The sequence below is a fragment of the Geotrypetes seraphini genome, chromosome 6, assembly GCF_902459505.1.
Source record: "Geotrypetes seraphini chromosome 6, aGeoSer1.1, whole genome shotgun sequence".
Taxonomy (NCBI): domain Eukaryota; kingdom Metazoa; phylum Chordata; class Amphibia; order Gymnophiona; family Dermophiidae; genus Geotrypetes; species Geotrypetes seraphini.
In genome coordinates this window covers 133,625,458-133,697,546 of record NC_047089.1, presented here as the reverse complement: position 1 = coordinate 133,697,546, position 72,089 = coordinate 133,625,458, and the positions used below count along the sequence as shown (strand labels likewise).

General features: G+C 40.6%; 1 long non-coding RNA gene across 1 annotated transcript; it reads left to right on the top strand.

The window, feature by feature from the left end:
- Positions 1-15,766: 15,766 nt before the first annotated feature.
- Positions 15,767-70,207, top strand: LOC117362377. The gene is made up of 3 exons (XR_004539871.1): positions 15,767-15,801; positions 67,447-67,570; positions 69,957-70,207. It is a non-coding gene; the product is annotated as an uncharacterized LOC117362377 (long non-coding RNA).
- The last annotated feature ends 1,882 nt before the right edge of the window (positions 70,208-72,089 follow it).

Genomic DNA, 72,089 nt, shown 5'->3' with positions numbered 1-72,089 from the left:
GGACTGCAGAGAAAGCAGTGCTCAGATATTCAACACTGGTGCTGGCATTAAATATTTGGATCTAATTCAGCTCATGGTCGTTGGTGTTTTTATATATATTCTTTATTCATTTTCAAGATTACATTAAGTGTTAAAATATATTCATTCACATAAACAATAAATACATCACTTAGAAATAATCATTAACACATCTCACAAATTCTTATCCCCATCCCTATCCCAACCCACCCTCCCATATATTCCATTATCATATAAAACATGTAATAATAAAATCCCCCCCTCCCTGCACCTTAAATTAACAAATAAATATAAGGGAACCAATTTTGAATTAATCTTTACAATACTTCGTTAATGGTTTCCACACATCCTGAAACTTTTTAAAATAACCCCGCTGTACTGCAATAAACCTTTCCATTTTATATATATGGCATAGAGAGTTCCACCAGAAGCTATAATTTAATCTCCTCCAATCCTTCCAATTAAATGTGATCTACTGAATGGCAACTCCAGTCATTATAAGTAATAATTTATTGTTATTTGCAGAAATCTGACTTTTTGCTCTCATTTCCATACCAAATATCACAGTATCATAGGATAATGCCACCGGGTTATCTAATAAATTATTAATTTGGTCCCAAATTGATTTCCAAAAATTCATAATAAATGGGCAATGAAACAATAAATGATCTAAAGTTCCTGCTTCTAAATGACAATGCCAACATCTATTAGACAAAGAACTATCTATTTTTTGTAATCTAACAGGGGTCCATAACGCTCTGTGCAACAGAAAAAACCAAGTTTGTCTCATAGATGCTGACACCGTACATTTCATCCTCCAAGACCAAATTCGTGGCCATTGAGATGCAGTAATTTCATGCTTAATCTCAATACTCCAAATATCTCTTAGACCAGTTTTTAAATTCTTTTTATTAAATCTACTTAATATTTTGTACCACTGGGCGGCCTGGTGACCCAAGAAGTCTGTCTGAAAACACATAAACTCCATACTATTATGATTATTAAGGTTTTTCCAATCAGGGAACCCCGCCTGAATGGCATGCTTCAGCTGCATCCATCTAAAGTTTTCTGAGTTTTTAAGACCAAATTTATGTTGCAACTGTGAAAACTCAGGCATAGTACCATTAGCAATAACATCATCCAATATTCGTATTCCTGCTATCATCCATTGCTTCCAGACTAGTCTCTCCCCGCCAATTTGGATCTTGGAGTTTACCCATATAGACTGTTTTGTAGATTTATAAATTGGAATAGTTGTTAGGTTGCTTACATATCACAATGTTTTCCATGTATCCACTAGTATACTATTATCTTTACTATAGCTGGGCATTTTGATACTGAGTACATGGCACAGACGCAAAGGAGACATGAGTTGCCATTCTAACCACAACCAGTCAGGGAGTTTTTCCATGAGTTCTGGGAGGACCCAATACATACCTTGGCGCAAAATATAGGCTTGATGATGCCTATAAAAATTTGGAAAATTTACCCCTCCCTCCGAAATTGATCTTTGTAAGGATACCAAAGCCACTCTAGGAGTTTTACCCAGCCAAATAAATTTTAAAAGAATGCTATTTAATTTTTTATAAAAGGACCCTTGAAAATATACCGGCAACATTCTCATCTGATAACAAACCACAGGTAAAATCATCATTTTAATAGTTTGGACTCTCCCCCACCATGAAAGGTGTAACGGATTCCATTGCTCACACATCTCCGTAACCTTCTGTAATAACGATTTTTCATTTATTTTCATTGTTTCATCCAATGTATTTTTAATCCAAATGCCTAAATACTTTATTCCCTCCTCTTTCCAAAGAAAGGGAAAAGAATCAAACAAACCTTTTGTACAATGAACATTGAGTGGAAGAATTTCTGATTTATTCCAATTTATCTTATATCCTGAAAATTTTCCAAAATTCTCAATAATTTCAAGTAAGCAAGAAACGGTTTTCTCAGGATTTCTCAAATAGAGCAATATATCATCCGCATAAGCCGAGATCTTATATTCCCTATCTTTAAGAGGAATACCCTGTATCTCCTCTGTTTGCTGAATGGCTAATAACAAGGGTTCCAATACAATATCAAAAAGCAAAGGAGATAAGGGACAACCTTGTCTAACCCCCCTTTGCAGCCTAAAATATTCTGAGAAATTATTATAAATATATAATTTAGCAATAGGGGAGCTATACAATGCTTGAACCATTTGTATAAATCCCGAGCCAATACCAAACCATTCCATCACTTGATACATAAAGGTCCATTCAACACGATCAAAAGCCTTTTCTGCATCAAGTGATACAGAAAAAACTGGATCTTTTAAGGCTTTGGATAAATTCAACATATGTAATGCAAGCCTAGTGTTGTTAGAAGAATGTCTTTGAGCAACAAAACCTGTTTGATGCATACCAATCATAAAAGGGAGAGCTTTAGCCAAACGTATAGCCAAAATCTTAGCTAAAATTTTCCCATCAACATTAATTAAAGAAATAGGCCTGTAATTTGAAACCAGTGTGGGATCTTTATTTTTGGTGTTTTTAAAACCGTCGACCACCACAGGCTGAATTTCACCTGGAATATATACACACACACACACACACACACACACACACACACACACACACACACAATATATTTGAATGGTTTTATTTATTTATTACAGGGGTGTCCAATCTCAGCCCTTGTCATGTCAGATTTTCAGGATTTCCTAAATGAACATGCATGAGATTTATATGCATACAATGGAAGCAGTGCTTGCAAATAGATCTCTTGCTAATTTATTGGGAAATCCTGAAAATCCAACTGGATTGAGGTCTTCGAGGACCGATGTTGGACAACCCTGATTTATTGGATCCTTGAACATGAATTATTCCTTTATGTTGGAATATCTCTGTAACCTTTTGTTATACAATTGATACTACTAGAAAGCTTAGCTCATGCATAATATAAGAAATCAGGGATTGACTGAAATTCTTGATTCCTTTGATTCCTTTCACTGAAGGAAGGGAGAGTTTGAATTGTTGGGTGCCTCTTGCATAAGAAAATCTATAAGCATTCCATAATAAAGGAACAAGAGGGATGAAGATACCATATAGAATTTTAAAAGTAATACATGCACATTTAAAGTGAATCCTGAGATGGACCAGAAGCCAGTGAAGGTTTAGAAGCAAAGGAGACACATGGTCAAATTTACTTTTTCCAAAGATTAATTTTGCAGTAGTATTTTGTATCAGTTGGAGTCTTTGAAGGCAGGTATTTGTTATGCTAAAATAGATAGCATTATAGAAATCTAACCGGGATAATATGATAGATTGGACCAGGATAGAAAAGTGTTGTTGATGAAAAAGAGCTCTGACCTTCCTCAGCATTCGAAGGCTAAAAAAGCACTTCTTGACAAGAGTTTATTTGATCCTTAAAAGTAAGAGAAGAGTCTATGAGAACTCCAAATATCTTGGAAGAGAACTCAATCTGCAGGGAGACACCGGAATCCAATTACAGTTGGAGAAAGACAGTCCAATTTTGAGCCTAGCCATAAAAGTTTTGTTTTAGCAGCATTTAGCTTCATCTTGACAGACATAGCCCAGGCTTGGCGTTTTGAAATACAATGATTTATTTTAAAGGCTAGACTGGTGAGATCTGAATTAATCTGAATCAACATAAAGATATTGTCCGCATAGGTGAACAGTGTTTCCCAAACTGACAACTTATTAAGGTTCAATGTAGTCATATAGAGATTGAACAGGATTGGGGAAAGTGAAGAACCCTGAGGGACCCTGCAAGAATTTGAGATGTCACCTTTAATGTTGACTGAATAGGAACGAGACGCTAATAATTTGGAAAACCAGTCTGATTGAGACCAATGTCTGAGAGTAGGTAAAGCATAATGTCGTGATATCAAATGCCACAGATAGATCAAACTGAAGCAAAATAGCAAAATATTTTGTAATCGTTATTGTTGAATTTTTGAAAGTAAGGAGATCAGCAAGGTGTTGGTGTTGAAATTCAAATGAAATCATGTTAAAATGGTTGGAGTATTGAAAATTTCTCAAGGTAATTAGTAAGTTGACTAGCAACAATTGATTCTATCATGTTTGTCAACAAAAGTATGTTGGCAATTGGTCAATAATGAGAGGAAATGGTAGAATCTAGATCTATTTTTTTAAGAAGAGGATTTGACCCATGGAATGCAAAAAGTATCTGTTTTCCAGTGCATAGTTCAAAAGAGTAGTCAACCAAATTATTGCTTGTGGGGGAATACTAGCAAATAGATAAGACGGAAAAGGGTCCAGAGAGCATTTACACTTTCTCATCTTTTCACACAATTTAGAAACTTGAAGTTTGGATACTGGATTGAAAGAGCACCAGAAGTGATCAGCTGGGATCTCCGTTGCGAGATCCTTGGAATATATAGAAAAATAGCAGATATCTACTGCAGGAAAGGATTGCCTGATAAGATAAATTTTATCTTGGAAGAAGCAAGCTAGAACATCAGCTGAGGGAGATAGAGATTGATCAGATTTTGAATTTGAACTGATTAAAGAACACCAAAATTTCAATAGGATGTTGCTCTGGTTATCAGACTTGGTTATTTTACATCCATATTAAGTTTTTCTCGCTTTCCTTAGTTCTAAATTGTATTTTCTGATTGCATGCCTCCAATTTAAATTATCTGTCTCTAAATGAGATATTTTTTCCATTTTCTTTCTAGCTTCCTGCAGTTTTGCTTTAGGACTCTATGAATGGGTATTAATATGGATTAATATGGGTATTAATAGTGCATTCCGAGCATAAGAAATTGTTTTGGAAATGAATGGCGCTAAAGATTGATGAGTACATTCTGTAAGAGATCTCCAATTATTCCAACTGTCATCAATAGAATGTTCTCTAGGTGAATAAGGGAGAGAGGCTAGAACTTAAGTCCAAAAAGGTATGGGTGTGTTTTCTTTCTTAAAGTGATAATTTTTTTCTGCTGAGATTTCTCCGGGATATGGGACATGAAAATAGGTAAAGATAATGATCTGGCCAAAGGACTTGCTGCAGTGGACATCATCAATAGACATCCGTTGGGTAGTGTGGTCTAGGAAGCAGACAATAAACAATGAGTGACCTTTTTCATGAGTGGGAGTGATAGACGGTAATGAAAAGCCCATGGATTGGAGAAGAAAAATAAAATCAGAGACATCCTTATTATTAGTATCCTCAAGATGCAAATGTATATCCCCTATCACTAATAATCTATGAAATTTAACTAAAGCATTAGCAATCGTATCAGAAATAATAGAGGAGAATCTATTCCAAGAGATTGGGGTCGATATAAAAGGAGAATACCCAGAGGGTGTAAAGAAAACTCATCCTTAACAGATGCAATAAAAACTCTAATTCTGGGCTACTAGCCTTTTAAAGTAATAGAACAATGAAAAATTATTTAAAAATCAAAGCTAAACCAACACCCCTTTTATTGTTTCTAAAAGACAATAGACTCCTAAAGCCCTGGGGACAAATGTCATTCTGAGTAAAAGTGTCATCCTGGGAAATCCACAATTCAGTGATACACATTAAACCTGGGTCTAAATCGGTTATCAAGTCCTTTTTCCAGACCCATTCCCTCAGTCATCTTTTCCCAGACACGCACTCTGAGGATTCCTTCCAGATACTCAGATTTTTCCACTCCCTGAGTATTCTTCCGGTCCCTCAGTCGCTTACTCTCTCAGTCACTCACATATTCTCCACCAGGGCCTCTGCGGTCATCAAGCTTGAGTCACCCCCCCTCCCCTTTGGACTTCAAGCTCCACTGGGCAGGCCAGTCTATCAGGCATACCAAGGATTAGGCCAAAGCCAGCATTCCTCTCCTTGAAGATCACCTGGCTCCCAAAGGAGCTCCTGCTTTTCTCAGCTTTTTGCACTGGAACTGTCCTTTTCAGCACCTTACTTCACTCAGGGTGAATGGACAGCTCCCAGGAGCTTTTGCAAGATCTCTATGCAAATGAGCTCTACACACCACTGCTCAGGCTCCCTCTGCTGGCTCATGACAGGAATTTCACCCTGTCACAATGAATAAGGAAAGTCAGATGCACTAAATAAAGGATTTTTAGTTCAGAAGCACAAAGCTTTATTTATTTTTGTCTTTTTAGTGCACACTTACAATTTTTTTTCATATTGTTGTGGTTCACCAGCTTCTTTTGGCTTCTTGAAAATTTACCTCACTATTTATGGTGTACCCATTGAAACCTAATTTACATACAGGTACATGCAGATGTTTAGTACATAGCTACTAACACCATCTAATCATGGTTTAGCAGGCATTGTAAGACATTATTGCATTACATGGCAACTGAGGGAGCAGGAGTTCATCAAGACAGGAAAGGCACATATAGTACGAGGTGCTGCTGAAAAGTTCTCAGCCCAACCAAGAAGAGAATGATATGCAGCCATGAAACTTACAAATTATTCCACACTTTTTTTGACACTTCTCATTTCATATCATTGAAATGAAAAGTGCCAAGAAAAGTGTTGAATAACTTGTAAGTTTCATAGCTCCACATCATTCTCTTCTTGGTTGGGCTGAGAACTTTTCAGCGGCACCTTGTAAGTGGTTAAATAATACTAAGCAGGCTAAGCACTAATATTCAGGGCAAAATGGTTGCCATGACATCAGACTTGAAGGACACCATCGTGTTCATCTGGAATTGCCTGCCTCCCACTGACCGCATGCCTCTCCAGGAGACCTTGCTGCCGAGTGATATCCGCAGCTTATCTCTGAAGCTTAGTAAGGATTGGTTTGTGTTTGCTCTATTTGGTATATAAGCAGAAGTGATTTTCTTTCTTCCCTGCTCCATAACTTTCATATAATTCTGACTTTCTCATGTATTTATGCTAGATTGTGCAGTAAATGCAGAACTGGTTTGTCAAGTGAGTTCATTTTTAGTTTTTGTAAACTTTTGAAGATACATTATTTTAGGGAAGCTTTTTCTATTTTGTGATATACCTATGTTAGGGTTTATGGAAACAATTTTATATGAGTGCTGTGAAATGTGTATGTTTTTGATGTAATCTGTGTAAATGATTTATGTTCTTATGTAATCCACTCAGATTTTTAGATGTGCAGGATATAAATGTTTAAATAAAAGCTTTTATTTATATTATACACAACTTGGGTCATTGTTTGTTAGGATTGGGCTAGGCAGAGTAGAACTTGGATTAGGGTATATAACTAGCTAGCCGGCTATGTTGCACAACTTCGCTGGCTATCCATGAATAAAAAAACCCTAGCTGGCTACATTTAGCAGCCAAATTGAGCCGCTTAAATATCCAGACCATCTTTGCATGCTATAAACTTAGCCGGACAGTGCTTTATGTTGCCTTAGCTGGCCAAGTTTCTAGCAGCCCAAAATAGACTAGACATTCAATGCCAGTCACCGGATGCAGGAGTAACTCCTATAGTCTGAATATTGGACCCATTGGGCCAGATTCTGTAAAGGACATCTAACTTTAGGCATCCACAATGTGGACGCCCATCAACTTAAGCGTCCAAATAAAGTGGATAATAAGTCCAATTAATGACTTTAACAAGCATTAATTGGAACTTAGAAGTCCAAATACTGGACGCGATTCTCAAAATAGATGTCCACATTTTTATGGACACCTGTTGGAAAAAGTCACACCTAAAAAATAGGCATGGTGTAGGCGTGGCAAGGGAGTGGTTTCAATTTGGACGTCCATTTACAAAATTGCATGCCGCTCAGTGCCTGAACGCATCTACCTAACGCCTAAATTGTAGGTGTTGTGGTCTACTTTTGAGCATGAGCTGGGCACTAGGTAGATGCGAATTAGGTGGACATGACTTAGGCACCAGTTAGGTGTCGGAACACTGGGAGGAGGAAGGGAAGAAGAGCGATGTCAGACCATGGAAATGGGGAGGGAATGAGAGAGAGATGCCAGACCATGGGAGAGGAGAGAGATAGGAAGATAAGATACGGAAAAGTAGATTTTGAGAAGAAAGCAGAAAAATGGAAAAAAAGTCAAATGTTAAAAGTTAATGCTGAAGATGGATGCAGGGCAGAAAGTGAAGAAGGAGAGAAACCAATCAATGAATATGAAGGCCTTGGAAACACAGTTAAGAACACAGTCAAAAGGAATTACAACCAGAAACTTGGAAAGGATGATTAGAAAAGTAAATTCACCAGACATAAAAAGTGGGGAAAATGATTTTATTTTCAATTTAATGATCGAAATGTGACAGTTTTGAGAATTTATATCTGCCGTCTATATTTTGCATTATATTTGTCTAGTTTTCTATAGCTATTACTGAGGTGACATTGTATATTTTAAAGTCATGTGCCTTGACCTCTTTGAAAAAAAACTGAATATAAATGATAGCATTTTCTCTGGATACAGAATGCTTTGTGTAGTTTAATTTTGTGGTCACCATTATGTATTGTTAATAAGATGTGTATATGAAAAATGAATGGAAGAAATTGCATTTCAATTAGTACTATTATTATAGGGTTATGGGGCGGGGTCATGGGCGGAGCATAGCCAGGTCTAGGATGGAGCTTGGACAGGTCTGGGGCGGAGCCTGGGTGAGGCACTCGGTTGATATTTGTTAGACTTAGGGAGTACTTCGCTTGGAGAAGTTGAGAAACACTGGCCTAAAGCATGATTCATACAAAAATAGGCATTGGAAATGTAGGCCCAGAAAACCCTGGCCTACATTTCCAGTGCCTATTTTTCCCATAGGCGTGATTATGAAACTGGTGCCGATGCGTGATTGACACGTGATCGACGGCTGCCTTAAAAGTGGCGTGTCAATCATGCATTGGCACCAGTTTCAGAATCTGGCCCTTAGAGCGTCTGTTTTTTAGTTTCTGCGAGCCTTTCTGTTTCTGCTATTATCTGAATTGATTTCTAATTGTGCTGATTATTGGTTTTGTTTCAAAGTGCAAAAACCATCAGGAAAAGGAAGCATTTTTCACTGAAACCAGAAATAGCAGCAGAGAAAAAAACTAGTCGGTATAATGGATTCTACAAATGATTAAAGAGATTATGATTTCAAAAACTCACTACTTATGCACATGTCCAATTCCTAATTTATGTATTTTCAATTTCTTTTTGTGGAATTATGTTGAAAATTTATGCATAGCTGCAGAAGGCCTTTCAATATTCATTGTAGTGATTATACTGTTTCAGTCTTCAGAGCAATGCCGTAAGCCTTAGTTACTGTAAAGTTATATGTTTATGTCTCCAATTTTATATTTCTATAAAACAAGAAATCAAATTTATTATTAGGAAATAATATATTGATTCATTTATACGTATCTCCTTTTTGGTGCTAATACAGTACTCCCTCGATATTCGCGGGGGTTCCGTTCTATGAATGTTGAAAAACTGCAAATACGGTTTTTAGCAGGAGAGACAGGAGAGGGCAGCCGGAGTGCCGGCGAGTGAAGGAAATCACTGGCGGTATGCTCCAACTGCTTCTTCCTGTACTAAAGTCGGGCCTCACCAATCAGGAGTTGCTTTGACATGCAGCTCCTGATTGGTGAGGCCCGACTTTAGAACAGGAAGAAGTGGTCAGAGCAAGTGATTTCCTTCACTCGCCAGTGCTCCAGCTGCCCTCTCCTGCCTCTCCGGCTGCCCTTTCCTGCACGGTCATTTCTGGTTGGAAAATACCGCAAATGACCGGGTCCGCGAATCGCGGATCGCCAATTTGTGGAGGAGCACTATACACCAATGAAGAAATGGCAACTTATACCATGTGTGAGATAAGATAACTTAACAAAATGATATATTTTCTAAAATAGTAATACATGGGCCAATATCCAGCCTGTGGCAGTCATCGGTTTTAAAGCCGCTGGCAGTTGCGGATAGATTTAAGCCTGAATATTCAATGTCAGGCTATGTCTGAGCACCGGCATTGAATATAGAGTAGAGCAGTGATTCCCAACCCTGTCCTGGAGGAACACCAGGCCAATCGGGTTTTCAGGCTAGCCCTAATGAATATGCATGAGAGAGATTTGCATATGATGGAAGTGATAGGCATGCAAATTTGCTTCATGCATATTCATTAGGGCTAGCCTGAAAACCCAATTGGCCTGGTGTTCCTCCAGGACAGGGTTGGGAACCACTGGAGTAGAGAATGACACAGAATTTGTTGCTGGGGAATGTGTTGAAATCAGTTAGCTTAGCGGGGTTTAAAAAAGGCTTGGATAATTCCCTAAAAGAGAAGTCCATAGGCCGTTATTGAGATGGCTTGGGGAAATCTACTGCTTATTCTTAGGATATGCAGCATAAAATCTGTTTTACTACTTGTAATCTAGCTAGGTACTTGGGACCTGCGTTGGCCACTGTTGGAAATAGGATACTGGGATTGATGGACCGTTGGTCTGTTCCAGTATGGCAAGTCTTCTTATCTCAATTTTCCATCCTGTCCCCACAGGATCTGTCTCTGTCCCTGCCCCATTCCTGCAAGCTCTGTCCTCATTCGAACACTTTAAAAATCATGTGTTTGAGGCCTGTGAGGTTAAGGCAGAGCTTTTAGGAATGGGACAGGGAAAGGGACAGAACTTGCAGGGACAAATTTGTCCCCGTGTCATTCTCTAATCAGAAGCCAACCCAGAAGTTATACAGATGCCGGCACCAGCACGGCTAAATGGACAAAGATAGGACTGCCTTTTGTGTGGTCCTGTCTGCTCACTTAGCTTTGTCTGCACCAGCACTAAATAATTTGGCTGGTAACTGCATTAATGACTGCTTCTCCTTGACCCCACCCCTGAACCAGCCTGGCCCTACCCAGGCAGTGTTGTAGCGGTCAGAGATTCAATGGCACTCCATGGTTAAGCCTTTCCTGTCTGCTTAAACCATGCTGAATTTCAACCCCAACGTTGTCATCTTAGCAGCAGTGCTAGCTGCAAAATCTTAATTTTCTTCAAGTTTATTTTGACCTTGAACTTCAAGTTGTCACCTTGCTACTGTTTTCTTTTATAAAACAAGATTAAAACAGAAAATTTAGCAGCTTACAAAAAAAATAAAATAAAATTATATATATATATATATATATATATATAATAAATTAGATATTCAACAGCATCTGCAAGGGAACAGACTCAGCTTTGAGGTGTTGTCTGTCTAAGATGTGTGTTGCTAAATTTCCTACTCAGTTAAAGCTACAAAATGTTATTTTGTGAGGTTCTATTTTCTTTCAGTGATGAGGTATTGTTTCATTCCTATCTTAAATTAGACAAGCTACTTAATTTCTGCATCAGAATTTAGGTTTATAGAGGCTTTTTCACTTACCTATAAATTCCCATTATTCAGGTTTTCATAGCAATCTTTCCTAGGGTTGCAGATTTCCTCTAAAAAAAAGGACAATTTGCCCCACCCCATTTTGCCCTAGCCCAGCACTGCCCCGTTTCGCCTCCAGCTCCATCCTATTCCACCACTAGCACCGCCTCATTTCATCCTAGCCCTGCCCCCAGCCGAACCTCTTGTCTCCTTCCCCGAGGTCTGGAAGGCCTCTGCGCATGCACAGACTTTCACACGATGACATCACATATACGCACATGCATATGAATTCATTGCGTCAACATCTACACATGCGCAGAGGGCCTGCAGATGTGCCCTTGAGCTTGGAGACTTCCAAAACCCGGACAAACTGCTGAGTCTTAGAAATCCCTCTGGGCACCCGGACTGTCCTCTAAAATGAGGACATGTCCGAGTTTTCCCTGACATCTGGTAACCCTAATCTTACCCTTCTTTAACAAAGGCACAGTAGCAGCTGCCGTGTAGCAAACGCTTCAACACCCATTGAATCCCTATGGGCATTAGAGTGATTACCATGGCCCGCCATCAATTGCAGCATCCAGAGCTCATTCACCTGCTCTTTCTCCATTTTAATAGATGCCATCATTTATCGGCAATATTTCTCTGCTGTCTATATAAACAAACCAGTCAACTGTTATGAAAAAGAATAAGAGACTCATTTTCAAAAGAGAAAAAATGTCCAAAAAGTGGCATAAAGGAGCAGATGGATGTTTTCTTGCCAGACTCTTCCAATTCATTATTTTCAAAACCTATTTTTTTAGATGGATATCTATTCTGTTTAGCAGTTTAAACTGGTTTAGTGTCAAAGTATTTCAGCTATCGATGCACAAAATGGCAAATTGTGGTCTTTTCCGTGGTTTGTAGCAACCTCCGATAATCATATATAAATATATTACAGAAAACTCATCAGTATTAAAATAAGCACTTCAATCGATGCCCATGTGATGCACAAAACGAAGCGCCGGCATTTAACCAATCCAAATTTAGTTAGCGACAGGTCAGGAGGGGCCAGTAGTGTTGAAATGCATGTGTTAGAAACATATACTAGCAAGTCTGGGATGCCGATTGCATATGGAAATTTATAAAAATAATTTTTTAATGGAATTGAACCATAATATACGGGTGTGTAAAGAACGCATCTTATGCATGTGTGTTAAAGATGTGTCTTATGCGCATGTGTTAAATGTTCGTCTCTTGTGCACCTATTAAAGCTGCTGTGGAAATTTTCAAAAGAAAAATCGGGTAGTGGGAGGGACGGGTGGCACATATATGCCACCGAAGTGGTATATAAAAAAGCATTATTATTTGCATAGCTTTTCGCACTCCAGCCTGGCTCTGTGCCGCTTCTTGAATGGCTGCTGTCAGTTCTCGCAAGTCCTGTGAAAACTGATGGCAGCCATTCAGGGAATGGCGTTGGCCTAGGCTGGATCGCGGAAAGCTCGCTCCTGCCTTGTGTGCTGCTGGCCCTGACATAATCAGGAGGCAGCCATCCAATGAGGGAGGGGCAGGAGTGCAGGAAGCTTGCTCCTGATGATACACTGCTGGACCACCAGAATTTAATGGTGCCCGGGGGGGGGGGGGGACTGCCTACCACTTAGACCTGCACTGTACCATGTCCTGGCTTACTGCTAGACCACTAGAGGGGGTACAGGGCAGGGCAGGGGGACAAGGTGCAGAGCTTGGCAGGGAGAGGGGCTGGTTATATAACCTGGTAGGGAAGGGGGCTGAGTTCATAGCCTGGTAGGGAAGGGGCTGTGTGCAGAATCTGGTAGGGAGGAGGGTCAGGGTACAGAGCCTGGCAAGGAGAGGGGACAGGATGCAGAGCATGGCAGGGAGGGGGATAGGGTGCAGAGCCTGGCAGGGAGTGTGGGGTTGGGTGCAGAGTTTGGCAGGGAGTTAGGGGGCTGGGTGCAAAGCCTGGTATATATTAGTACACAATTTGTTTCAGAATGTTTTTTTTTCTTGTTTTCCTCCTCTAAATTTATGGTGCATCTTATGGTCAGGTGCGTCTTATAGTGTGAAAAATGCGGTAAATATTCTTTTGTGTATTTATTTCTTCCTCACTATTTGTGTGTTTAAATGCCATTAATGGTGTGCACTGTGCCAGGGACACCCGGCTAACTCCTCTAGAGCCGGCTTGGACCCCTGTCCAACTGAGCAGTTGGGTGTGTGACTTAATTATACAGCCTGATTCAGTGCCTCCCATGCACACTGCTGGACCTGTCTTAATGTGATAGGCTTCACACCACACCACACAGTTTTTAAAGGTGGAAAATAAAGATTTTAGCTTTATTTTCAAACTTGACTTAAAACCACTTATTTTAACTTGTCAGGATCACAGTTCACTTTCCCTCCATGAGGGTAGTAATAGCAACGCTCAAGAACAAAACTCTCAAAAGAACATTGCAGCTCATTCACAAACAATAATTCATAATAGCAGTCATTTTCCAACTGCAGTTGGAGTGAGAGATGAAACTGAAGTAGCTAGAACTTGAAAGAGGAAAAGGCAGGAAGGAATTTCAGGCCTTAGAATAGGATAGGGTTACCAGATTTTACTTATGTAAAATCTGGACCCATGGACCCCCCCCCCCCTCTCCCCAGGCCTGCCCAGTCCTACCATTCCCAACCCAATATGCTTATGCCACGCCCCAGCCTCACCCCTAGTTCTAGCCCCGTCCCTCAGCCTGTTCATCGGGAGGGAGGGCATCCACAGATGTAATGTGATGATGTTACACATGTGCATGACATCACCACATTGCATCCACGCATGTGTAGAAGCTCCTCCCGACACAATCTGCTTTTCAAAACCCGGTCAAAGTACTGGGTTTTGACAAGCTGTCCGGACGCCTGGACATGTCCGGGTAAATCCAGACATCTGCTCACCCTAGGATTGGAGAATTGCACACAAAACACTTCAAATAAACTTTGTAGAATTTTGATATATTGTGTGGAGAATTTTAAATATTTTTATGCAGAATTCCACCAGGGGTAAAGGATTTACGCCAACTAAAACCCAATGCAAATCCCTATGCCTAAATGAGGCACAGGTTGAACCATTTCCGTAACAGTGTGCACAAATTCTTGGACTACCCATGACCCGCCCAAGCTCCACCCATGGCCACGCTCTCTTTTCGTATGCGTACACTAGGATTCACGTGCATATCTTTCTAGAATATGCCTAGCAAGAAGCACACATGCATTCTAATTGTTTATTATCACACAATTATCAGTGCTAGTTGGTTCATAATTCAATTAAATTTCATGCAGAATTTGGGCATGTGCCCAAAGTTCTATGCGCAATGTTGAGCGCCATATGTAGAATTCAGGGGTTAGCACCTGACAAACTTGTCTAGTTTATGGGCGTTCTGGGGACTGAGTTGGCATTTATCTGATTAAGTGAGTTAAGATATTCCCTTTATTTATCCGTAACTTAAAAAAAATAAACAAGGTAAGACAACAGCCTTGCAAATGGACTTAGAATAACAATATATCTGTCTCAGGACATTACTTTGCATGTTCATATTTTCCATTTTATCTCAGAAATGATCACATTGTTGGCCAGCTTGTGTCAGGAAGCTGTTCGTGCCTGGATTATCTGTAGGAAATTATTTTCCCCTGCCTTTTATTTTAGTGACACGACAGAATTTGTACCATTTTTTCATGATTGGCTTTATTGAATTTTCCACATTTGCAGTCAGTCAAAACAAAACTGCAAGTCACAACAAACTGGTGACAGTGTTTCAATACCATTAAGATCTGTTAACCACACAAAATAAAGGTATGCAAGCTGATAATTAGCCTGTGGCAATAAGCAGTTTTTAAGTCGGTGAAAGCCAAGGGCAGATTTAAGCTTGGAAATTCCTTGCTGAGCCATGTGTATATACCGGATGTTATGTAGGTACCAGTCAATATTCAGAGGCAGCACTTGCATAACTAGGTGGGTAAAGATAGGACTGCATTTTTTTGTACCACCTTGTTTGCCCAGTTCAGGCACCAGCATAAAATATGGTCCCTGTCCACATAATTGCTATGTGGCAGAGTGAGGGATTTTCCCTCTCTGGGACTGCTGTTATGCCACTGGGCAGCAGAGGGCACCATGTATTTGAGAAGGACTACAAGTCCCAGAGTGCCCTACACCAGTGTTTCCCAACCCTGTCCTGGAGGACCACCAGAGCAGTCAGGTTTTCAGGATAACCCTAATGAATATGCATGGAGCAGATTTGCATGCCTGGCATCTTCTTTATATGCAGATCTCTCTCGTGCATATTATTTAGGGCTATCCTGAAAACCTGACTGGCCTGGTGGTCCTCCAGGCCAGAGTTGGGAACCACTGCCCTACACTACTTGGCTCAGTGCTGAGTCAGAGGGGCAGGTCTCAGGGAGGAGTATTTCTGCCCAGGCTTGACTCAGAGAGAGGTCCAAGGAGAAAGGAGAGGTCTGAGGTAGACACAACATTTGACTGAGGTAAGCCAAACTTCCTTTATGAATTAAGGCAAACTGTACAGAAATAAAAAGTGTTTTGTTCCTATGCCACTGTAGTGTGGTTTCAGTGTCTTGACCCTTCCACTCCAGGTGGTCTGTTACATGCTAGCTGTTCCTCAACTTCACTCCTTGGACCACCTCAGCACTACAATATTAATTGATATTTATCAGTTAAGTGTCTCTGAATATTGGAGCTGACCCTGTCAGTGTGGTACAAGTGGTGTTACAGCTAGGATGGGATTTGTATCTGGATGCTCAAGCCTGGCATGCCACCTAGTGGTAAATGTAAAATCCCCTTAGAGTACAATACACTTGGGTTTGGCTTCTAACAGCCATCTTGCTCACGCCCTGACTGAATCTGCAAGCCCAGCCTACTTCTTCCTTGTTCCTTGTTCTGACTCCTAGATTGCAGGAGGCTTTTCTCTAAGCTTACTGCCTTCTAGGCTTTCAGAGTAAATGAACATCTTAGGTTTTTCCTTCAGTACTCTTTCCTCTGAATGACCATATAATAAGCTCATGCCTTGCCTTACTATTCACACAAAAATGGCCTCTAGAACTCAGATGCCTCACCCCTTCTTTCTTTCACACAAAATAAGAGATCAAACAGTACATTTGGGCTCACTCATGAAAGGATTCTTGGTGCAACTCCAATTTTATCTTTTCCCATACCTGAAGACTTCTCATTACCGGGTATAACTCATCATTTTGAAATGCTAGGCTGGGCTACTTACAACTCACCAGGGAATTCTCTCTTAAACCATGTTCCTGCCTACTCATTATGGTGACCTTCCAAACACCTGCTCAGCAATAGCCTCAGACTTCCTATAGTAGACAATATGCTCCATTTCCTTCCCCATATTCTCTACCTATTTCCTATGGAGATCTCCTCAAATCCATAGCACTGCTACCTTTCTCTTATGTCTAAGATCTTCCATGCTTAACTGTGGATAAAGTTCTACCTCTGGCTGTTGCTGGAACTTACTGCCCAGCTTGCCTATTTAATGAAATTTCCCTGTTCTGGGAGCATTTCTCTTTCTGGGAGTGTCCTTTCTCCATGATAAATCCTTCCTTTAAAGGGCTGTCTGCTCTTAGGAGACCTGATTGCTAATTAGGGCAGTTGGGAGTCCTTATGGCATCATGGGAGATGTAGTCTTTAACCTTTCTGCTGCTGTCATTTTCTTCTGTCTAGAGAGGAGTTTTTTCCACAGCTCTCCCTTGGTTGCTAGAACAATAGTGAAGTTCTCAGTCTGTAATGATTAGAAGAGAAACTTAATAATTTTCAGCTATCCTGCCTTTTCTGTCCTTGACTGCTTTACAGGTCTTAAAGGGAAAGTGCCATGAGTTTTCCTTCCTGCCACAGGTTCCAGGCATAATCTTCTAAGGTAAATAAGGTAGGCAGGGCTGGATTTAGATGAAAAGAGGCCCTAGGCTATTCCACTTATGAGGCCCTTTCACCTCCCATTTTTAAGTTTGTAAATTACATGAGAGATAATAAAATACATCATTACTGTGATATATATCAATATGTTAAATGAAACATGTTGTTATTGGTACTAACCTTTATAAAAAATGTGACACGGATAATAAAAAAAAAAAGTCAAGAACACTTATTTGGACATTTATTCTCAGCACCATATATAGTACTTGTAACAATAACTAATCAAACATAACACACAACATTGCCCCTTCCTATGTCCATAGTGCCCCCAGTGCGTCCTTCCTCACCTCCCCCCTCCCCCCTCCGATGCCCACCTGCCTCCCATCCCCCTTCCATTGAACACCCCTCCATGTCTTCCTGCCTGCCTTCCATTAAACCCCCCATCCCCCTCCGATGCCAGCCTGCCTCCCATCCCCCTTCCACTGAAAGCCCCCACCCCACCCCCGATGCCAGTCTGGGCCGCCCTGTCCTGACGGATCCATGTTTTGCCTCTCTCCCCGCTGGGCTGGGCTTTGCCCAGCTATTTCTGGACTAACGTCTTTCCCTCCCTGATCCTCCTCCCAGGGCGAGAAAAAGAAAGGGAGAAGCCGAGTCGGTGCCCCTTTGCGGCCGGAGCCGGTTCCGATCCTGAAGCGTAGAATTTCTCCTTATTTTCAGTTCAGTGTTTTAGTGTTCACTGTTTTTAGAATAGTGTAATTTTAATTTTGCTAACAATTTGAATGTAGGCCCCTCTTGATCTTGAGGCCCTAGGCTGAAGCCTAGTTAGCCTATAGGAAAATCCAGCCCTGAAGGTAGGGAAACTTTCTAACAAGGGCTACTGCTGCTTGTAGTCCTACTTAAAGAGCTCATTTGCATCTCTTAGATAAATTTCTCAGAAAAAGGTATGAGGGGCGTTCAATAATTTATGTACCTGAGTATGAAAGAAAGTAACTAGTGTGTTGAAATAAATCTGTACATGTTGTGACATGTCTCAAGGTTATTCATGCACAGTTATGGCTCAGTGTGAGTCTAACATTCCAAAAGATAGGATGTCAGGAGAGTCCTTGTGTGAATCAAGTAAGAAACTGCTAGATTTGGAGCACTGTTCAGTGATAAAATTTATCAGAAAAGAAAGGGAAAAGTCAAAGGAAATCCATTAATTCATGACTGCAGTTTATAGTGAGTCTGTCCCATTATCCTACAAAGTGACATTTTGGAGCAAGCAGTTTAAGTGGGGTAGAGAGCCCATTGAAGATGACCCTCACTCTGGATGGCCTGTGGAAGCAACTGCCACAAAAATGTGCAAGAAAGTTGAGGATTTAATTTTGTCATACAGACAAATTAAGGTTTCCCAAATATCTGAAGAAATGGGCATTTCAGTAGATACAGTTTGGTAAATAATTCATGCCCAAAGCATGTCCAAGGTTAGTGCAAGATGAGTTCCAAGAATGCTGATGCCATGTCAGAAGGCCATGAGGCTCCAGTACTGTTAGGAGACCCTGGAGATGTTCCATGAAGACCAAGTTAATTTTCTTCATCGTTTAGTGATTGGAGATGAAACTTAGATCTATCACAGAGATCCTGAGTCCAAAATGGAGTAAATTCAGTGGAAGCACAAGTCATTTCCCACTCCAAAAAAGGTCAAGAGAGAAAAATCTGCAGGCAACATCATGGCAACTGTTTTCTGGGATGATGAAGGACTTTTGCTTCTGGAGTTCATGCTAAACAAGACAACCATAACTGGAGAGAGTTATGCCAACACAATGATCACTTTGCGGGAGTCAATCAAAAAGAAAAGACAAGGAAAACTCACAACAGGTATACTGCTGCTTCACAACAATGCACCAGTGCACATGTCATGACAATCACAGGCTGCCATCCGAGAATGTGGATTTCAGTAATGGACCCACCCACCCTACAGTCTTGACCTAGCTCCTCAGATTATTTTCTGTTCCGAATTTTGAAGAAATCTCTCCATGGATAGCAGTTTTCAAGTGATGAAAATATCAAGGAAGCTGTGATGTCTTGGTCTGAAGGTCAAACAGAATAATTCTTTTCAAAGGAGTTAGTCATTGCAGGAAAAGTAGATGAAGTGTATGGAGTGCTCAGGGGACTATACTGAAAAAACAAAAATATTTTGAAAACTCTTTTCCTTCCTACTGAGGTAGATAAATTTCTGAACGTAGAAACATAAAAACATAGAAACATAGAAAGATGACGGCAGAAAAGGGCTACAGTCCATCAAGTCTGCCCACTCTACTGACCCACCCCATTAAGTCTGAGTGCTGATGACTTAGTTCCTTAGCTCGACCCTCGTAGGGATCCCACTGGATGTCCCATCTATTCTTAAAGTCGAGCACCTCTTACTAATCCCTCAGTATTTTTGTGGGTTAGTATATAGGCTCCTATATATGTAGCAAAGCTTTAGTTAATCCCTATAATTTATTTAATTTATTATATGGAAGATCAATCTGAAATCTATTATTAACTTGCGTATATACTGTTCAGTCAAACCTTGGTTTGTGAGCATAATTTTTTCCAGAAGCATGCTTGTAATTCAAAGCACTCATAAATCAAAGCAAATTTCCCCATAAGAAATAATGGAAACTCAGACGATTTGTTCCACAACCCAAAAACTTTAATACAAAATACTGTATATACTTGTATTACAAGACCGCTCATTTAGAACAGTTACTATACTCCCACAGTGTCAAAGAGATGATGTGACGCGTGTATACTGTATGTACTTGTATTGCAAGACTTTGCTTGTTTAGAAGTCACTACACTTTTGCAGTGTCAGCGAGAGACGAACCATCGGCTCAGTTGTGATGTGTGTATACTGTATGTACTTGTATTGCAAGACATTGCTTGTATATCAAGTTAAAATTTAATAAAATGTTTTGCTTGTCTTGCAAAACCCTCATAAACTAAGTTACTTGCAATCTAAGGTTTTACTGTGGCACTGAATGCATTTTGTTAAAGTCACCCAGTGAAGGCCTTGCGGCACTTTGCTTCCTTCTCTCCATCAGGGCATAAATCATTGTCTAATAAACATTCTTTCAGGGAAGTAGCAATAAAAAACTACCTCAGTGGACCCAGGCTTCAAATGCAATACAACTTATTAAAAACTTTTAGCATTTGACTTGGTAAAATATGTAGGTATACTTAACATTCTGTGCAATAAGGTTTTTTGAGACATATTAAAACTTACCCTCCATAGCATAACATTATTATTAATTTAGACATTATTCAGTATAATATTCATATTAGCTGCTGGAAAATTCTCTGTACTAACTGTCCCAAAGGAAAAGGACCACTTAGTAGGAGTATTTTATCCCCTCTTAGCCAACCATCAAGATCATAAAACCTAGGGTTACCATATTTGTGAAGTAAAAAAAGGACACATGACCACGCCCCACCCCTGACCCTGACACATCCCACCCCCAGCCCCACCTTTCACCCATTTCCTTAGTCCTCCTTCCCATTTTCTGTATCCTTTTTTGTGCTTCTCTCTTTCTCTCCCTCCAACCCCCTTGGGTGCTTCTCTCTCTTCTCCTCTATACCCCACAGGTGCTTCTCCCTCCAACCCACCCATGGGTGCTTCTCTCTTCCTCCCTCGCAGATGCTTTTCTCTCTCACTCCCGCTATGACTCTCCCATGCCTCTCACCTACCTCCTTCTCAAAATTTAATCTTTGGGCTGGCCGGTCAGCAGCAGCAGTGAGGTGAGCCTGCTGCCATCAGCTTGCCCCGGAAGCCTTCTCTCTAGAGCATACTGCCTACATAAGAACAGGAAGTCTCTCCAGACAGGCTGCTTCCAGGGCAGGCCAATGGCAGCAGGTTCACCTCCCTGCTTCTGTTGGCTGTCCTGAAGATTAAATTTCAGTGGAGCCGGAGGTAGATGGGAGACAGGGAAGCATATCCTAGACAAGGGAGAAAGCTGCCCAGACACCCAGACAGTTCTCTAAAACAGTGGTTCCTAACCCTGTCCTGGGGGTCCACCAGCCATTCGGGTTTTCAATATATTCCTAATGAATATGCATGAGAGAGATTTGCATATAATTGAAGTGACAGGTAAGCAAATCTCTCTCATGCATATTCATTAGGGATATCTTGAAAACTCGACTGGCTGCTGGTCCCCCAGGACAGGGTTGGGAACCAGTGCTCTAAAAAGAGGACATGTCCAGGTAGATCCAGACATCTAGTAATCCTAATAAAACCCCTTTCTTGCCCATTCTGAACTGCAATATCATGCAGCCCCATTATGACCCCCAAATCATTATGAAGTCCTTTCTATAAGATGAAGTCTTTTCACAGCTTCAGTATGAAGACCTCTTCCATTGAAGCATTTAGACCCATTTTCCAGGCAACAAGTCTCAGTAACCCTTGCCTCTGAACCTCCTTCTAGCCCTACAGAAAGAATCTCTATAATTTTAGAGTCCTTCTACTACAGAGTTGATATGCAAATCTTTCTTTTGGCCCTGCTGCAGCTCTCCTTCATCACTGAAAATTATGATTCCACTTTTATCTTCTCCTGGCTTAGGTCTCCCAGGAATCAGTCAAAATTATCTTTCTCAGATTCTTTCCCTCTTTTATTCTAGCATGTTCCTCGAATGAGAAGAATGCCAGTTATCATACCTATGGTTTCCTTAGTGATGTTACCAAGCTTCCAGTAAGCAGAGTTTTTATAACTTGGAATGCACACTAATTTAGCAGAACTGTGGCACTCATAGAAACAGGTTTCCAAAGACCTAATGAACTCCTTTGCAGTTTCATTAAGAGACTAATTTCTAGTTCTTTAAAGGTTTAGACCACAGATTGAAAAATCAGGCACAAAAATGTAGTGAGAAAAATAAAAATGCCTGCAAATCAATTTGCTAACACATTTTTGAAAAGTGCAATTTGTGGCTGAGGCTTACATTTTCTGTTTGGAGAGATATTCACAGAAAAAAAACCCTGAATAAATAAAAACAATTTCAAATAGCATTGTGGGGACTATTGCACCAGGGGCTGAAATAAAAAAATGAGGCTGTTATTTTTAGAGAATGTTTCTTGTAAATAGTTTTTAGATATAAGCAGGTCTTTTTTGAGGGGTACTCAGGGGTATTGAGTATCACCTCCTTTTTCCATTGCTTGATAAAAATGACCCATGATCCCCAAGTATTAATAAAAGAGCTCAGTTTTGCATATGGAGCATGGGCAGATTATAGGAGTTCCTAAAAGTTAGGTGTACTGTTATAGAATACACCAATCCTCAAACAACTTAAGTGTAGGTATTTAGGTCTGGTTTGCATTGGTCTAAAAATGGATGCGCCTAAATGTTACTCATATGTACAGGTGCTAAGCATGAATCTACAGTCCTCGTTATTTGGCGGCCAAGAAAGCAAACAAGATAGAAACATAGAAACATAGAAAGTTGACGGCAGAAAAGGGATATAGCCCATCAAGTCTGCCCACTCTACTGACCCTCCATTAGGTCTGGGTGCTAATGTCCTAGTTCCTTATCTTGACCCTCGCAAGGATCCCACGTGGATGTCCCATTTATTCTTAAAGTCAAGCACGCTGGTGGCCTTGACCACCTGTACTGGAAGCTTGTTCCAGTGATCAACCACTCTTTCTGTGAAGAAATACTTCCTGGTGTCACCATTAAATTTCCCTCCTCTGAGTTTGAGCGGGTGTCCCCTTGTGACCGAGGATCCTCTGGGAAAGAAGATGTCGTCTTCCCCTTCGACACGTCCTGTGATGTATTTAAATGTCTCAATCATGTCCCCCCTTTCCCTGCGTTCCTCTAGAGTGTAGAGCTGCAATTTGTTTAGTCTTTCTTCATACGAGAGACCTTTGAGCCCCGAGATCATCCTAATGGCCATCCGCTGAACCGACTCAACTCTAAGCACGTCTTTACGGTAATGTGGCCTCCAGAATTGCACACAGTATTCCAGATGAGGTCTCACCATGGTTCTGTACAGTGGCATTATGACTTCAGGTTTGCAGCTGGCAAAGCTTCTATTGATACATCCCATCATTTGCCTTGCCTTGGATGAGGTCTTCTCTACTTGTTTGGCAGCCTTCATGTCTGCACTGATGATTACTCCCAAGTCTTGTTCTTCTGAAGTCGTAGCTAGTGTTTCTCCATTCAAGGTGTAAGTTCTGCATGGATTACCGCTGCCGAGATGCATGACCTTACATTTCTTAGCGTTGAAGCCCAGCTGCCATGTCGAGGACCAGTTTTCCAACGTAAGCAGATCCTGCGTCATACTATCCTGCAGATTGCTTTCACTCACTATATTACATAGTTTGGCGTCATCTGCGAATAGTGTTACTTTACCCTGAAGCCCTCGGGTCAAGTCCCTTATGAATATGTTAAAAAGCAATGGGCCCAGGACTGAGCCCTGTGGCACTCCGCTAGTCACCTCCAATGTCTCCGATGCTAGGAATTATTTTAAAAAGGGATGGCTAACAAGACTAAGAATGTTATAATGCTTCTGTATCGCTCTATGGTGTGACCTCACCTTGAGTATTGCATTCAATTCTGGTCTCCTTATCTCAAAAAAGATATAGCAGCACTAGAAAAGGTTCCAAGAAGAGCAATCAAGATGATAAAGGGGATGGAAATCCTCTCATATGAGGAAAGACTAAAAAGGTTAGGGCTCTTTAGCTTGGAAAAGAGACGGCTGAGGGGAGATATGATTGAAGTCTACAAAATTCCGAGTGGAGTAGAACGGGGACACTCGATAAAGTTACAGAGAAATACTTTTAAAGCCAATAGGAGGAAATATTTTTTCACTCAGAGAATAGTTAAGCTCTGGAACGCTTTACTAGAAGTTGTGGTAAGAGCGGATAGTGTAGCTGGTTTTAAGAAAGGTTTTAGACAATGGAAGAAAAGTCCATAGTCTATTATTGAGACAAACATAGGGGAAGCTACTGCTTGCCCTGGAACGGTAGCATAGAATATTGCCACTCTGAGTTTTGGCCAGGTACTAGTATCCTGGATTGGCCAACGTGAGGAAGGGCTACTGGGCTAGATGGATCATTGGTGTGACTTAGTAAGGCTATTCTTATGTTCTTATGTAGTACGGTTCCCAAAAATGTTCATGAAGTGCAAAATTGTGAATAACAAAACATCGAGTTTATGGGAAAATAGAGGTTAAATTCCAGCAGTACACACGTTGCCTCAGAACTGCAGAAAGAATAGGATTAGGTTCCTGCATGGGATAGCACTTGAAGAACCTGCAATTCACTCTTTGGACGCTTGGGGGACATATCTGGAAGCAAAGTCTAGCCATGAGGTGAAAGTGAAAGCTGTTTTTCTTATGTGCCATTCCACAAAAATGAGAACACAGTGGCACAAATGAAGAATATTTGTTGTATTCAGGGCGGCTGCTATTTTCTTAGATACAGGTTCAGGAGATGTTCCACAGGTGAAGAAAATTCCTCTCCTATGCAGAAGAGAAAACTTTCCGTCCTGGTGGTTGTTAAAATAAATTGGACACAAAACGCTGTGTGCTTTAATGAGCAGAATATTTGAGTTTATTTAAGAGATATAAAGTAAAAATAATATAAGAGCATTCTTTTGTATCTAAGGGGAGGAGAGAAGACCTGTTAAAATTCTCCTGAAAACTTTTCCTCACAAAGGGAAGTTCTGAAATACTATACATTTATACTTTCCCTGACATCATTCTATAGCATTAGCATATAATGGCCTGACTTAGCATACAATAGTTAGACTTTCCTAAAACATCTTCTTAGCATGCATATCCTGTGCCTAGTACATTTACAAAAACATATATATTTTTAAATGTAATTATTCAATTAACCTCTTGTATCTTGGAACAAAAGTAAAATACAATGTAAAGTTAGGCAAATTCACTTGTACATTAAGCTCAGTAGGTAACAGTATTTCACTTTTTTCTCCTTATGACTTCTGTACGACCCTTATATCTTTTGACCTATTCAGATAATAAGCTATTTCTGTATAGGTTTGCATCCTGATCTATAGAAAGCAGACATCCTTTTGCTTCCCTGTACAGGATCAGGTTTCCTGATTTTTTTTTCTGGGAAACTTATTACACCTTGTTCCATACATTCTCTTGTACTTTTTCTTATGATTTCTCCCTTCCTATATCAGATACAAAAATAACTTCTAAAATCTCCTGAGTGCAGATTATTAATCTTTAATTACAGTGTCTCATGTGTTTTCACTAAAATCCTCATTTTAATTCCCAAACTTTAATATATTCACTTAGGGCTCCTTTTAGAAAGGTGCGCGCTAAAATGCTGTGTGCACCAGCCGCCACCGCCTCCTTTTAAGCAGGTGGTAATTTTTTGGCTAGTGTGCGCTATAGCGTGCGCTAATCTTGTTTCATGCGCTAAAAACGCTAGCGCACCTTAGTAAAAGGAGCCCTTAGTTTTAATTTATTCACAAAGCCTAGTATTGTTTTAATCCAGCAACTCAACTTTCATATCACCTGCCATACCTGTCACACCTGTCACACCTGGAAATTCCAGAATCTCTCAACAGTTACAAATGATGAACCATGGATAGGCAAAATCACACATTGTGAATGTAAAGAGAATGGAACGGTATAACTAGAAGAACTGGAATAGACTAAATTATAATTTTTGGTGGAATTCCCTTTGTCACATATATAAAATGGAAAGATTTATTGCAATACAGCAAGGGTGTTTTAGGAAATTTCAAGATGTGTGGAAGCCATTAACAAAATATTGTAATGATTAGTTGAAATTTTTCCCTTAAATTTACAGTTTCAATTATGAGGGGGGAGGGGATAATTTTATTATTTTAGATTGTACAATGTATGTGATTATATTATAGGAAGGGGTGGGAAGGATGGGTGATAACAGCATATTATTTGTTATCTTGATGATTATTAAGTGATATATTTATGATTAATTTGTCTTAACATATTGATACAATACTAGGAATCACTACAAAACCTTGTGAATCACACTGAAATCCTAAAAAACTAGGCTATAACATGAGTCCATACACAACCAAAAAGGTTGCATTGAGAGATTATTGGGAACTCAAATGCTCACAGGCAAATAACTAACGAGTGAGCTATCATCGGTCCTTTACACTTTCATTGTGTTATTTTATTCAAATAATTTTAGTTTTGTTATGCAATTATTATACTTTTATATTTAGAATTAATAAGGTACTTAGCTCGGGTGTAGATTCTTAACCCGGGCCAGCTGAAAATAGGACGACGGAAGATCTCCGTTTCGCTCTCAGCAGTGAAAGAGCTTCATCAGGAACAGTGCAGAATAGAAACCCTGTTTATTTCAACGGCACTGCAAGGCCGAATGGCAAACTTAGTTTAAAGTGCCTATAAATTTCAAAGGCGCTGCATGGCTGATATATCGGACTTGATTAAAAAATAGTCCGAGAAGCCAACTTTAAACACTAGAAGGGCGTCTGATGTCACTTCCGGACTTTGTTTAGTTGGAAATGATCCGGTGTTGGTATTCTGCACTGTTCCTGATGAAGCTCTTTCACTGCTAATGAGAGCGAAACGGAGATCTTCCATCGTTCTATTTTCAGCTGGCCCAGGTTAAGAATCTACACCCGAGCTAAGTACCTTAATAATTATAAATATAATAGTATAATAATTGCATAACAAAACAAAAATTATTTGAATAAAATAACACAATGAGAGTGTAAAGGACCGATGATAGTTCACTCATTAGTTATTTGCCTAGATGTGATCAATGGGCATATAGCTGTATGCACTTGAGATCCCAATAATCTCTCAATGCAACCTTTTAGGTTGTGTATGGACTCATGTTATAGCCTAGTTTTTTAGGATTTCAGTGTGGTTAACATACTGATACACTTATTGTATGTTTGAAAATGAATAAAGAATTTAAAAAAAAAATGATAACGGACTGTATGGTGAGTGCCTTTTATAGACTCATGCTAAGTGCTGTTCTGGTTGATGCTGATTTTTCAGGTACCATATATAGAAGTTGAGGCAAAGCGAGTAAAATTACTCTAATGCTTCAAATTTTCACTAGAGTTTTCGGTTGACTTTTTTAATTTTCCAAATCAAAACATTCCCTGTGTCAAAGGTGAACGGCTAATTATTTTCTGTTGCTAGCTTTGCTTATTCTGGTACAATCCTAATCAAATTTTAAGTGTGGCAATATTGATCTCTCAGAAAGTGATTGGAGCTTGGCATTTCTTCACTGTCTGACCTCCTTGCTTTTGATCTGTCCTTGTCACATTTTAGTGTAGATAAAAATGTGTGCTTTTACCCACATTGAAGAAAGAAATAATCAATGTGCTTTTTTTGTGCAAGTAATTATGTGCTTATCTGTGTGAAATGCTTAGATTATTGGCACAACAGTAAAGACCAACTAATAGAGAATGACACAAGGATAAACCCCATTCTGTTCCTGCAAACTCAAATTCCATTGCAGTAGTTCCACTATTTTTGATAAAAGACAATTGCTTGTTTTTAATACAAATGAGATTTTATACTGTTGCAGGGGTTTGGGGTGGGGATGGAGTTTGAGTTTGCATGGATGGGTTGGGGATGGGGATAAAGGGTCTGATTTTCTATAGTGTATGCTAAAGGTAGGCTGTGTGTAGGCAAGTAGCTGAAGTGGTGCTTATTAAGGAAAAACTAATGCTCGGCTGATACTCAATATAAATAAAAAGAATATATTAAATAATCACTCAATTATAAATAAATAAGGTGCTTATAATCATACAACTGTTCATAGAGTTTTCTGCTCAGAGAAATGGAAATGATAACAGGGATTTTCCCTGTTATCTCCTCCATTTCTCTGAGCAGAAAACTCTATGAACAGTTGTATGGTTATAAGCACCTTATTTATTTATAATTGAGTGATTATTTAGTATATTCTTTTGATATTTTTTCTAATCACTCTCGTCTCGATGCTTTAGAGAGGTTCTTGCTCCTTTTTGTTTACTTGACCGTCTCAATATAAATAAGCACAAGGTGAGAAATAGTATAAGATTTTTATTACACAGTCCAGGAAAGCAGCATGCAAGTCTAATATCAGGCAACAGCAGTTCGATGAGATGGATGACAGGTATGCAGAGTAAGCCACTCCTAGGTCCATGTTGTTATTGTGGTAGAATTGGTAGGGTCCCATAATCTGCTCCTGGTAGGAGAAGGCAGGCTGAAGAAAAAGGAAGATAGATTGAGACAAATTAGGAGTTGATTGGTGAGTTTTAGACTGTCTTTTACAAAGGTGTGCTAAATCTATGCATGCGCTAACTACTAACGCGTCCATAGGATAACATGCACACATTAACCTTTAGCACACGCTAATGGAGCCTAAACTGTACTGCTTCAGCGTGTGGTAAAACCTAATGCCTGCATGTTATCCTATGCATGCATAAGTAGTTAGCGCATGTGTGGATTTAGCGCACCTTTGTAAAAGACAATCTAAAACTCACCAATTGACTGTTTTCTCAGAAAATCTTGTATAACTACACCCTTCTGAAGGAAAAAAAAGTGTGAAACATGTTAATATTGTGAAAATGTAGATAATTTATCACAAGAGCAAAGAAAGGTTGCAGTACATCATTCTCACCTATTCTTTCAGTTTAGGGATTTGAGCTTTGGTCAGGTGCAAGCTGTTGTGCTGAACCCAGTTTGAACAGACCTGTTCTGGCCTCTGGAAAACACAAGGGGAGTCATTAGCCACTCTGAAATCAGGAGAAAAAGTTAAGACAGACATCTGTGGCAAAAATAACAAACAGAAGTCTTGGGAGAATATGTTACATCACAGTCTCGGAATAACAGCTAGAATGAACAGAAGCAAAAAAAACAAACAAACACTGTTCCTTTTTTATAATAAGGATGCCTATCAATTATGACTCTAAAAAGATTTACCTTTGGCTCTATGAGGAAAAGCACTGTTTCCATCTTCCCAACATCATAGGTTCCACATATTCATGTAACTTGCATATCCATTTTACTGGCACCAAAGTTTCAAACATCATGGGCTTTTTTTTATCAGCCAACACTCCTGGAACCAATTTTTATCACACTAGTTCTCAGACCTGCTAATGACCCTGTGGAATGGAGACAGTTGTGGCAGATATCAGTGGGAGAAAAAGTTAATGGAGAATCACCATAAGCAATATTACAGAATAGGAGTCCCAAAGAAGAAATCAGTTCTACCTGAGCTTTTATCTAATAAAGACACCTAAGTAGCTAGCAATATATCATTCTCACCTAGATTTGTTATCTTAGCTGCTAGCAAGGAGTTCCTGAAAAGATGAAAAAGGTTAGACAAACATCCCAAAATTGCAAATTACTATAGCTGCTAATGGTCCTGTGAAATGGAGAGAGTTGTGGCAGATATAGGAATGAAAAGGTTAAAAGATAATCAAGAAAAATAAAGTTTCAGAAATCAGCATAAGCAAAAACACAGAATAGGAGTCCTAAAAGAGAAAACACTGCTCTGATGGACCTTCTTATACTAAGCAAGCCTAAGAAGCGTCTGACATCATAGGCACTGTTTGGACTTCCCACCAGAAAACTTTCAAATCTGATTGGGCATGCTTTAGGTGTGGTTTGGGCAAACACACCTGTACTAACTTTTAATCAATTCCTTCCCTTCTCAAAGCTTTTACTAGAAGCCATTTGTCATCTGCTTAGTCTGTAGAGGCTCTATTACCAAATTATAAACGAAGTTCCCTCTATAGCTCTATGCCTCAAGGCGCTGCTTTTATCTTCCATACGTCAGGGGTTCAAGTCTTGAGTGTGGTTATTAAATATTTGATATTTATTTTTCTACCAGAAAATCTTCAAACTCTTTGGCCATTCCTTTGTTTAAACATATTTGAGTTGATCTTTAAAATGATCTGCAGCAATTTTCAGATGTCTAAATCAGCCTGTTTTCTCTCATCCTAAACCCCCTCCCCCACCCCAACACACATGAAACCACAACCAGCCAAGCTGAATATACCAACAGGAATGTCTCTAGGGTACATCTCAAAAACATGTACCTTCCTTCAATACTTGTCCAAGCCCTCTGAAGTTTTAAGTAAACTGTTATACCTGTTGCCCTGTGTGGATATTGCATAGAAGGAAATCCATTCCTACCACAATGGCTTGTTGCAGAGAGAAGATGAATGTATCTGATGCATCTGTGCCTGCAAAGTCCACCACTTATGAGAGCTGTTAGGCTGCTGTTAAAATGAGTGAATGTGAGAGTGGGATTTGAACCAGGGAGCTTCAGAAGATGGACAAGAAGCATTAACCTGGCGAGCCCAAATGGTATCTTGCTGTCAGCTGAGAAGTTTCCTTCCATGACAGCTTAGGATATCCTAGCCATGGGAAGGAGAAAATAAGTTTGTCTGGAAAGGGAAATGTGCTGATAAAAACAGCAAAGTCCACCACCTAGATCCTCTTATGACAGCTTATAGTAAGCTGTTAAAATTAGAGAAGATGGGATTTGAACCGGTGAGCTTGAGAAGATGGACAAGGTGCAACAAGGCGCATTAACTTGGTGAGCCAGAAATGCTTTCTTTGTGGTGATTGTGATATGATAGCTAATCAGATGATACATAGGCAGGTCAGTCAACTATGATATGACAGGGCAGTGAGCTCCACCTGAGTAGAATCTGTTGTAGCACAATGTGTTAAAATCCTGGGCTGTTCATACAGAGGTTGTGAGTTCAGCACCCATCGCCTATTTTAATTGTGGCATACTACCTTGAAGGTGCAGCTTGATGATCTCACAATGAAGTCAGCTTTGTGAAGCTGAAAAGCTCCATTTTGCAATGAGGGAAAATGCATGTTAAGGTCTGTATCTGTTTTTTCTCTTTTTAAGCGCTGAGAAATGAAGTAATGTGTGCAATAATGATATATTTTTCATGTTATTTCTTTGCTCTCAAGAAAGAGCTGATTGCTCCCTATGGATTAAATTTAGATATAGGATGGGTTTCAGGTCCAAGTTTATGACATCATGGATGTTGTCATTTCCGGATAGAGGTAGAATAGCCCTATAAAGAGTGTAGTTTTCGGAAGCATTTCTCAGTTCTCTCTGATACTTTAGCCTTCCGGGTTGGAAAAGCTGTGACATAGAAACATAGAAACATAGAATATGACAGCAGAAAAGGGCCATTGGCCCAACAAGTCTGCCCTCCCCCTTAAGCACTTCCTCGAAGTGAACCCACAGGTTTATCCCATCTTTTCTTAAAATCGAGCACGTTGCTGGCCTCAACTACCTGAAATGGAAGATCATTCCAATGATCAACCACCCTTTCAGTGAAGAAATACTTCCTAATATCACCATGAAATCTCCCACTCTTGATTTTTAACAGATGCCCTCTTGTTACCATAGGTCCTGTAAGGAAAAAGATGTCTTCTTCTACCTCAATACGTCCAGTAACATATTTGAACGTCTCTATCATGTCTCCCCTCTCTCTGCGTTCCTCGAGAGAGTATAGCTGCAACTTACCTAGACGTTCTTCATAGGAGAGATCATTGATCCCTGAGACCATCCTAGTGGCAATTCACTGAACCGACTCTATTCTCAGCTTATCCTTTTGATAATGTGGCCTCCAAAATTGAACACAATATTCCAGATGAGGTCTCACCATGGACCTGTACAACGGCATCACAACTTCAGGCTTTCGGCTGACAAAACTTCTTCGGATGCAACCCAGCATTTGTCTAGCCTTGGATGAAGCTTTCTCAACCTGATTGGCAGTCTTCATATCTTCACTAATGATTACTCCTAGGTCCCGTTCTGCCACAGTTCTTGTTAAGGTCTCACCATTTAGGGTGTAAGTTTTGCATGGGTTTCCACTACCAAGGTGCATAATCTTACACTTTTTGGCACTAAAACTCAGTTGCCAAATTGTGGACCATTGTGACTTGGTATGTGATTCAGTTTTTGATAAATTTGGAAAGAAATTTAAACTTATAATCTAAAACTTAATATATATAGTGGTAACAATTAGAGAGAAAAAAATACAATTAGCATCATGTAGTTTTAACACAAGTTTTTTATATATTTGAATTAACAGTGTTCCCTCCTGATGAAGAGCTGAAACTTGAATCGGGGGGGGGGGGGGGGGTGAGGGATTTTAACATGGCTATCCAGTTAATTTGAAAGCATGTTTGAACATGTTTGAGCACAGGCACTTTATTTCATCTGTGGTTATTGATTATCCAACCATCCGACAATTTTAGATAAGTAGTTTTTAATTTTCACCGTCAACAATATAAAATGGTTGGGTCAGGGACTTTAAAAGTGATGATGGTCCCTTCAATAGCCGCAGTTTGGTGTTATCACTAAACAAATGGTTAGAAGGTCTGAGCACTTTACAAACAAAAAGTATATCTATTTATTTATTCATTAAGAGCTGTGATTAAAGAAAAGAGGTCATCTACGCTGAGACACTTACCCATAAATTAGGCGTCGTTAGGGGCAGAGTTTGGGTGTTGATTGAGATAGGTGTTGGTAGGTGTCTATGTTAGGCGCTGGTATATTAGGCCAGAAAATCCCTCGCCAAATATACCAGTGCCTAAAGTTATGACACCTACTGCTGCATATCCTAATATAGGCACTGCTAGGAGCAATTCTACAACCAGTAGCTAACTTTGAATGATATGCGATAGGTGCCATTTTTCCTTGGCACCTACCAAGTTAGGTGCCATTTATAGAATCAGGCCTATTGACTATCTATTTCAGTAAAGATTACTTTTAAAATTCTATAGGGCTCATTTTCAAGAGAAAAACATTCAAACAATGGTATAAAGTGACATTTGTATGTTTTTCTTGCTAAAATGTCCAAATCACTATTTTCAAAACCCATATTTCAAATATTTTTCTAGGCTGTTCATCTAAATTTCAAGGTGGTATGTTAAAAACGTGTTTTGGGTGGGCTTGGACGTTTTGCAGCGATAGTGCCAATTGAATATTTAACAAAACTTCTAGGGCACTATTTAGATGTTTGGGGCTAGACCTGTTTTAAAAATGAATAATGACCAAAAAGGAGGCCAAACTGACCAGATGACCACTGGAAGGATTAAGAAATGACACTTATGGGAGGAGTCTTAGTTATCTGAGCCAATCAGGGCCTTAGGCCTCTCCCTGGTACATCCCAGAATGCACTGGGAAAGGAAGGCACGCCATTTTAGAATGGTGGGCCTGCCAGCCGAAGGGTGTAAGTATCCCTCTGGCTGGACTTTCTATTACAGAGGTACGCAGGGGGGGGGGGGCAGGTGTCCTGATGACTTAGGGGTGCCAGGGGGCCCATAAGTTTGGGGGAGTGGGGGGATCTGGAGGGGAATTGTCACCACTTGGGGGATTTGGGAACTTCTGAGCGGGTGGTGGTGGCAGGAGGGAGTGGGCATCCCTACTACCATGGTACTTCGCGTTGGGGGGAGGGGTATCGGCGGTTCCAGTAGGAAGGAGAGAGCATCCCTCTTGCCGGGGGACTTCATGGGGAGGTGGGGTCGTCAATTCCAGTATGAGAGAGTTGGCATCCCTGTTGTCGCGGGACTTCACGGGGCGGGGGGGGGGGGAGGTTGGCGGTTCCAGCAGGAAGGAGTGAGCATCCCTTCTGCTGGGGGATTTCACGGGGAGGAGGGCCTGCCACAGCCGCTCAGCTGATCATGGCAGGGGGATTCCCTTGCATCTATTTGAAATATAGGCTAGCATTTGTGTGGCCTACATTTCAGTCATCTGTTGCTGCCCTAGGAAGAAGCCTAGGACCGCTTAAGCTCACCCAAGACCACTTCCAGGCAAAACCACGCCTAGCCCTGGGCAACCTTAAGTGTGCTGATGCTTCTCCCTCAACAGCGACAAATGCCTACAGTGTAGGCTTCCTGCCTCAGGGTTTTTGTTTTTTAAAAAAAGTTTCCCCAAAACATCTAAACTCAGACATCTTATTGGAAATGCCCCTCCATGTCTTGTTTATAAGGCATCATTTTTGAGTTTTCCTAAATATCTTTCATATAAACTGCGTAGGAAATCTGTGCGTGCATCAGCACTGTCTGTTTCAAGTTCCTTCTTTAAGTTCTACCAAACTAACTTCTACTTGTAACAGAGCTTTTTCTTATGCTGAACCTTTCTTATGGAAACCTGTACCTGTGTGCTGAACTCAGTAGAATTAATACATAATTGGGTTTCGTAAGGCTTTGAAGACATGGCTCTTTGAAACAAGCTTTGGCAGTGTGGTTATTTAATTGTGCTAGTTTATAAATGGCAATGTACTCTGGATTCAATTGCACAACTTATTCATGGAGATGTATTAGTTTTTAATGGGTTGTGGTTTTTTTTTTTTTAGAAATATGTTGCCATTTTGATTTGTTTTTATTATTAACTGCTTTAAAACTTTATTATATAAAGTGGTATAGCAAAAAATTCAAAATGAAATCTAAACTGTAGGCATCACTAACCTGCAGTACTACAGTGACTCCAATAGTAAAGGAACAATGCAACTTACAATCAGTCTTGCAAGCTGTGTTATTTTTTTTTCTTCAGTAACATCTGACCAGTAATGCAGAGCTCAGTTCTCCTAGACAACCTTTCAAATAAAGCTGTAGTCCAGGTCCATTCTCTCTCTCCCCCCAGCAAAGATCCCATTGCCTCCAAATGTATCCCTAGCTTCCTTAAAGATACATTAGGTATGAAACATTCAAGCCCCCTCACCCATTGTGACCCTCTAGGACTTCCTCACTAAGTCCTCCCACTCCTTCCATAAGATCCTCAGTCTTACCTGAAGCATGCCGTGGTGGTCTAACTATGTGGGGCAGAAGCAATGCCCAGGTGCACATAGAAACATAGAAACTGACGACAGAAAAGGGCCACGGCCCATCTAGTCTGCCCACACCAATGACCCACCCTTACCTACCTCTATGAAGAGATCCCACGTGCCAATCCCATTTTTTCTTAAAATCTGGCATGCTGCTGGCCTCAACTACCTGCAGTGGAAGATCATTCCAGCGATCAATCACTCTTTCGATGAAGGAATATTTTCTGGTGTCACCATGAAATTTCCCACCCCTGAGTTTCAGCGGATGTCCTCTCGTTGCCGTGGGCCCCCTGAGAAAAAAGCTATCTCAGGAGGCTCACGGCAATGAGAGGGCGTCCGCTGAAACTCAGGGATGGGAAATTTCTGCTCGGGGATGAGGTTGTCTTATAAGGGCTTTTGGTGACTGGGGATTACTTCTGTCCCCATACAACAATTGTCTCAGGTAGCCTAGGAAGGGTATATGGGACCCTTTTAAGGGTCCAGAAGACCAGTAGACGTGGGTTTAAATGTTTCATACTCTACAAGGGCAATTTTATTAAGGTCACCCAGTAACCTTCCTCTGGACTGACTCTATCTTGTTTGATCTTAAATTCTTCTTCTTTCCTGGCCTTTAGAAAATCGTTAAAAACTCACAGTTAACTCATTTTCACACCCAAAGGGTACTGAAGATACATGGCAATTTCTCATTAAGGAAGAGGTAACTGAGCAATGTTGGGAACAGATTTGGACTTCCATTCACAAATCACTAAGATCGGCAGCAATTAAGTAATCTTTTTTTGTGTGTGTGTTTCATAAAGCCATTTGGACGCCTTATAAATTATCCAAAATTAGTGGTGATAAATCTGATAAGTGCTGGTCGATCCAAAAAGAGATTGGAACTCTAATCCATTTATTATATGCTTGCGATCACATAAATGAGTATTGGCTTCGTGTGTGGGATACCAACAGTACTTTGCTGAATATAAAGGAATCACTCACATTAAACATAATATTGTGGGGACATTTTGGACTTAAACAAACAATATCCGATAATATAGCAAAATTACTAAGAATTTTGATCAATTTGGCTATTAAAATCATATTGCAACACTGGAAGGATGCTTCTAGAGTGGAATAGATAACTTGGTGGAACACAGTTTGTATAAATTTCAAGTTTCAAATTTTATTTTAATTTGATGAGTCGCTTAATTTAATTTTTACTAAGTGAGTTACAACATAGAAAAAAAAAATAATTATTTTAATATAATTAAAAATTTTTAAATAATAGTTAAGACCAACAGACATACTGCCACGTATGAGAGATTTAATGCTCTAAAAAAATTTACTAAAATATGGGAGCCATTGGAGTCTTATAGTCATGCGCCTATTAAACCATAACGATTTGTTTGATTAAGGTGTACATCCATACTGTCCTTTTTGATATATTTATGGAAGTATTAATGATCATTAACAATTTTAAATGTTAATCTACTGTTTAATTTGTTTGTTTGGTTGTTTTTATCTTTTGTTCATAGGAGATCCAATATCTAATACAGGTAACTTTTTTGAGTAAATTTTGGAGTTTTGAAATTTAGGGCTCCTTTTACAAAGGTGCGCTAGCGTTTTTAGCGCACATACCAGATTAGCACACGCTATAGTGTGCGCTACGTGAAAAACTACCGCCTTCTGAAGAGGAGGCGGTAGCGGCTAGCGCGCTTGGCATTTTACCGTGCGCTATTCTGCTATTCCGCTAACACACCTTTGTAAAAGGAGCCCTTAGAATTTGAGATTGCTGAAAATAATGATAATTTGATGTACTGAGAAGGCACTCTGGCTAACATGGTAGAGAATAGTGACTGGATCAAGGAGAACAATGTCCCAGGGAAGGCAGGTATTGGCATATATAAAGGAAGATCCAGGCTAATGTGGGTCATTCTACATACAGTCATCTGCATATCTACTACTCTAGGCATACTAGTTAGAGAGTGAGTTTGTTGGATGAGATGAGGCACTGCCTAAATGGAGTAGATGAATTATGCAGAACTGTCCTGGAACAATGGTAAAATAGTTTGAATAATGGAAAAAAAAGTTCAATGATGGCCAGGAAAACTTATGCCTAAACAATCAGAATAAGAAAGAGAAGAAAATAATGTGAATTTTGTTAGGTTATTAAATGAGAATTTAGCAAAGACTAGGTGCACTGATGTTTGCAGAGGTAAAGTGAAAATCCTTAGGTTTTTCTCCCTATTTGTTTTCAGGCTTTTATCCATGAGTGCTGTTTTTTCTCCTCCCTTTTTTTTTTTTTTTTTTAGCTTTGAACAGGCTTTAGTTTTCCGCCTTTGGTTTCTTTCTTTATTTTCTGGACATGTGGGCTGCATCCCTCCTCCCACTTTTTCTGTCCTAGTACTGAACAGAATTTTTCCCACATTTACTTTTTCTTTGTTTAGCTATTGAGTTAGATGTTAGAGTTAAAAATTTATAATAATTATATAAGAATTAGTGCATGAATCTGGGCTCAGGTGAATGAATGTATGAAAATGAGTGTGCATAATATTTAAACAGAGTTAGGAAAGAAAATACATACACTTCATCCTCCGTATTCACGGTTTCAGCAATTGCGGTTTCGATTATTCACGGTTTTTAACTTGCTACCTCCTCCCTCCAAATTACATCAACTTGCATATAGAAATCGCTGATTCCCAGCACTTTCTTCACCGTGTTTTGCCTCTCCTTCAGGAACAGGTCAGGTCTCCCACCATGATATTGGCGGTTTCACCATATTCACGATGGTTTTTAACAGAAAACAGTGAATAACATATGAAAAAGTTATTTGTGTTTTTTCTGTATTCACGGGTCTCTAAATCCTCTATCACAGCGAATACGGAAGGAGAAGTGTATTTTGTATAACTTTTAAACTACTATTGCAGAAGAGACTGGGTGGTGGAGGCCTCTGGCCTGTGAAGTTGCAATGGAAACGTGACCTGTGGAATGCATAAGTTGGACTTTAGAATCATTTTTTCTCTCTACGTGTCCCTGAGGATTGTTTGCTGGTGTGTTTCTTGGTTTCAGTTCTGCACTATAATGAATTAAGTTAGGAAGTAGCAAAGGTCATACTTTCTCATAATTAGGAATATGCAATGTAGATACATTATCTGAATAGAATAGGGAATATAGAGATTTACTATGAACTGTGAAAACCAGCCTGGCCAAGTGACCTCTTGACCCTGGCTTTTCGAAACCTGAGGCTTCTGCATTCTAATACTGAGATACTAAGGAGGAAAGCAGTCGATTTGGTGAAAATCTTTCCTTTGGCCATTTTAAATTACTCCCGATTGCTCTGCTGTCAGCTTGCTGTGCTTCAGGTATCAAAAAGATATTTGGATCCTATCTTTTAACATACATTTCTTTAGAGTCTACATTTGGTAAGGGATTTTTTCTTTCTGGCTTTAAAGCATTTTTTCTTTAAGGCTTTAAGGGCCATAATGAAGGAGCATTTCTGTTTAGAGCAGTGTTTTTCAACCTTTTTACACCTATGGACCGGCAGAAATAAAAGAATTATTCTGTGGACCGGCATCAGTCCGTGGACCGGTGGTTGAAGAACACTGGGCTAAGTCGTGGGCCAGACCCCGCCCATCTCTACCCAATCTCCACCCCAGATCCCACCCCCATAATAGTACTAATTGCACCTTGCATGTCCCGTGCCTCATCTGGAAGCCTTCCCTCTGATGTTGCAACATCAGAGAGAAGGCTTCCGGTTCAGGCGCAGGATGCCCGTAGGAGCCACTGCCCGTGGCTTTGTGCACTGAATCAGTTAGGAAGATGGAGCTGGCTCGAAGATAACGCCGCATCGATCGCACCGTTGAAGAACACTGTTTTGGGCGTGATGCACGTGCTGGCCCTGTGGACCGGCAGGAAATTTCTGTGGACCGGCACTGGTCCATGGACCGGTGGTTGAAGAACATTGGTTTAGAGCATGTTCTATATTTCTTTAGTAAAAAATGGACAGAACAGTGGGGACTAATTAAGCTTGCATTACAATCCAGCACTAAGGTCAGAGAGACATGCTCTTGAAAGATATCTTCATAATTCTTTCTAAGGGTAAAATTATTGTCTTTATTGTCACCTGCCGAGGCCGTGCCTGAGCGGGTCTGGCCTGTAATGCTCAGTGTACATATCACTGACTCACATGGAGTTGGAGGATCAAGTGAGTGTGGTGCAGTGGTTAAAGCTAAAGCCTCAGCACCCTGAGATTGTGGGTTCAAACCCACGCTGCTCCTTGTGACCCTGGGCAAGTCACTTAATCCCCCCATTGCCCCAGGTATGTTAGATAGATTGTGAGCCAGCCGGGACAGAGAGGGAAAACTGTTTGAGTACTTGAATAAATGCATGTAAACTGTTCTGAGCTCCCCTGGGAGAACGGTATAGAAAATTAAATAAATTCCAATGTCCCCCCAAAGTTTCTTATTCTGAATTTATTTTATTTGCAAAAAGGTTAAACACTTTAAACAGTTTAAACCAAGCAGTTTCAAAATGTCCTCTAAACCAGTGATTCCCAACCCTGTCCTGGAGGAACACCAGGCCAATCGGGTTTTCAGGCTAGCCCTAATGAATATGCATGAGAGAGATTTGCATATGATGGAAGTGATAGGCATGCAAATTTGCTTCATGCATATTCATTAGGGCTAGCCTGAAAACCCAATTGGCCTGGTGTTCCTCCAGGACAGGGTTGGGACCCACTGCTCTAAACAAATCTCTTCCCAAAAGGGGTTTTTAAGCAGGCTGCTTCACTGCAAAATCATTCAAGGATTCAAACAGTTTTATAGTTCAGTTTTCATCAACATCAAAAGCACAAAATAGAAGAAATTGCTTCTGAACTTCAGCATATAAGGTTTGTGCCTACCCCTAGGCAGGTCTTCTGACCAGCTACATCCAGCTGGGCCATAGCAAAAACTCCCTGTCCAGGCAAACACTATTATATCTTCCAATTTTCAAAAATTGCTTTTATTTCAATTGCAGGGCTTTGCCTGAATTGCCCCTCCGAGTTTTTTTATTACAGCCAAACTCAGGAGCAGAAGGGACCAACCAATAGCAATGGCCCCTCCCCAATAGGACCCTTTCAGGAACAAAACTTTAAAGTCCACGGCACTGCTGTGTTCCCTTAGCCAACACAGCACTCACAAAAAAGACTCCCTTTCCTTATTCTCCCACATTGCTGGGAGAAATTCCAAAATAGTTCCTGTGTTGTTGTTTTTTTAATCCTCAAACAGCATACATTTTTCCTTTCTTAGGTAGCTTTCAATAAACAGCAAAACAGTCTTTCAATATCTGCAGTAAGTAGCTTAGTTAGTATTGCATACCTGAATTAACTGTTATATTCCAAGGCTAGCACAGCTCTTCATTCATTCAAAGTCAGTTTCCATCTGATTCTCTGACAACTCACAATTAGCTTCTTCCAGTTCCATACATTGGAAGGGGCTGCGAGCCCTCCAACTGCTTTGAAATGAGCACTGCAACAACATAATTGCTGTTTCATAGAAATATAAGTTTATTAAGCAGTGGCACGCCCTCACCTGGAGTACTGCGTACAGCACTGGTCGCCATACATGAAGAAGCACACGGTACTACTCGAAAGGGTCCAGGTCCAGAGAAGAGCAACTAAGATGGTTAAGGGGTTGGAGGAGCTGCCGAACAGTGAAAGATTAGAGAAACTGGGCCTCTTCTCCCTCGAACAGAGGAGATTGAGAGGGGACATGATCGAAACATTCAAGGTACTGAAGGGGATAGACTTAATAGATAAGGACAAGTTGTTCACCCTTTCCAAGGTAGGGAGAATGAGAGGGCACTCTCTAAAGTTGAAAGGGGATAGATTCCGTACGAACTGAGCATGGGTAATTGGACGCCAGCGCATTCATAAAGCTGCAGTTGTCAATTAAGCTGCTAGCTTTCACTCAAGGTGTGCAAAATAACAAAAACATAACTAACACATATGCTTGTATCTAACTAGAGTTACCCAGAATCATACGAAAAGCAGGCACTTTTGTAGAAAAACTCCACAAAATACTGCACCATCATGTCCTGACGTCCATTCCATTACCGTCCCATAGACATTGCCCCCTACTGGCTACGAGCCACTATTCCTCAGAATGTAAGGAGGTTCTTCTTTACCCAGAGCGTGGTAGAAAACTGGAGCGCTCTTCTGGAGTCTGTCATAGGTGAAAACACCCTCCAGGGATTCAAGACAAAGTTAGACAAGTTCCTGGTGAACAAGAGCGTACGCTGGTAGGATAGTCTCAGTTAGGGCGCTGGGCTTTGACCAGAGGGCCGCTGCGTGAGCGGACTGCTGGGCATGATGGACCACTGGTCTGACCCAGCAGCGGCAATTCTTATGTTCTTAAAGCAAGAGACAGCTTACATTGATTGGTATCAGAAAGACCTCCCTTTTTATCGGAATTATGTTAGGATTTGGAGTGCCATACTGTAAAGGACCAATAGGTTGAATGCACTGATTAATTTTCCTAAGATCATGCAGCAATCTCCATTTACCTGAGTTTGTCTTTATTACAAACACTGGAGAGTTCCAGAAGCCAGCATTCTTCTGCATGAATCAGTAATTCGTTCTTCCATCAAATTACCAAAGTACAATTAATATCCAAATTTTAATTTGTGACCACTCGATGAGGAGGCTATTAATTCTTGTAATAACTTGACTCAGAAATAGCTTACCTTAATTGCAACTAACTGGGGTTCCATATCAGGGCAGAATTCATTCAGTGACATAATCACTTACCCACTTTTTTCTGTAATAAACTTAGATTAAAAGTTGATTAATATGTAAACATTACAATTACCGTAGCAGGTTCCATCTTATATAGATTACCTGTCAAAAAGTTTAAATTCACCTCTGAGTGAATCCTGACATTCAGTTAATGATTGTCTTACCCAGAGTGGGCAAATGCCATGGAAGGACACATCCTGCATATCTAATTTTGGACAAACCTAGATAACATCAAAGGTATCAGTACTGAAGAGTTGCAAACAAAAGAACCTGGGCTGTAGTCTGTCAACAAACGTGATAAGATGTGCAAAGGTCAGTTTGGGGAAGAAATGATTCCAGTCACAGTGTCAGTGAATTTAGAATTTTAACAGTGACTCCAATTTATGAGGGGTAATTATTTAGAATTTTAACAGTGACTCCAATTTATGAGGGATAATTAGTACCCCACATCGTAGTCACCAGTATTTCAACTAATTTACAAAAATATAATTTATTGTTGTTATTTTCTGAACCAAGTCTGAACTTTACAAATATAAGAGGTTATAAAGATAAGAGGTTAAAGCCCCCATTCTCTCTCTAGAGCATTTGACCAACTTCGCTAATTTCTCCTCAGACCCATCTTATCAGTAACACACACAAGAAAAAAGAACCTCTCAGGCAGGCAGACAAAAACACACCTTCTTACTGACAGACAGTCCTATATTTCTCACTCACAGAAGCAATCTCTTCTCACACACAGAAGCAGTCTCTTCTCACACACAAAAGCAGTCTCTATATCCACTCTGTATTTTAATATTTCTCAGTTCTATTAAACTAATTCCTGCGCCTACGACAAGTATCAGGCGGTCTCCCTAACCTGTTTATAAGTTCAGCTTTCTGTTTGATGCTTGCATAACTGTTAACTGGTGTTCCTGAGGCTAACTGGTCTGGGGTAAAAAGTCCTCCAGACTGTAAAACTCTCCGTTGAGCCTCCTTATTATTTTCACTATCCCACATAACATATTGACCCGTAGTCAATACCATGCGCATAACGTCTGTATGAAAGTATGCGCTCCAGCCATGGATTCAAAGAACCCGGCTGTGAAATTACTTCTTAAACCTGTCTCTGAGATATATGGCGCTAATGTTTCTGCCTTTTTTTTTTCCTGTAAAAGAGCTGGGGATACCTGTGCTGGAGGTATGATTTTTGGATAGGTGTTCTGACTTGAATAGTCAGGTGGGGGAATGGTTAATGAAACCATTGGCAGCTTGGAATGCGTCTCAGTCCCTATCAAATCCAAGCCACGCTCACACTGAGGCCATACCCATATGGCTGCCGAGGCCATAGGCTCAGCCTACAAAACTTTCTATACTCTAAGCCAATCTTCTAATGTTAATAATCCCTTGACTGAATACTGGGAGCAGTGCTCTCCTATCTCTTGTACTAAACAGTTTAACTGTGAATCAGAGGCCTCTCTATTTGTATGTTTCAGAATATTCTTCAATTCTGTCACATGAACACGCTGTAAATCTGATAGAGAATTGCCCATACTTACTCGAAGGGATCCCGTAGGATGAGGTGCACCAAGTCTAATCGTCAGACGGAGCAAGCAGGGCGAGGGTTGGCAAAGGTCCCTGTGTTCGGGCGCCACTTGTAGGAATGCCCCACAAAGGAAACACACATACACGCAATCTTAAAGTCAGGAGGAGGCGCTCCAAATGAATGGTCTCTCCCTCTTTTTATTGAGAATCGTATCTCCATTAATTACTTAGTTAATGATCTACAAGGTTATAATTTCATAATGCATTTACAGTGAGGATTAAACCAAGGCAATATATTGTTTATCTATATCATGTGCGTCTTAAGGCTATTATCTCACATGACATATGAATACATAATAACAGTTACAATAAAGTGATTCCCAATGTGTACATTTCTGATATGTCTCAATTCTTACTATGGCATGTGACAGTTCAAAGGTTATAATTCATGCTTCTTAAGCTCTCTTGATTAGCCTTGCTCAGGCAAAGTCTGATTGTTGCCCATATAAGGGATGCTTAAACAAGATAAGAGAAAAAGGGTAAATGTATGTCAGGTTAATATGTGGCAAGAGTCAGGGAGCCTTCTGCTCAAGGTGCAACCCTTGTCCTTGCTTAGAATATATATGTGGCAGGAGGGAGAGGGAGAGGAAATGAGAAACAGGGCCTCAGAACCAAACCCAGGCCTGGATCCACACACAGGACTCGATCCGCACACAGGGCCTGCGTATAGAATTGCCTGTGTTTTGACCCTGCCTGTGTTCTGATGCCCTGGATCAGAACTTATCAGATCTCCATCCCTACAACTAAGCCACTATAACAAGGTAATCCTTCTGAGTCAGAGGGTGGGACTCAGCAGGGAGATGTTTACCTGCCACAGAGGAGAATCACTAAGAGAGGTCCTTGGAGGAGAAGGGGACTCTCAAGCTTTTCCCTGGACGTGGCTGAGGCAGCAGCCCTGAGGGAGCTGACAGCCCTTAAAAGAGAGAAGGATTGTACCAGGCGAAACAGTTGTTGATAGCTTGGCTGAGATAAGCTGAACTTCTTATTCTGAAAACTGTGAAATATATTCCTGGGTCTGGCTGAGATTGTTTGTTTATTTGAACTGAGAATAATTTTCTCCCTGGGCTTTGAGGGAATAGACTCAGGATACTGTAAATAAATAAAGGTTTTGTGACAGTTAAAAGTGTGTCCAGTGTTTTTGTGGTGTAAGTACAAACTTTACCTCTCAAACCTATGGGGATGAAACTCCAGTCTGTAACAATATATTGTCATATGATTTCATGCATTTCCTAATACATATTTTCTACTTCCCTTAGTATATTTTAGTTCTTTATAAACAGTTTTAAGAGTTTATTAAATTCTTTATAGAAATACATCTCTTTTTAAGACTAAATAGATTTTAGAAACCTTTTGTGTACGAATATGCATATGAACCTCTCTGTGCAGTTAAGTCATGCTTTATTTATGAACTTTTTCTATAATGTGTTTTCAATATATACTTAATTTTCTATATAATTTGCTTTAAAAGGTATTACATTCAGTGTAGTATAGTAACTTCAGGAATTTCTTTGTCTGTAAGATCACGTGTTAGTAATAGCTCTGCCTTCTGAATCAAATTGTAGGCCATATATGGAATAAAAAAAATGCTGTAACCAATCATGTGGAACTAGGGAAATGATGTCACAACAGTCATTTAGCAGTGTATATAAGGAGATGCAAGCTAACAGACCACTAAGATTTCTCTCCACAGAGACAATTGAAACCAGTTGTGAGAGACTATCTCTGCGCCGCCTGACTACTTACAGGACTTAGATCTCGTGGCACATCTCCTCCTCTCTGCACCTCTCCCTCTCTAGCACCCCCCCTCACCAGCGGTAATAGGAGGCTCAGGGCCACGGCTGGAAGGCATCCTCTCCCCCCCCTCTACAAAACCGTAGCGTGTTTTTTAGTGCCAGCTGTGGCAGTAACAGCTTTGATGCTCATAGGAATTCTGTGAGCAAAGGAGCTGTTACCACTGTGGCCAGTGCTAAAACGCTACAATTTTATTAAATTTTATTAATTACTTGATAAGTGAATAAATATTTTCTTCAATTTGTTTTAAGTTTACTACATAGTAGTTTCCTTGTGTGCTGCCATGTCCTTGTAGTTTTGGAAAAGTAAATAAATGACTCGCATCTACCCATTCCACTACACTCGGTTTTTTTAGGTTCATTTTATAAGTAACATAGTAGATGACGGCAGATAAAGACCTGAAAGGTCCATCCAATCTGCCCAACCTAATTCAATTTAAATTTTTTCTTCTTAACTATCTCTGGGCAAGAATCCAAAGCTCTACCCGGTACTGTGCTTGGGTTCCAACTGCCGAAACCTCCGTTAAAACCTACTCCAGCCCATCCTTCCCCAAATGGCCATATACAGACACAGACCGTGCAAGTCTGCCCAGTACTGGCTTTAGTTCAATATTTAATATTATTTTCTGATTCTAGATCCTCCGTGTTCATCCCACGCTTCTTTGAACTCAGTTACCGTTTTCCTCTCCACCACCTCTCAGGAGCGCATTCCAGGCATCCACCACCCTCTCCGTAAAGTAGAATTTCCTAACATTGCTCTTGAATCTACCACCCCTCAACCTCATATTATGTCCTCTAGTTTTACCATTTTCCTTTCTCTGGAAAATATTTTATTCTATGTTAATACCCTTTAAGTATTTGAATGTCTGAATCATATCTCCCCTGTCCCTCCTTTCCTCTAGGGTATACATATTCAGGGCTTCCAGTCTCTCCTCATACGTCTTCTGGCACAAGCCTCCTATCATTTTTGTCGCCTTCCTCTGGACCGCTTCAAGTCTTCTTACGTCCATCGCCAGATACGGTCTCCAAAACTGAACACAATACTCCAAGTGGGGACTCACCAATGACCTGTACAGGGGCATCAACACCTTCTTCCTTCTACTGGCTACGCCTCTCTGTATACAACCCAGCATCCTTCTAGCAGCAGTCATCACCTTGTCACACTGTTTTATTGCCTTTAGATCTTCGGACACTATCATTCCAAGGTCCCTCTCCCCATCCGTGCATATCAGCTTTTCACCTCCCAGCATATACGGTTCCTTCCAATTATTAATCCTCAAATGCATTACTCTGCATTTCTTTGCATTGAATTTTAGTTGCCAGGCATTAGACCATGTAAAATGCCGTTTTACACAATCAAGGGTAAATTCTATGTATGGCTTCCCCCCAAAATGAGCACAATGTAAGGTTTATAAAATAGCAAGTATGCTTGGGAACCGCAACTAAATCTAGGCATGGCCATTAACACCAATGAAAATGTGTTGCAAATGTCCATGCCTAAATTTAGGTGCAGATGTCCTCATTTTAAAATTACGCCCATGATCTGCCCATTTCTGTACCTCCTTTTTTGACTTGTGTAAAATTGAGATGAAGATCTTGCGCCTAAATTTACGCGTGTAACACTTGATTATAATTAACACTAATAATTACTTGTTAAAATGCCAATTATCTGCACTAATTAGCTTGTTCAATTAAATTGCGCGTGCAATATGAGTATGCAACCAAACTTGCTTGCACAATTTTTAGCACTTTTTATAGAATTAAAGGGTGTTTGTAAAATTGCCCCTGTATAGTTTTATCACATACTAAATAGTTTTAAAGTGCATTAAAGTCACCTAATACATACTAAATATTCAATTTCCAAAATAATTGGGCAGTCAGTGTGTATAAAACAGGAATATTAACAGAATATTAACAGAATTTACTAAGATGCTACAGTGCTCTTTGTATGAGTATTCTGCAAATAAGAAATGAATTGCAAAATCCTTTACACCAGGTTTGCAATTTAATATAGAGCACAACTTGCTTCTAATCTGTAAATCCTTTCTATAAAACTATACTTAGTAAATGCTGGAAATCACAAAGGTGAGCATACTGGCACAGTGTTAATAAATATGTACATACCATTTGTACCTAATGCAATGCAATTTACATACAAAGTCTGACTAATGTACTACACATATTTGTGCCTCTGGCAGAATTTCTGAGCTATGCAAATAACTAAATATTTGTCCTGCAGCATTGTTTTCTCCTGTTGTAAAAATTATATTTGTGCAGCTGAGGAAGGAGTATGGAGCTTTGTTCCATGAAGATTTGCCCCTGTGAATATATTTTTACAGACTTTCACATCTTGCAGGTTAGAGATCTTTGGATAAAACAGTATCGGCTGGATTCTACCCTGAAGTTTTGGGTTCCACTAATGATCAGCAGCTGAATATCAGCTTTTCCTAAATATAAAAAAAAGTAGATACTTGATTCCTATTCATTCTAGTTTGAAACATTCAAAAAATTAATTGCAAAGGTTTGTAAGAAAATATTGAAAATACAGTTGACTCCACCTAAGTACATGTCGGTTAAGCGCCCACGTTGGTTATCTGCAAGTGACCTGCACGGTCCCGTTTTTTTTACATTAAAGTAAATGGACATAATTGCACTTCTGATAAGCACACAATTCGCTTACGCGCACATATGTTATAGGTCCAACCGCCTTTCTCTCAAGTCACATTCACTCCAGTTAACTGCAGTCACATGTTCAGACAGCCAATCAGACCCACCCTCGCACACACACATTGACAACGATCTGCCCACATCATCTGACAGCTCTAATGCTGATATCTGTACAGTCATTAAGGACACTGCAGACAACCAAGACTCTGATGATGATGATGAAGATACTGCTGCTGTCATCACGACTAATGAACCACCTGCAGAGATTATTTCTTTCTCGGCCGCGCTCAAGTCCCTACACATGCTGCATTGTTATCTGGAGATAAATGGCTGTCACGATTATTGTCAGTTTTACAGCATCAGTTGTCAGATACACAGCCTGAATCATGCAATCTGCGTGCAGAAAACAATGACAGATTATTTTAGTAAAATGTAGAATGTTTGCATGGTTGACAACTACATTACTGTAGTGTGTTTTTGGTTTAAAAAAAGTTTTATTGCATTTGACTACAGTGTACTGTAATTTCACCACTGACAAGTGATACTCCTATTAAGCGCACACTCCATTTAAGTGCACTGTGGCGATCCGGTCTGACGGAGTTTACTGTATAGGTGGAACCAAACCTCTGTTCTCTATTATTGTGCCCTGCTCCACCTCCAGTCCTAAAATATTAATCACGGATGATCACAGTTTTTGTCAGCTCCCCAAGGCTTCTACCCATGAAGGGCAGTTCTGTAACTTGGCGCCCACATTTCCATGTCACTTAAGCACATAAAGGTACAGAATAGTAGCACATTTGCAGGAAGCTCATTGGCTTCCATATGACTATGTGAGGGAGTGAGCGGCATATTAACAGATGCAGTTAAGCCACTTACTTGCAACGTCAGAGGCTGAATCAGGCTTGTCGACAATTAGCATCAATAAATTGGATCTTAATAAGCAATTAATGGCACTAATTGTAATCAATTAAAAATACATGTGTGGTTCCAAAAAGGGGGTGTGACCATGGAAAGGTCATGGGCATTCTTCCAATTTATATGCACGGTTATAAATTAAGGGGATTCCTAGTGCCGAGCGCTATTCTCTAAACAGAAGATAATTTTGATTGCCTTTTATAGACTGGCATTGTGGCCTAAATTCTGTAACCGGCGCCTAATGTTAGGCACCTATTTTGGAGGCGCCCAACTAGATAAGCGCCTATCTAAATTGAATAGCAACCTCAATTAAGCTTTTTAATCAGCAATAACTAAAACTCAGGCGCCAATCAAGAAAGAGTGATTCTGTAACAAGGCGCCTCTAAAAATGTAGGCGGCCTTCAAAAAAAATAGGCAGTATGCATGTTATGCATGGGCATGGCTTCGTGTTAGGCGCCTTGTTACAGAATCGCTACGCTTAAGCGTGCTTAAGCACTCTCATGGCCGCCTAACTTTTAGTTATGCCTAGAGCTGGCCTATTTAGTGGGCGCCTCCAAAATAGGTGCCGCTCAGCATGATTCACTAAACAGCACCCAATTTTATTTGAATCGCACTGAATGGTGCCTATTTCAGCACCTAACTTTTGGGCGCTTCTTATAGAATTTGTCCCCAAGTGCTGTTTTTTTCAGTGCTGATTTTTTTAAGTGCCATTTATGAAATCTAGTGCTTACTGACCATTGGTAACTTATAAATCCACTCAAGAGCTGATCCAAACATATATGTTTTTAAATATCTTAATAAAGTCCCTTCTGTCATAAACATAAAACAATTCCAATTTTTTTTCCTATTGGTGTATAGATGGTTTCAGTCTTCTCAGATTTGCTTATTAACATCCTTTCTTCCATCAAGAATATTTATAATTTTGATACAGACTAGAAAGCACCATGTTGAAGTCTATAGGTCCATATATTAGGGGAGTGTGTGGCGCAGTGGTTAAAGCTGCAGCCTCAGCACCCTGGGGTTGTGGGTTGAAACCCATGCTGCTCCTTGTGACCCTGGGCAAGTCACTTAATCCCCCCATTGCCCCAGGTACATTAGGTAGATTGTGAGCCCGCCGGGACAGACAAGGAAAAAATGCTTGAGTACCTGAATAAATTAATGTAAACCGTTCTGAACTCCCCTGGGAGAACGGTGTAGAAAAAAAAAATTGAATAAATATTCTTTTCCAAGGCTGGGTTTATTTATTTCATGTGTGTGGAGACAGAATTGGACAAGGACTAGTTAAATTTGTTTCCTTTGCCTGAAGCTACAGGGTTGAAGAGCTCACCTACAAGCATACAGCTAAAAAGGTTAACCTTTCGTTGACAGTCGTTTTGCTTAACTGATGAAGGAAAAGGTTTGAGAGAGATCTTTGATATACACGTGAAAATAGGAAGCATTCTGAAAAGACAAAGAAGCACAGTAATCAGTCTCCTATGGATTCTCCGGGAAAAAAGAAAACATTCAATATTTCATAATTGGAAGTATGCCAGGTTTTCATTGTCTGACTCTAAGACATTTTTGACTCAAAAGGGCAGTGCCAAAAGAAAGTACTATACTTACCACTCGGGTCTTTATCTGCCGTCATTTACTATGTTATGAAACAGACATTGGAGTGTTTACAAGCATTGCAATAGTTCTTGACTTTTAGTAATTTTGAGCGGGAATGGCACCTCGCCTGACAGGTTTCCAGGATATCAACAATGAATATGCATAAAATATATATTTCATGACTGTCCCTTTTCTATACGGATTTATCTAATAAATTTATTATAAATGGTCTGAAAACCTGGTTGGTTGTATCCCAAAGACTATATTAAGAATCACTGCCTTCAGTGAGATCACCACAGAAATAAGGGAAGGATGGTTTCAATTTACTACTCAGGATTTGATGCCAAAGGAGTTGATTCTGGCAGACTTGTATGGTCCGTGTCCTGCACATGGTGAGACACACTACTGTATATTTTGAAAATTTGGGGAGGTTTTTATGACTCATGTTGGAAATTAGTCTATTGCGACTTGGTTTCTCAGCTTGCATGTAGACATTCTCTAAAATCTTTTCCTCTCTTTCAAAAATTTATACTAGTACTGCAGGGCATTAGTGCTTTAATTTTGGATTTTTGTGTGTGTGATATTTTTGATGAATGAGTCTTTTTTAATGTATATTTTGTTTATTTATTTATTCAATTTTCTATGAGCTCAGAACGGCTTACATGGATTTATTCAGGTACTCAAGCATTTTTCCTTGTCTGTCTCGGTGGGCTCACAATCTATCTAATATACCAGAGGCAATGGGGGACCAAGTGACTTACCCAGAGATACAAGGAGCAGTGTCGTTAACTTTGGACTCCATTGGTGACGCTTTTCCAGTCCGAGTATTGTCCATTTACTCCTCACTCTCTGTTTTCTATCCACCAACCAGTTTTTGATCCACGTGAGTATTTCACCCTCAATCCCATGGCTTGCAATTTTTCAAAGTCGTCGTTCATGCGGGACCTTGTCAAACGCCTTCTGAAAATCCAGATATACAATGTTGACTGGGTCAATTTTCTCTATCTGCCTGTTAAGTCCCTTGAAGAAGTGCAGCAAGTTTGTCAAGCAAGATCTTCCTTTGCTGAAGCTGTGATGGATGGTCCTCATCAGATTGTGTCCGTCAAAGTAGTCAATGATGCGGTCCTTTATCAGCACCTCTACCATCTTTCTCGGTACCGAGGTCAGATTCGCCGGCCTGTAGTTTCCTGGATCTCCCCTCAAACCTTTCTTGAAGATTGGCGTAACATTCGCCACTTTCCAGTCTTCCGGAATCCTTCCCGATTTGATTGACAGATTGGTTATTAGTTGAAGCAGTTCAGCTATAACCCCTTTCAGTTCCTTGATTACCCTCGGATGGATGCCATCCAGTCCAGGAGATTTGTCGTTTTTAAGCCTGTCAATCTGCCTGCATACCTCTTCTATACTGACCAAAAAACCAGTCAGTTTCCCATCTTTATTTCCTAGGTATAGCCTGTCAGCTTCCGGTATGTTGCGTATATCCTCTTCTGTAAACACAGACACAAAAAACGTGTTCAGTTTGTCGGTGATGGCTTTGTCCTCTTTTAGCACTCCCTTTATTCCTTGGTTGTCCAATGGCCTCACTGCTTCTTTTGCGGGTCGTTTCCCCTTAATATATCTTGAAGTTTTTCGCCTTCTTGGCAATTTTTTCCTCGTAGTCCCTTTTGGCCCCTCTTACCACCTTATGGCACCTGCGTTGATGTTGCTTGTGCTTTTTCCAGTTTTCGTCCATTTTTTACCTTTTCTATACTTTAAAAGAAATCTTGTCTCTGATCGCTTCTTTCACTGCTACAGTGAGTCACACCGGTTTCTTGCTCTTTTTTCTCTTAGATCCCTTGTTGATACGTGGTATATATAGATTTTGTGCCTTGCTGACTGTGTCCTTAAAAAGGGACCATTCTTGCTCTAGTGTTTTTACAGCACCTATCCTTTTCTAAATCTTCTTCCCCACCATGAGTCTCATCCCTTCATAATTTCCTTTTCGGAAGTTCAGCGCTGTGGCCGTCGTTCTGGATCGTTGTTTCGCCCCCGTGTCCAGATTGAAGCAGATCATATTGTGATCACTGCTTCCCAGCATCCCTTCTACTTCTACATCTTGCGCCAGTCCTCGTAGTCCATTTAGAATTAAGTCCAGAATTGCATTTCCTCTTGTGTTTTCCTTGACAAGTTGTTCCAGGAAGCAATCGCCCACTGCATCCAGGAACTTGGTTTCCCTACTATAGCCGGAGGTGCCTAGGTTCCAGTCTATCCCTGGATAATTGAAGTCACCCATGATAACTGCATTTCCTCCTTTGCAGTTGTGTTTAATCTCAGCCATCATTTCTTCATCAATTTCTTCGGACTGCCCTGGGGGTTGGTAATAGATGCCGATCTTCATTTCCAGTTCATTTGTTCCCGGAATTTTGACCCATAGAGATTCTAACTTATTCTTTGTTTCTGGCATGTTCTCTCCAGCAGACTCTATTCCCTCTTTGACATATAGGGCAATGCCCCTACCTTTTTGACCCACTCTGTCTCTGCAGTATAGCTTGTATCCCGGTAGCACAGTGTCCCAGACGTTTTCTTTGTTCCACCATGTTTCCGTGATGCGATGATGTCAAGGTTCTCTTTTTGTGCCGTAGTTTATTTTAGTTTACATGAATGCTCGTTTATCCTTTATGCATCTGTGTTTAATATGTATGTATTATCTGTACTGTAAAAAATTTCTTTTTTGTTTTATTTAATTAATGTTGTATTTCATATCTTAAAATTCCAATAAAAAATTTTAAAAATGAAACCCCAACCTCAGGGTGCTGAATACTAGCATAAACATGTCTGTGCACAAATGCACATATATACTAGCATGCCACCTAGATGCTGTTCTGCAAATATCTGTTTAACTTCCATAGCATGTAGAGTAAATGGGAGCATACAGAGGGGAGGATCATTGGTGGAGCATAGCTAGGGCTTCTATTTAAACCCATGGAAGGGCATAATTAAAAAAAAAAAGTCTAAGTCCCCTTTTGGCCTAAGGCCCTAAACGCTGAAAGTAGCAGCAGGGAAAATGTCCATTCTAAAAAATAAAAAAAAAGTCTAAAATGAGGTTTTTTTGAGAATGGCCTACCTCTACATTCAGCAGTTTAATCACCCAGCCCACCACTACGTCTAACCTTGGAATACATTATCAACCGAAAAATTGCCCAAGTCCCAAATGCCCAAAACAAGACCTTTTAGGTGAAGGAGGGGCCAATCCTTCATCTAAAAGCTGGATTCTGTAACCAGCATTCTGTAATCAGCATCAAAAACAACACCGGTTACAGAATCCCCCCCCCCCCCCGCAACGATTGCAGCAGGAGAGATACCTAATCTCTCCTGCATTTCGGGGGGGGGGGGGAATTGCGATTGCAGCAGGAGAGATGCCCAATCTCTCCTGCCGTGATCGCAATCCACCCCCCACCCCCGAACCCCAAACCTCAACAATATGGGCAGGAGAGAGTCCAACCCCTTCTGCCGAGGCGTGAGCCCCCAAACCCCCAGACTCCCTCAAATACTGGCAGGAGGGATCACAACCCCTCCTAACAAGGCGCACCCCCCTCACGACTCCCCATGAGACAATGCCGGCAGGAGGGAGCCCAACCCTTCCTGCCAGAAGGTGGGCCCTCACCCCCCTCAAATATGGGCAGGAGGGATCTCAGGCCTTCCTGCCCAGGGCACACCCCCCTGCGATTGCCCACCCAAACCCCTGATCACCCCCCGAACCCCAATTGCCACCCAAACCCCTGACCGGCCCCCCTAACCCCGCAACATCCCGACACCCCCAACCCCAACACCCCCTCAACTTAAGTTAAGTTGACTGGACGGACGGGTCCCAAGCCCGTCCAGCTGACAAGCCCACCATCCTCCGAATGGCAGGCCTAGGACCTGATTGGAGCAGGTGCCTAAGGCCCCACCTATAGGAGGGGCCTTAGGCGCCTGGGCCATCCGGAATTGGCCCAGTTGCCTTGGGCCCGTCCTGTGGGCGTGGCCTTAGGTGCCTGCCCCAATCAGGCTCTAGGCCCGCCATCCAGAGGATGACAGGCCTGCCGGCCAGGCTTGGGACCCGTCTGTCCGGCCAACTTAACGTAAGTTGAGGGGGGATGTCGGGGGTTTTGGGGGTCACAGGGTTAAGGGGGACCATTCAGGGGTTCAGGGGGTGATTGGGAGCTTGGTGGGGAGGTCACGGCAGTGTGTGCTGTGGGCAGGAGGGCCTGGGATCCTCCTGTCTGTATTTGAGGGGGCTCACCTTCCGGCAATAGGGGTTGGGCTCCCTTCTGTCAGTATTGTCAGGGTGGGGGGGGGGGGTCAGGGAAGTGCAGCTTGGCAGGAGGGGTTGGGATCCCTCCTGCCGGTTTTGAGGGATTCGGGGGCTTGCACCTCAGCAGGAGCCCAACCCTCCTGCTAGTATTGTCGGGGTTCGTGGGGGGTGGATCGCAATTGCGGCAGGAGAGATTGGGCATTTCTCCTGCCACAATTGTGATTCCCCCTGAACTGCTGCAAACCACGGCAGGAAGATTATGCATCTCACCTGCCGTGATCGTTATGGTGGGGGTGGGCAGGTTGCCAGGGCTGCTGAGCTGATTGCGGCAGGAGTTTGAAACCTTTACAAAATCATCTGTTAGTATGAGTAACATATCTTGCAAACAAGTAGGCCTTCAGGCCTTTATGAGAATTCTCACAAGAAGGGATATTTCTTGGTTGCAGTGGGAGAGAGTTCCACCATTTTACCTCCAAATATAGAAAAGTTAGAGTGTATTGTTTTATATTTAATACCTCTAGGATATTCCTTTGAAGATCAGAAAAACCAAGGAAAATGTAGATTAAAGATACCCCCTGCTTCAAAGGGACGCCAGTGTAATCTGAGATATAAAGGTGTCACCTTGTCATATCTTGTTGCTGAGACAATAAGCCTAGCCACAACATTCTAGAATAATGGTCTATAATTTTTTTATGTATATTTACTGTACAACCTATATAGAGAACATTACAGTAATGTAGTTGAGACAATACAAGTGATTGAACCAGTAGCCAAAAATTTTCTTTGTCAAAACAGTGACAGATTCGTCTAAATTTTCTCATTGTCGCAAACACACTCCTTGTTAGACTTTGTGCCTGTGCTTCCCATGTCAGATGTCTATCAAATATTATCCCCAAAATTCTCATTTCTGATTCCAGTTTCAGTGGGTTATTATGTAATGCGAATTGAGTATCATCACCAGAGATCCTAGGTGGATTTATAAATATAAATTTGGTTTTATCTTTGTTCATTTTCAACTTCATATTATCTGCCCAATCATCAACTAAGCTTATAACTTAACCTTTTAAACTGTTAATTTTAATTTAATTCTTAAAAAAGGGAAGGCAAATTGTGATGTCACCTGCATAGGAGAAATTCATATGCCTTTTCCCATCCAAGAAATAGTCCAGCATTGACATCAGTACATTAAAAAATATTGGAGAAAGTGGTGAGCCCTGAGGCACACTACTTAATGCTGTCCACTCTTTGGATATTTCAGTTTTCATTTTTACACTGTATGATCTAAACATCAAAAATCCTTCCAGTCAAGAATACACTTTGCCACCAATCCCAAGAAAGTTCAGAATCAACATTAAAAGCTGATGATCCACCATATCTAATGCACTTGCTAAGTCGAATTATAACACAAGAACTTGTTGGCTGATACTCATATATCTCCTATTCTCTGAGGTCAAAATTCTCAATAAGGTTTCTGTGCAGAAATGTTATCTAAAATCTGATTGTGTGAAATATAGTAATCTATGGTGTTCTAAGTACTCTGTTAATTGATTCGTTCCAACACTTTCTAGTAGTTTGACATGTAATGGGATTGAAGCTACAGGTCTAAAATTCTTAACATTGTTCATATCTCCTTTTTGGTCCTTTAGAATGGGAATCATAATTATTTTCCCTAACTGTGTTGGGAAAATGCCCTTTTCTATTAAATCTTTCAGGAACTGGTTGAGTGGAAAGTGACGGAGGGTAGTGGTCAATGGAGATTACCCTGAGGAAAGAGATGCTACCAGTGGTGTGCCTCAAGGTTTGGTTCTCTGGGGTTGTTCTTTTTAACATTTTTGTAAGCGATATTGCTGAAGTGCTATCAGGTAAGATTTGCCTCTTTACTGATGATACCAAAATCTGCAATAGATTAGACACCCCTGATGGTATGAATAACATAAGGAAGGACCTAGCAATGCTTGAAGAATGGTCTGAAAGTTGGCAGCTGCACTAGGATTTAATGCTAAGAAATGCAAGGTCATGCATTTGGCTGCAGAAACTCAAGAGAAAGGTACAGTTAAGGGGGTGAAGAACTTTTGTGCATGAAAGAGGAGCGAGGCTTGGGTGTGATAGTATGTGATGATTTTAAGGTGGCCAAACAGGTTGAAAAGGCAACGGCAAAAGCTAGAAGGATGCTTGGGTACATAGGGAGAGGTATGGTCAGTAGGAAAAAGGTGGTATGGATGCCCCTGTATAAAACTCTGGTGAGACCTCATTCAGTGGCGTACCTAGGGTATATGACACCCAGGGCCAATCATTTTTTAACACCCACCCTATAAAAAGGGATCAGAGGAGTACCCCCCGAGAGCTGCACCCAGGGTGGATCGCCTCCTCCTTGGTACACCACTGCCTGAGGAAGGGGATTATGGTCTTCAAAAGTTAATAAAAAATGGTCAGTAATGCTTGGTATCCTGAAAACACAGGCAGGACGGCTGCGACTTGAAAGAACTCTTAGATTTATCCTCTGGTAAACACTGTGACTTGGAATCCCCGAAATACGTAACCAATTTCTCTGTCCTTGCCAAACAAGGACCTTCCCTTAAATGGAAGCCAAAGCAATCTCAGCTTCAATGCAGCATCTGCTGCTTAATGGCAGAAGCACATTGACCGCTGTGAAACCACTGCCAGAGACAGTACTTGCCCCCCCACCAGCGGTAACTTTGCTTTGCAATTCTCAGTCAGCATTATCAGTTTCAGGCAGTGCCCTTCGGCTTGGCCACAGCGCCACACCGATACTGTGTCTGAATTAAAGAAAGCATTGGACAAGCATGTGGGATCACTTAGGGAGTGGAGGAAATAGTGGATGCTGCGGATGGGCAGACTGGGTGGGCCATTTGGCCTTTATCTGCCATCTTGTTTCTATGCTTCTACGTAATACGTTCTAGAAGGGTTTTTAGTAGGAATGTTGGACAAACACCTAATAAGCATTGAGATTTAATGTACTTGGATAGTAGTTTCTAAATTCTGTTTCTTTGGTTAGAGAAAACTCCTCCCAAAATCTATCTGCTGGAGTTTTTAGTCTGTGAGAGGTCATTCATATTCTATGCTGTTAGCAGTAGGCACTTCCCTTATTAATATCCATTTAGTTTGCACCTTATAAACATTGATTTTTTTTTCCTCCATAAAATTCTGTCTTCTGCTTTTTCATATTTGTGCCGTTTTCTTCATAGAACTCTACATTCCTGTTACAAGGATAGCAGCTCCACAGAGTACCAAGGGGTTCCTTTTCTGTCAAAGATCTTCTTTTCTCTCTTAGGGGATATTTCATCCAACACTTCCTGCACATTTTCATTCCAATTATTATAGTAATAGCTAGCATTCCTTCTTGATCCTTGAGTAGTCTGTCCATTTTTTTGCCAAAATAGAATACTATCAAATTTTCCTCTTGTTTCTGTAATAACTCTGTACACTCCTTTCATTGTGCCCAATAGGGGTTAACTTGTGTTGAGTCTAGCATTCCTAATCATTTTGAAAAGCTGCTTCTACATTTGCAGCTGCTCAGTGCATTAGAAAAAACCCGCCAACTTGAGTGTTTTATTTCATCACTTGCCATTTGAAGCATTCCTCAGTTCTTTCACCTTATAGTTAATAACAAACCCCCCAAAAGGATATATTATGTTTCGTATATCTAACAATCTGGATCCTTGCTTTTGAACTGCATGGGAAGTCATACTGATTTTAGCCATCAGAAAATAATAGTTGAGGGTTTTTCCATTTCTTTCCATGCAATTGTCCATGGACTCTGTGACAATGTGCTGCTGCCACAGGGGAAGAGTAAATAGTGTGTTCACATTTCATTCACAAAGTAAATGAGACATAAAATGAAGTCCATGGACTATATGCACCCTGAGGCTCACTTGGTTTATCACATCAGTGCAAGGCTTCTTGGGCTGTGTTGTTGCATGGAACAGCAGAAATGTTTCAATACAGAAAACACATTGTTTATCCTTTGACTTTCAACACAATGAAACTGCAGTAAACATCCCCCCCTTTACAAAAGCGTAGCGCATATTTTAGCGCCGGCCGTGCTGGTAACAGGTCTGATGCTCATAGAATTCCTACGAGCATAGGAGCTGTTACCGCCGTAGCCGGTGCTAAAAACCACGGTACTCTTTTGTATAAGGGGGGGAGTTATATCTTTTAATGCTTGTACCTCATGTGCATATGCTATGAACTTAGTAGGACAGCATAAAGGAAGGATTTATTTCTTGCTTGGGGGATGCTGTATTGATAAGTAAGTTATTAGCTAGAGGGGATCTGCTTAAATCAGCGGTCTCAAACTTGCGGCGCATGGGCTGCATGCGGCCCTCCAGGTGCTATTTTGCGGCCCGCGGTCTGGATGCGATGATCAACTGCTCCCTTGCTGCAGTTGATTGTTCCGGTCAAAGCTGCGGCCCGGCGGCAGCTCCTCGCGTCATCCATACCAGCATTTCTCTTTCCTCTTCCCTTCCTTGTGGAGCAGCAGCGTGCCTGGCCGGCTCCCTTGCTCAGTCGATTGTTCCGTTCAAAGCTGTCTATTTTGCACTATGGCCCCCTTTTACTAAACTGCAATAGCGTTTTTTAGCGCAGGGAGCCTATGAGCATTGGGAGCAGCGTGGGTTATTCAGCGGTTTAGTAAAATGGGAGGGGGTATATTTGTCTATTTTGGGATAGTTGTTACTGAGGTGACATTGCATATTTTAAAGTCATCTGCTTTGACCTCTGAATACAAATGATAACATTTTATCTGTGTACAGTGTGTTTTGTGTATTTTAAAATTTTATTGTTGGTAGATCATTTTGACTTGGTCATGTTAAAAGTAGCTCAGAAGCCAAAAAAGTGTGGGCACCCCTGCCTTAGATCATCAGTTCAGCAAATTCTTTTCACATCATGCTACAGAGCATGGAGTTTTCCCAAAGGCATCAGTTTTGAAGGTCCCTTATTTTTGAAGCTATCAATAACAGTATTAAGGTGTAGGCTATACCAGAGTTTTTTTAACCTACTTCTTAAGGAACCCCCAAACCATTCTGGTTTTCAAGATATATTTACAGGCACTGCCTCCATTACTCAGAGTGGATTGGGGCCTCTTTAGCCTGTCCTCATGGAAAAATCATCCCATCCCCTTTATTATTTCTATTGCCCCTCTCGTACCTTTTCTAATTCTGCTATATCTTTTTAAAAATGTGGTGACCAGAATTGCACACAGTCATACCATAGAGAGATATAAAAGCATTAAAATATTCCAGTTTGTTTTTTTAATTTTCTTTCCTAATAATTCTTAACATTCAGTTTGCTTTTATAGTCACTGATGCACACTCAGCAAAGGGTTTCAACATATTATCAACGATGAAACCTATATCCTTTTCCTGGGCAATGATCTTAATGTAGAACCTTGCCTCAAGCAGCTATATCTTGGGTTCCTCTTCCCTACATGCATCAAGTTACACAAATAGATAAATATGGCAAATAATAAGTGACACATTGTCACCCAAGGAGCTCATAATCAAAACAAGCATGTCTAAACACCCAACCAAGTCGGCATTTGGACGACCTAAAAGACAGGTCTTCCAAGTGCCGATAATTATCAAACCAATTTTCTGGACGTGTTGTGGGCCTTTTTAGGTCTCTGAATGCCGCTATGTGTACAGAGCTGAAAGGAGCATATCTGGAGGAGTGGTTAGGGCAGTATGTGGGCGGGATGGGGGCTGACCTAGTCTTAGTCATCCTGCATGGATAATCGAATGTTTCACTAGATATCTTGGACAAAACATAAACGTTGTGAGTTAGACGATGTAAAAACAGGTATAAGTGCCAAAAAGGTATCCAAAGTGACCAGATAACCACCGCAGAGACAAAGTAAAGACTGACACACTCCCCCTGTGCTCACTGACTCCCTCACGCCCCCCCCCAAAAAATCATAATAAAAAGTACATACCTGTCAACAGAACATCAGCACCTGGTATAGGAAAGCCTAGTAGAGCTGCACACAGGTGTCTTAAATAGCCTGGGGGGAGGGGCTAGTGAACCATAGAGAGGAGGACCCAGGCCCATAAGCCACTCTAACCACTACATTTATGGTGGAACATCTGCGCCCACCAAACCGTACTCTACTACTATATAGGGCTACCTGCAACCCTAAGGACTATTGGGGTTGTAGTCAGGTGGGTATAGTGAGTTTTGGGGGTCTCACCATAACCTATAAGGAAGTTCTGGTGAGATGTTTATCTGGCACCCTTTTTGTGAAGTTCACATATGTGCCCTGTAAGGTGCTCCACTGCTCTAATGCCATGTCTGGGTGGCCAGTCCATCACAACGCTGGCCCCTCCCACATACAAAAGGTCTTGTTCTGAGCGTTTGGAACTTGGCTGAAATTTTTGGTCGAAAAAGTGGAATAAAGATAGACATCCCGGCGGTCTGGACGAACAATAGCCTGGATGTCAGATAGACTATTTTCGGGGGGGGGGGGGAAATCTAGACATATTTTTCAAAAATGGGCATTTTCCCACTGCCGACTTTGGGCATCTAGCGCCATACGCCCAAATCGGACAGATGTATGTTTTGATTATGCCCCTCTAAGCATCCTAATAGTCATTACTGCATGCTTCTTTATCAGTAAAACATCAGTTAAAGAAAATAGATCTAATACAAAAACATCTATATTTTTCTAATTTAGAAGAATGTTTCTATAGCAGAACCTAAGGTTATATTTTTCCTTACTGTCAATTGTTGTGGATAATTCTTGTTTTCAGTGGATTTAAGACCATGCTAGGTAAACACACTGTTCACTTACTGGGTACTAAAAATATGTAAACTATGAGTGCCTCATGCCCCTGTTTTCAGTTAGACAAGCAGTAGGAGGTACTTGACATTTACAAAAATTAGTCAATCCATAGAACACCCGGTGGAAATAAAGAAATGTGTGCAATATAATTATGCTACAGCAAAAAACACTTCTATCAAACTGATTAGGAAGTTGTTGAAGAAAGAGCATAACTATAGCTTTTGCTCTGAAGTAGTTTTGAACATTTGCCAAAGTTTTACAAATAGAATGTTTTAGTCCTTGTGACTGAGCAAGTCACTTCACCTTCCGTTGCCTCAGGTACAAAATTAGTACCTGTATAAAATATATAAACCGTTTTGATTGTAAGCATAGAAAGGTGGTTTATCAAGTCCCATCCCTTTAGTCCACAGAATATTTTTCCATATATGGATTCTGACCAATGGCATAGCATGAGGGGGGGCGGTATGCCCAGGCAACATCTTGGTGGGGGTGCACTGTTCTCCTCTCAACCCCCCCTCTCCTTACCCACCCCCCACTGCTACACATGCATGCTGCTTCCCTTCCCCCGTACCTCTGTAATGTTCCTGGCACACACTGCTGTCATGCCATCGACAGCTACTCCTACTATTTCTACAGCGCTACCAGATGTATACAGTGTTGTACAGAGTCGCAAAGAAGACAGTCCCTGCTCGGAAGAGCTTACAATCTAAGCAGACAAGACAGACAAACAGGATGTCATGGATACAGCTAAGGGGAATGGTTATTCTGCTAGTTGGATTGGTGAGCAGTGGGGAGTAGGGTTATGGATTGAAAGCTATATAAAAAATGGGGGGTGTTTAGTCTGCTTTTAAACAAGGTAAAGGAAAGGGCTTGGCGGACAAACTCGGGCTTAGGAAGTGACGTCAGAGGAAGAGCCTACACTGGCGTGACAACAGATTGGGGGTTGCTGCATGCGCCAGGAGCATTACAGAGGGAAGGGAAGTGGCACGTGCATGGCAGAAGAGGGTGGGGAAGGAGAGGGTGGAGGTGGGGAGGATGGGGGAGAGGCGCCACCGCCCCAGGCGCCTCTCACCCTTGCTGCACCACTGATTCTGACCCAGAGTTGGGCAACATTAATACTACAGGTTAGTCAAGGGTTTCGACTTCCGTCAGATGTCGGCTGTGGGAATCAAATTTTTCATGCATCTCATCCACGGCCGACTGGATTTTATTAAGCCGATCAGCCAACGCCGCGAACACAGACCTGGTAATGTCCGTGATCCAGTCCCCAGCCGGGACAGTAAAAGTGTCTGGTTCTGCCGCCATCTTGGAGGCGGGAGTCTAAAGTTTATCCCAGGCACTACAGGCTGTTTTTATGGGCATACCCAACTCGGATGCCGACCCCCGAAGGCACCCCCGCAAAGCAAGGGGGTTACTGAGCTGGTAGAATGAAAATATACCTGGGGGATGCAGGAAAAGGCTGAGATATTCGCGGTTTTACACATAGTGGAGCGGGAGCTCTCCTTCCGCACGTCCGACTAAGCAGGCTGCATCATGTGACCCCAGTTGCTTCTTTTCTGATTGGCAAGCCCAATCGGTGGTAGCTAAAGTGTTTAGTGAATCACTGCTCTCCCAAATTTGCATGCCATTTCCCTCATTTGCATGCATGGATCTGGATGGGATTGCTGAACACTTTAGTGAATTGGGTCGGAGGGAAATCGGGTTTCAAAGGGCTCACAAACCAATCGGTACACGATTGGTTTGCTTTCTGAATCTAGCCCTATAAGTGTTATGGCTCCACCATGGAGAGATACAAGGGCATTATAATATTGTAATCTTTGCTTTTCATTCCTTTCCTTTTTTTAAAAAAAAGTTATTAATGCAAATTTTCAAATTACATGACAAAGTAAGTCACAGGAAATGAAATGAGCTAAGCATTTCAAAAAGAAATGAAATGGAGAATTTAGGATTTAATATGAAATTAAGATAAATTTATAACTAAATATACAAAAAATTTTATATAATAAAAAAAGCAGAAAATTAATCTGTGTCACATAATTGGGTGGAATCAATGAAGAGTGCTGCCATGCTATTCCTGTTTGGACAGGGTGGCGTTCTGAGAATCCTCATTGTGATATAGAATATATCAGCATGATAGAGTGAAGTGTTGTATGTTTATCATACATAAGAACATAAGAGTTTCCATGGCTGGAGAGACCGCATGAACTGAGGCGTGAGATCTCTCCTTCGAGGGTGTCACTCTTTCCTCCGAAGATCACAGTCCGCCCAGCTGTCCCGGAGCTAAGGGGAAGTCTTTTTCAGATGCACCAGCCCGGGAGCCTTTCTTGCTGGTCCCATAGAGCGGAAGGACCAATTCCGGAAGGGAGCAAGAGGAAGAATTATCAACTATCCAGCGGGTGACGAGAATCTAGCAAATTCAAGGAGGTTTTTCTACAACTGAGGCGGCTCAGGGCATTGTGGGAGCTGCAGGGAGCTTTGGAGCAGAAGCTGCTCCCTTGCAGAGGTCCAAAGTCTTTACAATGGAATCCATTTGGGAAGCTGTTTCAGCTATGCAAACTTCTCTCAGGAATCAAATCCAGCAACTTTCTACAAAATGTACTACTACTGCACTCTCAGAAAATTTGGAACTTAAAACTAAGGTAACAAGTTTAGAGTCTAAAACTAGTGACTTTGAGGTTAAGATAAAATCTTTGGAAGTACAAGCTCTAACTTGGGCTAAGGACTTTAAGCAAGAAATGATGGAAAATTCTATCAGGAGATGTAATCTCCGGATTATTAATTTTCCTAAAATACATCCTATTCCACCCTTAGCAATGTTTAAAAGATATATGAGCGAAATTCTGAAAGTGCCCGAGACCTCATACCCACCTCTCTCAAAAATATTTTACCTTCCTACGGTTGTTAAACCTCAAAATCCCAAACAGCAGAATGTGTCTGCTGATAGTTTGGATATGACCAATTTCCTTGAAAGGTCGGACTCTGAGGTCCAGGTTTCAGCTACTCTGATTGTACGGTTTGCTAATGACTCTGATAGGGAATGGATGCTTAAGATGTTTTGGCATGTTGGAAAGATTTCTCTTCTCTTACTCATGCTTATTGGTGGAACTCAGTATGCTTATACTCTAAATATGAGAAAGTGGCAGCGGAAAAAACTAACTCCTTATCTACTTTCCTTAAAGTGTGGTCTCCTGTTATCGAATATTGTAAGTCTTAATCCTCTTTACACAATCTAGAGGTTTCTTTACATTCTACTTTAACCTAAATAATCTTAGTGACTGCCTCATCTCTGTTCGTATATGCTGTACCTTTTTTCTTTTTCTTTTCTTTTGAATGTCAATATCGCTATGTTGTTATAATTGCCTGCGTTTTTCTTACTTATCTTATCTGCCATTGTTGCTGTGTATTCACTGCAAGTTTATGACTGTAGTTATTGGATTTTGTTCTTTTGTTATTTTACTTTGTTACTGAATGTTTAATTTCTTGTTTTGATGAAACCTTAATAAAAAGATTGAACTAAAAAAAAAAAAAAAGATGTTTTTTTAAATACAAGGATGTACCTTTCCTGACGAACACTATAAGAATGTATCCAGATGTTTCTCGGTCTACCCAGAAGAGAAGGAAACAATTTCTCATTTTGAGGCCCCGGGTAGTCCAGTTGGGGGCAACTTTTGCTCTAAGATATCCCTGCAAGTGTGTCTTAGGGCTCCTTTTACTAAGCCGTGTTAGGGCTTTAAGGCGAGGAATAGCGCACGCTAAATTGTCATGTGCGCTAGACCTTAACGCCAGCATTGAGCTGGCGTTAGTTCTGGAAACATAGCATGCGGTAATTTCCTGCGTGCGCTAAAAACGCTAGCGCACCTTAGTAAAAGGAGCCCTTAGTATACAGGGATGATAGATATGTTTTTTATGAACCGCAACAGTTGTCTAAATTTATTTCTGCCAGAGAGCAATCATTAACTACTACTACTTGAATTTTGCTGTTTCAAGATAACTCAGGGAATAATTGCTTAAGAGCAGTCAAGCCACCATTCTTTGTTTTCTTTCTACTTGATTTCCAAATGTTAATTTCAGTTATTCTTTAGCAACTTCTTCAATATAGAGGACTAACTATACTTTGTATTAAGGATATATCTTCTAAATAGTTTGGATTTTTGTATTTCATGAGCACAGTATTTTTTCCTGTTTATTGTCAATGATAAAATATAAATAAAGGATTATATATATATAAAAAAAGAACATAAAAGTTGCCATACTGGGACAGACTGAAGGTCCATCAAGCTTAATATCCTGTTTCCAACAGTGGCCAATCCAGGCCACAAATATCTGAGAAGATTCCAAAGAGTAAAACAGGGTTTACGCTGCTTATCCTGGAAATCAGCACTGGATTTTCCCATGTCCATCATAATAATGGCTTATGGACTTTTAGGAAATTATCCAAATCTTTTTTAAAGCTTGATAAACTAACTGATTTCACCACATTCTCTGGCAATGAATTCCAGAGTTTTACGTATTGTGTGAAGAAATATTTTATCTAGTTTGTTTTTTTTAAATCTACTATGTAGTAGCTTTATCACATGCCCTCTAGTTCTAGTATTTTTGGAGAGAGTAAACAAGTGATTCATATCTACCCTTTCCATTCCACTGAGTATTTTATAGACCTCTATCATCTCCTTTGAGCCGTCTCTTCTCCAGGCTGAACAGCCATAGTCATTGTAACCTTTCCTCATAGGTAAGTTGTCCCATCCCTTTTATCATTTTTGTTGCTCTTCTCTGTACCTTTTATAATTCTGCTATATCTTTTTTTTGAGATGTGGTGATTAGAATTGCACACAGTATAAGTGTTATGGCTCCACCATAGAGCAAAACAAGGGCATTATAATATTCTCAATTTTGCTTTTCATTCCTTTCCTTTTAAAAAAAAAATTATTTATGAAAATTTTCATTTTACATGACAAAGTAAGTCAGGAAAATAACAACAACAAAAAAAGAGCAAACATAATGTTCTGTTCTAGTTAAATAGAATAAAGGAAACATCAATTATACGTTGTAAATATTACTCCATTATAAAGAGGAGAAAAAACTGCAAGAAAAAGGCAGAGATTAAATACCTAAGAAACCAATAACAGGAAAAAAGATGTTTAAGGAGGAACTAGACATATCTTACCCTCTGAAGAACAACTACACATTTACATAGGTATCTTAAAACAAAAGTACCTCCCAAGTGCACAATCTGAGACTTCAAAAGTAGAAATTGTTTTCTTCTAGTCTAGGTTGTCCTTGGTACATCCTTATATATCATTACAAAAAGCTATCTTTATGCATAAAAAAACAATCTAAGCAACAATTCTCTGTCAGAATCAATAGCAAATTGCACCAAAAGTGTAGCTGGAACCAGGGCCTCTATATCAGATCTTTCTGGGAAATGTGTTAAGTCCAAACTCTGCAGACAAAGCCTGCTGTTTAGGACTTTGTTTCTTCTTCTTTTCAAACAAATAATATTTTTTTAGAGAGGATGATGTGAGGCTACTGGAACTTTCAATGTCTCCGTTAAATATCTTGTAAACATTTCATGAGCATTAACTGAAAATGCCTTGGGAAAGTTTATTAGACTGAGATTATGTTGTCTGACAGCATTCTCCAAGTTCTCAGAACTAAATTGCACAGCAGAACCTATGTGTGCAGCTGAGCTCTGTGGCACCAGATCAACTGTTAGTCTGAGTGTGTTTCTTTACCACCAGTTTGGGGAAATATTTTTCATTGCGACTTTAGTATTTTGATCCTTTATACGGATCTACAAGACTTTCTGACCCCTGACACAGGTGGAGACGCCAAAACACGGCCCATATCAGGTCCATCACTAAAGTAGGATTGCCGAGAATATGAAGGCCCTATGTACTTTTCTTGTGTTCCTTTGTGGTTTGTACTTTGAATCCCTCTTCTGTTCTAGAGCCTGATAAAGAAATCTGAATTCCTGGACCCACAGCTGGGGCAAATACCTTCATAGACTCCAGTTCAGGGTGTTGCTTCAAGTTCTCAGCTGATAACTTTGATGACCCCCACTGTTCTATTCCAGCTGCAGGTTCTTCTCCAGTCTCATGGCTCTGGCATGGGGTAATACGCTTCCACCTGGAAAGGCATCCAAAGTTGCCACAGACGATAGAGGCTATGCTGGTGGGCTCTGTTCTTCTGGAAACAAGGTGACACCTTCAATGAAAGAAAAGCCGAAGCTCGCTATCATTTCTATGTGCTGGAACTGTGGTCTATGAAGGCACACATTGGTCCAGTTAAAGAAGTAACAACTCCTAGTTCTACTGGGGAAAACCCGGGTCTTTGATTTTCTTTTTTACTATTGGTAATATGAAGAAAGAGTCAACGGCGTGTGGGTGAGCTCCTCAAGCAGCTATCTTGGATAGGCTCCTTCACCCCTGTGTGGTAGAATTTGCATACTCTCCATTCCTTTCCTGATAATCCCTAAAATTCCATTTGCTTTCTTAGCCACTGCTGCCCACTGAGTCAAAAATCACTGTAGGGGTAATAAACTCAATTAATTAACTGTTGAGTGACTAAAGGTACAACAACAAATCTTGAAAAAAGTCACTCCATTAAGGTTAAAAATAAATTAAACCCAAATTTAATTTGTTTGCATATCTAGAAGAACTCTGCTCAGAGACATGAAGGCTGAAAACTCCGCCTCACCACCTAATCATCGCAGTGTTCAATCCAATTTCAAACCGGTGCTCATAGTAGTTCATTATACTGTCACTAGCTACACGAGCTATAAAAGAACATCTCTTTTTTTTAAATACTTGAAAGTGTATTGAAAATACTGAAACTTAGCTTAGACTTTATACTAGTTCCAACGTGCTATGTTTCGGTACTGCTTCAGGGAACCGACATTAAGTTTAAATGCAAGTTAAACTTGAGGTGAAGTCTTACTAACTTTAAACTCGATTGTAAATTCGCCAACCACTTTATGCTTATTCTTACTATTATTTGGGTTGAATTGATTTTTAACCTTAATGGAGTGACTTTTTTCAAGATTTGTACTGCTGCACACTGAGCAGAGGCTTTCAATGTATCTTCAACAATGACACCTAGATCCTTTAACTGGGTGGTGACTCCTTATGTGAACACTGCATCATATAGCTATAGTTCAGGTTCCTCTTTCCCACATACATCTCTTTACACTTGCTTACATTAAGGCCCTGATTCTGCAAAATGCATCTAAAGTTAGACGCCATTTAGATGTCTAAGTTAGGCATCCTTTGTAGAATCACGCTCAGCGGGGTTCAGCACTGTTTAGATGCCTAACTTTTTAGGTGAGATTTAGACATCCAAACAATGTCCTTAATGTTATAATATTTTATTATGCTATTAGAATGGCGATTTTATGCTGTTTTTCATTATAATTGTAATACTGGGAGTTGGATCTGTTTAATGCTTTTATTTATTTCTATTCCATCAGAGTGACTGGGATTCGAACCAGCAACATTAAGATAGAAGGCTGTAGGTTTAACCAGTGTGCTACAGAGTGAGCTAGCAAGCTGCATAGCAATTGTAAAAGTAGGTCTTATAGGCATTGTAAGGAAGTCTACTTTTAAGCATAGTTTAGGCTTCAGATAGACCTGAGTTCTATGGATGGAACTTAGGCACAGTTTGGACGTGCTTAATGTGATTTGCTAAATAGCTCTCTGGGTTTTTATTTTTGCTTTATTAAGCTCAAAATACATTTAATAAGCCATCACATAAACAGGGCACCTCAATACAAAGATATTGCATGCAAAACCTTCTATTTTTCTGGGCAAACAGTAATGGTATTTGCTAATTAGAGGAAAAGATTCATTAACTGAAGCACAGCACATGAAAAACAGCTTTATGTTTCTTGCTAAAAAGCTACCCCTTTTTTTCTCAGTAAAGATTGCTCCAATGATAACGTGACCATTTATTTTTTTCATCAAAAGGGGACATCTATTAATTGTCAGTCCCGCCACCAATCCCAGAATTGACGTCGGAAAGACTTCCTGTCGGGTTTAGCAGCTGTAGCGGCAGGGCAGTAAGAGCAGTAGACAGGGGGAAAGATGGGGAGGCTTTTCTTTTTTTTTTTTTTTTTTGCGGCAGGGAGGGACAGGAAGTGATCGCCTGTCCCGTTTTCCCCAAGCATAGCTTCGGGACGCTGTCCCTAAAAACGGGACATTTCGGCGTCCCGAAGCTGTCTGTGGGGACAACGGGACAGGAGGTCTGAAAACGGGACCGTCCTGTTCAAAACGGGACGTATGGTCACCTTATCCAATGAGGTCATTCTTGAAACAGGTGGATTCAGCAAATAAAGCACATGACAAAAATATATAGATTGCATATATAACTTCATTTGCAAAAGGTTAGAAACGGAAAAAAACAGTTGGGAGGCAGGAGGAAGTTGTATTAGTGTAATCGTTGTGAATAAAGCTGTGGCCTGTTTCACCACTACCTTGGAGTGTGAGTTATTTCTTTTAAGATAAATAAAAGGGTCTAAGGAGGCCTAACAGAAGAAGCAAATGCCTATGTTAACATTTTTTTTTTCTTTCCTCTATTTGATGCTGCCAGAACTTTTCACTTACCATGGAATGTAACCTCTTCCCCAAAGAATCCTATAAGAAGATTATAAATGGCACTTTCAGAAAGAATTATGACATTGTTGCAGCTTTCCAACACACTATTCATCCAGTATGACTAGAGCAGCTCTGAAAAGGGTGAACAAGCTTACAGCTGAATAATTCTACTTCTCAGGGAAATTTAAGTACAGAAACAGTGGCAAACGTCTACAGATTTGGATCTAATTGGACGAGATTTTAGAAGGTGACTTTGAGTTTTTTCTGGCTTCATTCCTGACTTGAAATATGGTATCTACCACTATCTTGTTTTTTCATTTTATAAAAAATATATTGGGTCGGTGTGTAAGCCCCATGGTAGGCATTTGTTTTTAAAATGACAGCCGTGGAATTAAATTAGTCCACATATATTCAGTGCTTTTATTTGTGTCCGGCAAAAATTAGACTCCTTACTTAGTTTCAAAATACCTTGCAATTGTTTTTAAACAGGTGGAGGGGCATAATAATAATAAAAAAACGTCTAAGTCCCCTTTTGGCCTAAGGCCCTAAACACTGAAAGTAGCAGCAGGGAAAATGTCCATTCTTAGAAAAAAAACCCCATCCAAAATGAGGATTTTTTTGAGAATGGCCTACCTCTATGTTCAGCAGTTGAATCGCCCAGACCACCACTACGTCTAACCTTAGGACACATTATGAACCAAAAAATTGCCCAAGTCCCAAACGCCCAAAACAAGACCTTTTAGGGGAAGGAGGGGCCAGTCCTTAGCGAGAGGGAGAATTAGAAGGCCTTGAGCATGCGCAGATGGCATGCTCAAGGCCCGGCAGAGGCAGGAAGTTCTTCAAGCGGCACCGTCAAGTTGTTCGGGCTGGGGGTGCCGGTTTGCATGGAGGGGGGGGGGTGTACTTGCAAATCGAGTCAACATTTGGTTTGCGAGACAAGTTTTGCGAGAATGTTTTGCTCATCTTGCAAAATACTCGCAAACTGGGTTACTCGCAAACCGAAGTTTGACTGTATACTCAAATATAAACCAAGGTAACCTTTTCCCCCCAAAAAGGAGGAAAATAGGTTGACTCGAATATAAACCAAGGTTGGAAATTTGGGTATGTGAGTGTCATTTGCCATCCCCACCAGAACACCTGGCCTCAGTCACACATGCAGAAAGCAGAAAAAACAAACAAACCCACTTTTCAAATACAAACCCACAAACTGAGGGCTCCTTTTACAAAGGTGCGTTAGGGCCTTAACACGTGGAATAGCATATGCTAAATTGCCACGCATGCTAGCTGCTACTGCCTCCTCTTGAGCAGGCGGTAGTTTTTTGGGTAGTGCGTGCCATAATGCTTGCTAATCTGGTGCGTGTGCTATAAACGCTAGCGCACCTTTGTAAAAGGAGCCCTTAAAGTACTGTTGTACACAAACGAACACCTAATATGCCAGACTCTGCACACAGTACACCATAAGAGAAATAGAAAGAAATGCATTTCTTCGTGAACAGTCCAAAATATAAAAACAACAGATGTAAATTTTCAAAGTTGACACTTTTCAATCACTAAATTGAAAACAAAAACCATTTTCCTACCTTTGTTATCTGGTGATTTTATTTTTCTGGTCATCTTGTTCCATTTGTGCTCTTAATTATGATTCCAAGGCCTTCTTATACATTTGCTGTTTCTTTCCTCAACTTCACCTTTTGAACTAGATCCTTCTTTGTCACTGATTTTCATATTCAGTTTTCTTCCATTTTTATGCCTCCATCTCATATCTATCTTTCCAACTCTTCACCTTCTCCCCGTCCATGTGCACCATCTCTTCCCTTCTTCTTCCCTTCTCTCCATCCATGTCTTCCCTTTCTTCACCTTCCCTCCATCCATGTGTTCCATCTCTTCCCCTTCCAGCCATCCATGTGCCACCATCTCCTTCCTCTTGCTGTCTGCGGCCTCCACTGCACCGTTCCTTTGCTGCAGTCCATCCTAGTGAAAACAGGAAATTTCTTCAGAGGAGGGTGGACTGTGGCAAAAGAAAAGTACAGATGAGGCCACCATCTTATGTACTCTTATCCTCCATTAGTCTCTCCCCCTGCCCAGACTGACATCACATTTACAGTCCCAATGCTCTGGAAGCTGACGC